The sequence below is a fragment of the Arachis stenosperma genome, chromosome 7 (assembly GCF_014773155.1).
Source record: "Arachis stenosperma cultivar V10309 chromosome 7, arast.V10309.gnm1.PFL2, whole genome shotgun sequence".
Classification (NCBI taxonomy): domain Eukaryota; kingdom Viridiplantae; phylum Streptophyta; class Magnoliopsida; order Fabales; family Fabaceae; genus Arachis; species Arachis stenosperma.
The window spans coordinates 3,939,825-4,011,717 of NC_080383.1; the positions used below are offsets into that span (position 1 = coordinate 3,939,825).

Below are 71,893 nucleotides of genomic sequence, written 5' to 3' on the forward strand. Positions count from 1 at the left end.
TTGTAGCCATTGGTGTGTCCCTGGTGTTCCTGACACTTGGAATCACCTCTTTTATGCCGAGCTTCTCAGAGCTTATGTATAAAACAATCATCATCATTATCTATATATTTCTCAAGGGGATGCTCCCATGCATAAAACGTCTCTTTTTGTAAAGACATTTACCTATCGCATTATTATTAGACGTATTAATAAGTTGGTTATTTTTTAATTTTTTAACAAATTAGAATAAAATCGATTTTTTTATAACAATAACAATAAATTCAATTTTTTTGAAATTTAATTATATTTTTAAATTTTTAAGGATTTAAATGTTCAAAAAACAAAAAATCAGGGATATAATTGTCTTTTTATCAAAAAATTTAAAGATATTCGATTTAGATGGTATAATTCAATCGGATCAAATCGGGTCTAATAATTATAATGCAGACAATTGAGTTTATTATTGTTGTTATAATAAACCAATTTTGTTCTGGTTTATAATAAAAAATAAATTATTAACCGATTTAATAAAGATGTCCAATAATAACATGACATGTGTGAACATCTTTAAAAAAAATACATTTTTAGTGTCTTTATTAAAGTGATTTCCATTTCTTAATCAATTTAGATTAATCAAGTGATCATTTTATTCGTCAGCTTAAATAAATGTTGGATATTAAAATCAGTCTTATACATACAATAACTCATTAATCAGATCCTTAAATGAAGTTTAGATATTTTATATAATAAAAATATTCTGAATAACAAAAAGAAATCATCTATATTTATGTGTCTATGCATGAAAGTGTGTTACAATAGGTTCGATTTAATTTTGCTTATTAATATTTTTCGAGAAATGATGTTACATATGTATGTAAAAGATAATAAAGATGTATAAGAAAAATGTACATACAAATATTTTTCCTAAAAATGTTGTTATATGTATATGGAATAATAAAGTCATTTTTAATTTTTAGGCTTTTTTTCTTCTTTGAATTAAGTTTTTGGTTCGAGACGCGTAACTGTTTAAGCCCAGAAAATTCAGAATGACTAAAGCGTTTTTCTTTGTTTCATCTAACAAGATTGGACTGAATAACCAAACAGGCTCTCTCAACAATAACAAGGTCTTAATCAGTTGGGCTCCTCACAGCCCAAGATAAAAAAACCAGAAAACAATGAAAAAAATATAATAAAAAAAAGAATTATAACCATCTTGGGTTGGTTGAATAGTCATCACTTGTCCGTTTAAATAAATGTCAGAGGCAGCCGAGGCTTGGAGCTAGTGGCAGAATCTATTGCCTCATAAGAAGCTGCACCCGGATTCAAGTCCTATGAGAGAGAAAATGAACCCTTAAATGAACTCATGTAGTGTGTATGAGTGTGTTGTGTGGGCGTGTAATATATGAGTAATGCCTAGGATTAAGGACTGTCTAATCTATCTGACAAAAAATAAATAAATAAATGTCAGAGGTTCAAATTGTGCATTATGTATATACTAATTTATTAGCTAGTGGTAGACCCTTAAATTGAGTTCAAATCCACGACATATTAGTCATTAACCTGACAAGTTGAGAAATATAGTGGAAAATTGAAAAACAAAAGCTAAGTTTGGTTAATCTAATAATTAACCCACTAATTCGCTTAATCAAGTGTTTAGTGTTCAAATTTCACCTTATAGATGCTACAAACTATTGACCGACAACAAACTTTTAAATAGAACTCTAATTCGTAATGAATTGGTGTTTGTCCTGCTAGATTGGGGATACCGTAAAAAAAAAAAAAGGGACAAAAACAAAAGCAATTATTAGAAAAAACAAGTGAGATAAAGTTTTCTTCTATCTTCTTTCTTATTCTTATAGTATTTATTTGTATCTATAGTTGGCTAGTCAATCTCTCAATTTTCTATTTGATCTCTAGATCTTACAGTTTATTTTGAATAATTAGCTAGCCTCTCATCAATCAAGCATCGTAAAACAGAATCTAACATGCTGCATATTGGTTGAAATCATAGGTCATTGATTCATATGCACTACTCTCACACACACAGAGACAATAGATCGCATATAGATTTGCATGCAAATATATAAAATAATACTACAAATATCGCTATGACGTATGCATCACATGATAAATAATAATGAATGATCTCTAATAGTGTGCCTTTAATTTGATTAATTCCAACTTGTACATAATTTTTTCATGTTATACTACTATATATCAAAGGACCTTAGAATATAATAATATAATATAAAGTGATGATGATGATATGTATAAAAATTATGGCCTATTGTATGGTTTTTTTCAATAGATTTTAATTTTTATGCAATAATTTTATATATTATTATATCATAAAAATTAACTAATTTTCAAATGTTACTATTTAAAAAGTTATTTAAATACATCAATCCAATATGATCATTGCATACAAATTATTCAAAAATATTATATACACATAAAAAAATCATTAAATCTAGTATGTGCTTTAAATATTCGTGATATGAAGAGATCAAATATTATTTAAAAATTATTAGTTTATTTTAATATATTTTGATTTTTGTTTATTTAGTTACTAGATTAGATTTTAGAAGTTTTTTTTGTTTTAACCTAATAAGAGATCATAAATACCTCTTTATTACCTATTATAGTCGTAGTAGAGGTGCTAAAGTACTTTTTTGTTTCGTGATAAAACTATAGTGTATGTGGACAAGTGAGGTTGAGTGAGTTCCTTTCTTATTGTACAGAAAATTGGGTAAAAAATTGAGGAATCTGGACAAATTAAGTTGAAGAGTCTCTTTCTTATTGTATCAAGAAATTGAATAGAAAATAGAATAATTCTCTTTGTATTCAATTTTAACCTTTTTTTGTTTTAATTTTAATATATATTTTTTTAATTTCAATTCATGTCATTTTATTTATCTTCTTTTTTATCGAAATCAATCATATTTATTTATGTATATACATATATGTATTATTTAATTTATTTTTAATATATATTTTATATTTTAACATATTATTTTATATCGATAACGGATTTAGTTACTGAATTTTGTATACACATAGTATAATTAAAAATTATTTATATCAAAACAAAATTTCTAAAACTAACTAACCTGTATTAATGTATTATTAGGGTTTATGAAAACATTTTATAAAAGCGCGTAGCAAACACAATATATATAAATCCAAACTCAAGTACTTGAATGATGAATGAATAATAGTACAAGGAAATGAGAGTCAAAAGAAGAAGCAGAAAGATGATAGAGTCCAAATTGAGATGCTCCAAATTATTTAATTTGCAGAGCCAATAAGTTAAGGTAGCAAGCTGGCATATATAATTATATAGTAACAGTAGTAGTCAACGCTATGGGGTAGTGGCAGTCAACTTTGTTATATTATGCATGCAAATATTGCAAACAATAATAATTACAATATTCAATTTCTTTTCTATATATGTATGTGCATGCATTCTCTCTCCTGTCTCTTCCTCACTATGCAATATGCATAAATTGCATACTACGTACAGTATCTAATGTATATAAAATATTATAAGAAAATAATTTTCTAACACCCAATATAATTCTTCATCATATATTAAAATTTATCTCCCAACTCTATTATTTTTATATTTTGATTTGACTCTCATTTTAACATTTGAGCTCATATTCTTTTTCACTTTTTAATTAAGCTAAATGTTAATAAATATTTTACGTTTAAGTATAAAGTAACTTTTGAGAAATTTTAAGTGTATTGAGAACACTGATATTCAAATTATTTTAACCGTTAATTTCAATTAATATATATTGTATATATTTCTTATAATTCAGATTAACGGTTAAAATAATTGAAACACTAATATTTTCGATACACTTAAAATTCTTCATTCCTATTATATATATCTATCAATGCAGCCAGCATCTCCAAAACTTTAGGTTAAAAGAAAGTTAAATGTAGATAGGGCTAGATATGGAATAAGGTTAGACAGCTTGTTAAAAATTTTAAACCTAGCTTACAATTAACTTGACTTGGTCTGGTCTAATTTGGTACAAAAAAATATATTTAGATTTATAATAAAAATCTTTTTATTTTAAGAGGTCAGGTATTTAAATAATTTTTTAATAAATTATAGACTAAACTCAGGCTAAATAGACTTAATTATTTTTTAATAATAAAGACTGATTTGACATAACTTGTTTCTATCCCTAAGTAGGGCACAAACAAAGGACCACTCATTGCGTGGTGGCCTAATCATCACTAAGAAGCACGTGAGTTTAACATTGAATAAATATAGTTTTAAAAATATATATATATATATATATATATATATATATATATATATATATATATATATGCTGGAATTCTTTTTTTTAGATGAACAAAAATCAAATTTTGAACTTTTAAGTTATAAAATTTTTGTTATTATATCATAAAATTGCTTTTTTTAAAAAAAAAACTTTAATATAATAAAAAAAGACATATAAATAATTATGATAAATATTAAAAAATAAATATTTCCAGAATTTTTAAATTTTATTAGAAATATAAAATGATGTAGTCTACTCAAATCATATAATGCATTAAGAGAGTTGATTGTTAACTAATTGGGCTTCTTAAACATTTGATCAAGAGAGCATTATTTCTTAAAAATGTGCATATAGAAAATTATGTTGCAAAAATTTTAATCTCTTTAAAGAAGAGTTCAATTATTGTCGTGGATACTCTAAAAAATAAAGAAGAAAGATGTATATTATCTTCTACTCTCTAATAATATTTCCATTGAATATTCTATTATTTAATTATTTGTATATAATTGTAGTATTCGTTTTATAAGCGCGTTTTTTGTGCCCCACAGAAGCAGCCTCTAGCCACCATGTAATTAATCTCCATATATATGTTGGCAAATTATGTGGTGCCTATAATTTTGGTGTCGAAATTATCGAACTTATCTTTTATGGTAAGATTTAAATATTAAAAATTTATTTATTTTTATATTTTTTAATTTAAATATTAACTTTTATCTCTTTTTAGTAAGTTAGGCAAATATATATAGGCACCATAATATGCACCATATATGTATATATAGACAGGGTCCCCACACGTTAGATATCATTTTCATTTTTATTTACCTTTCTTTAATTTCTGTAGAAGCCCTACATTCTCCTTTCGTTATCAAGAATTAATCAATGGTAAGGAATGAAAGTGGATAACAAATTAAAAATTCTAGCTATTCAATTCAAAGAGTTGGAATTACAAGAAAATATATATGATAAAAAATTATATGACCAAACTTTTATGGTAATTTTCAAAACATATATAAATACTCAAAGTGTTTTTATATAAAGATAATAATTAAAATATAGATACGTATTATATTACTAATAATAATTTAGTTAAATATATTATGAAATTATTTTTATGTGAATAATCGTTTGTCAAAAACGTAAAATATGGATCAGAACGTATTCTAGTAGCTCATAATATTCTAGAGTTTTCTTAAATTTAGAAGAAAAAAAAAGAAGAAGAAAATATTAAAAGTCCTATCTATCTATAACTCATCATTTTCTTGAGTGATGTTATTTCAGACGAACATGTTCTTGAATGATAATATGATTTGCATGGTCATGATTATTTTCATAGAGATGGGGTTGACCAATGTTCGTACAAAAATTATGGCATACGAGACCGGCTATTAAAAGTAGCCAATCAGCTAAATAATATAGAAAAATTTTTAAATGTATCGAGAACACCGATGTTTTAGTTGTTTTAACCGTTAATTTCAATTAATATATATTATATATATTCTTTATAATTTAGAGTTAAAATAACTGAAACATCGGTGTTTCTGGTATACTTGAAACTCTTCCAATAATATAAAGTCCATTAGTTTATGGATCAACTATATCAATGGCAAGTATAAACTAAAAATATATGTTTAAATATAAAATATAAAATATAAATTAAAAATGTACTAAATATAAACTCTATTAGTTTGTGTATTATCTGTTTTTTTTATTGTTTTAATTTTGGTTGATGTTTCTGCTTCTATCATTTTTTTTTTGAAATAAACAAATATTTATTGTTAAGAAATTTATTAGTTATGATTTTTTTGTTAATTATAAATGATGATGATGGTAGTGTAAGTAGTGGTCGTAGTACAGTAGTGTTTTCGACGAGGATAAATTTAAGAGCAAATATACTTTTCGTTTTTTAACCATTTATTCGGTGAATATTACGTTTTCTAACAATTATAAAAATACAAATTGGTTTTTATCTAATTTTATTATTGTTCAATCCAACCTTTTAGATCTTTTAATAGCAGATCAACGCTGACTTGTTAATAGATTTATCTCTATTACGAAAGAGACGTTACCTAACATGTCAGCGTTAACTTGTTGTTAATCGGTTCTAGGGGTTAGATTGAACAAATATAAAAATAGATATGAATCAATTTGTGTTTTTATAATTGTTAAGGGACGCAATATTCATTGGATAAATGATTAAGGACCAAAAAAAACTTTTAATCTAAATTTAATATTTTGATATAAATATAAATTTAGTGTATATTATTACTTATTACTAAACAAAAATTAAAATTTGTGTATGATTATGTTTATATGCTATTTTGTCTTTGTATCTCTTTCCACTGTTTTTTGAGAAAAGAAACAAACGGAGTCTATGTAAATATAATTGATTTGAGAATTTATCTGGACAAATTTCACCTACTAATTTTCTGGGTACTTGAATTGTATTTTTTAAAAAATTAAAAATAAAAACTAAAAAAAACAATTTACCTTGAAAATTTCATTTTTTCAAGAATCTAAAATACAATTACAATTGGTCCCTTTCTATTTTTCCCATATTTTTTGTAATTTTTCATAGTCTTTATTTTTGGGGATTTTACCCCTCAGCTAATCATATTAAATTTTTCATGCTAATTAAGAAAAGCATTCATAGATTAGAAGATGATTGAACGATTTTTCATTCAATCCGCTCCTTCAGTTATTCAAAAAACCAAGGGAATATGAATTATATAGAAATAAATAAGACCTAAAATATAAATTAAAAAAAAAGGCATATTGTATCTATTAGCTATTTTGCTATTATGAATAACATCACAAACGCTGTCATCACCTTCAAATCCTTTTCCATGTTACATAATAAAGGCAACAATAATTTAAGCAAACAATGTTTTTTTTTATTAATAAATTCATTTTCAATTTTTTCATTATACATATATAATAAAGTTATAAATCACTTAAGAAGAATATCCTTAAAGAGAGAAAATACTAGTGATAGATTATATCTAACTCTTTTGGGTAAGGTATTTAATATTTAATTCGAATAAAAAGTAGGTTCCAAAAGACATGGAAAATCTCCCCAATGGTTTTTATGAATAGAATAAAAATTCTGAGTCATAATAACACACAAATAATTTGAAAGCTAAGTCTACTCTCTCTATCTCTCCCAAATATATTAATTATTGGTTTTTTTTTTATATGAAAGTAAAAATATAGATATATTTTAACATTGTAATTTTTTATATTTTTCAGAAGTGTGGAAGATACACAAATCCGAGGATCCAATTTTTATATTTTTAAATATTTTAATTTTTTCAACCGAAATCTTTCGGTCCGATTTTTGTACTCTCACAAATCCTTCGATTTGATTTCATAAATTCCTAGGTCTGATTTCTGTATCCTCACAAATCGGACGGTCCGATTTCTATACTTCTCATAAATTGGACGATTCGATTTTTATTTATCTAATTAAACAATTTCACATTTAAAAATAACACTCCATCAACTCATATTTTAAAAAAATACCGATGCTACTCCAATATCAAAAACAGAATCCGTTAATTATTACATTCCTTTATTACCAAAAAAGATTTCCACATAAATATTGATGAGTATTTGCCTAATTTCCACGAAGTCTTCTAAAAAAGTTGGAATCACACCTTACTATACTCATCATGACTCTATTATCTTTGCCACTTCCCTTAAATTAAAATAAATCTTTTATATGGATTATTATTATTATTATTATTATTATTATTATTATTATTATCAAGTTACATAACTCACTATTTGATTTCGTTATAGTGCATTGGACACTTTGCTTGAAAGCTTCAACAAATTAAAGAGACTTAATAATAATGTTGTTGGAGGTTGGTCAATGGTAATAAATATATAGATCAAATAACGCGTTTTCTTCTAAACAAGAAAAATATTGAAAATAAAATGTTGGTGGAATATTATTATTATGCAGTTAGAAGAGCTTTAATTTGCAGAAGAAAATTAAAAACAAACAAACAATTAAACATGGTCGGTTGGTCCAATAATAATAACAATACTCTTATCCTATTTTGAAGTCCTGCATAGCTCATCAAAATTTGTCATCTACAGACCTATGTTTCACAAAATATAATTATTTTTTTAAACACATATAATTGAAACAATAAAGTCATAAAAGAAGATTTCATAAGATTTAGAAAACCATGTCTATAAATTTTGTGGTGAAAGTAAAAACTCACTTAATTATTATGATGAATGCCGACAGAGAGTCAAAGAGATATATCATATATATATTTAAACAAAAATATTTTATTTATTACAATTTGTTTTTTATTCTCACAGTGTCATTCCACTCCCTCTTGCATCTTACAATCATAAACAAATATTATACATTATATTAATATCTATGATATACGGACACTGACACAGACACGAGACACGACACGACACGGGACACGCCGATACGCGAATTTTAAAATCTTACATGACACGGGGACACGTATACATATAAAATATAAAGCATTTTTTAGATAAATCCTTAATGATATTTTAATATTTTATTGATATTAAAATATGAATTAATTTTTTAAATTATTTTTAATGTCTTATTTTAATTATATCAAGTATTTTAAATATTTTTTGTTTTAATAAATAATACTATATACTATATCTAAATTTATTTTAAGAATATATATTAAGAATAAGATCGAACATGCTGACACATGATGATATTTAGGTGTGTCCAGAGAAGAATTTTTTATTTTTATTGAGACACCGTTAATTTGGACACAGCAGACACGCGTGTCAGTGAGTGTCGTGTCTAAAATGTATCCGATACACAGACACGACAACTTAGCAAAGTGTCCGTGCTTCATAGATTAATATTAATACATTAATACATTTAATACATTAAGATTAACATTGGGTTTGGCATTATGCCATAATAATGTTATTTTAATTTGGTCCCTACTCACAATAAGACTACACAGTACCTTATGCTGCATAACCATTTATTTATTTATTTATTTTTTCTTGCATCCTAATATCTATCACTATCCTCATCTGATGAATCATGACTCAAATCTCATAAATAAGTTCCCTATAGTTGTTACCTCACTACCCTTTATTTATTTCTGCTACTTATTGGAACAACAACCAATTAGTAACACTCCAAAGTTCAAACTCAATCATGGAGAATAATTTAGACCATTGCTGTTGTTCCAAGCTCCTTCTTTTTCTTCTCCTTGGTTCAACTTCATTGGTTTTCTTGTCACATTTGGCTTCTGCTGCCACACCAAAACTCAACAATGAAGAGGGTAAGAGAGTCATTACTTCACTACTACTACTTCTTCTTGTCTTAGTAGCTTAATATAACTATTGCTTTTGTATTCTATAGTTATAGGAAGGAAGTGATTTTGGTCAAATCTTATATGGTCACATAATTTTAATAATTAATGATTGATATAACATTATTGTTGATTTGATTTATGTATGTGCAGTGAAGGCATTGAAAGAGATAGGGAAGAAGTTAGGGAAGAAGGATTGGGACTTTGGTGTTGATCCTTGCAGTGGAAAAGGGAATTGGAACATGTCTGATAAGAAGAGCTTTCAGAGCTTTGTGGCTTGTGATTGCTTTTCCTTCAATCAATCTTCTTGCCATCTTGTAAGCATGTACTGTTCTCTCTCTTAATCATTCATTTTTAATGTGAATTATGGCAGAAAATCACATGGAAACATGTGCCTTTAGGGAGATGAAGGAAGAGCCTCACTTTTTCTTCTTCAAGCTTTCCATTTAATTGTTCTTCATGTGAATTTTCCTTCAAATTGTTAGTTATAACTACCTGAACTTATCATAAAATTCATAAATCATCTTCCTCTTTCAAATTATGCTTAGCTATATATATAACTTATGAGTTTAATTATGTATGTCTTTGTAGTATTCTGTTAACATAATGTAGCTGTAGTTATTTTATTGAATGTAACAAATTTTATTGATTGAGAATCACTGAAGGATTAAATATTAATATCACTGATTCTCTAAACAGTAAGAGTTTTCTCTGTAGTATCTTTAATAATATTTGTTGTAATGTGTGCATATCCTTTGGCCATACAATAAGTTATGTTGTCTTATATATTAGTCTTAATCAAACAAATTAGTGAGGTGTCAAAGTGCCCCATTGGTCTAAATTGGAGTGAAGTTTGAAAATTTGTTGCAAAGTCCAATCATCATTTCACACCTCAGAAGTGACAGATCTTTGTGCAAATTGCATGTCATAGTTGACTTTGAAGTGGATCCTCTGATCTAATCATTTTTTTTAAGACAGCAAAAGTAAGTTCTTATCTGTAATAACTTTTTGGTCAGTGCTTACTGCAAACTTTTAAATTATATATTCTTTTATATCCAATTAATAAGTCCTAGATTGACTAGGCTTGAAAATATGTCACTGTAGTTTGCTTAATTTACTTTTGGAGTATAACTAAACTCAAAATTAGATCTTAATTTTTGCATATTTTAACTGGTCTTTTGAATAGGAAATGTTGATTTAGGTTCAAAGATGACTAGTGGCTTACTTAACAGAATGTTTTCTGTTCTTTTATGAAGAAAATACATAAATTCTACATTGGTTGGAAATTTTTATATACAATGGTATTTGCTAGATTTTCTAATTATGTTGTTCTGTTTTAAGGCTTATTTGTTGGAACTTTTTGCATTAATCATAATCATGTTAACCACTACCTAAATTCTAATCAGTAACACTTATTACACCAAGTGTTCTTCATATTAATTGTGTATTTAGATTATTTTTAATTAGCAAAACAAAGGAAACACCTGCTAGTAGTTAAGAAAATACTAGTGTCAAAATAATGTTTATTATAAATAGTATTAAATTCTAATTTCCTGCTTTTAATTTCACATTCTAAAATCTAACAGATACTTGAAGGCAGAGAATCTGAGTGGTACTCTTTCACCAGAGTTTTCCAAGCTCCATTATCTCAAGATTTTGTAAGATAAACCAACCAAACCTCAGCTTTTGCGCTATGATTCATTGCTCCATTATCTCTAACTTGGTGTTGCACTTTCAAATAGGGACCTTAGTCGCAACCTCATCACTGGTTCTATACCTCAACAATGGGCTTCCATGAACTTAGTTGAGCTGTAAGAAGTTTCTTTCTCATATAATGCACCCTTTGGTTTCTCAGCACGCAGTGCGCATGCGCGAACACTATGTTTCTTCCTCAGCAAGTAAACAATTTGCCAATAACAATATAGATTTGTTAACTGAATTTGCAGCTCTTTAATGGGAAACAAATTATCAGGTCCATTCCCCAAGGTTCTCACAAATATTACAACTCTCAAAAACATGTAAGTTGATGCATTTTCCTTTATTTTCACATTTATTGTGAGTAGAAATGTTATGTACTCTAAACAATGTATGTGGTAATATGATTTCCAATATTTGCATGAACATTGCAGAAGTATTGAGGGAAATTACTTTACAGGCCCCATCCCAAATGAGATTGGAAAGTTGATCAATCTAGAAAAGATGTAATAATTATACTCTTGACCTCTTTTTTCTCTACTTAACATATCTAGTATTGCTTGACATGAATGAATCATGTTTATTTGTTCAGCATTCTGTCATCAAATGGATTCACTGGAACATTGCCAGCATCACTCTCCAAGTTAACCAAGTTGAATGATCTGTAAGTATTTTCTTATCAATCTGATTTGTCTACATTTCACCATAGATAAACTTTGATAATCTTTGTGAAGTCACATATTAGGAGGCTAAGCGATAATAGTTTCTCCGGGAGGATACCGGATTTCATTAGTAATTGGACATCAATCGAAAAGCTGTAAGCCTAATTCTTTGTTCTCTTTTTATTGAATTTGTTTTTATATTTACACAGACATCCAATCAGATACTATCATATAGACAAAAATAGTTAATTTCCACACCTCTTTGTTACAGGCACATGCAGGGTTGTTCTCTTGAGGGGCCTATACCTTCTAGCGTATCTGCATTGACAAGATTGAGTGATTTGTATGCTTGTAATACTTTACTATTATTGTTATTATTAACTTTGATTAAAGATGATGAATATATCAAGTGATTTTTTTTCTTTCCTTTATGATACTTAGGAGGATAAGTGACCTAAAAGGTACTAAAGGCTCTTCTTTCCCACCACTGAGTAATATGAAATCCATGAAGACACTGTGAGTTTTCAGTGACTCAAATTCAATATATCATTTTTTTCCCTCTCAAATTCAATATAACAATGGCCTATATCTTTTTTTCTTGGACATCTTATAATGTAGGGTACTGAGAAAATGCTTGATCAAAGGAAATATCCCTGATTATATAGGAAGAATGGAAAAACTGAAAATGCTGTAAGTAAAATCACCAAATCAGACATATATATAGGGCTATATACACATGGTTTTTGAATTTACTCATTCTTTATGCAAAACAAGTTCATGTATTTATCTTCATTGTTTTAGAGATTTGAGTTTCAATGGCTTGAGTGGGAAGATACCTGAATCTTTTTCCAACCTTGACAAACTTGACTACATGTAAGTAAATGGATTTAATGAAAATATGTGATTCAATAATCTCATTCACCTTTCTAATGAAACAACTTCCTTTTCTTTTATCATATATATGTTGCAGGTTTTTAACTGGGAACATGCTATCAGGGACCATAGCAAGCTGGATCCTTAGAACTAGTAAAAATGTGTATGTCAAATCCCCTGATCTTTTAGTTATATGGCATTAGTTTACAAACAATCTAGATTTCAGATATGTTAATGCTAAATCTGATGTTTAAAGACAAATATCGTTGAGCTTGCATAACACTCTTATTTAAGCCGCGATCATGACATAGTAGTTTTGGTGCAGGGATATCTCTTCCAATAACTTCAACTGGGATAGCTCTAGTCCAACTGAATGTCAAAGAGGAGGGACCTTGTAAGTTTAATTTGAGGTCTGATATTCATTTTGACTTAAATGAATATTAGTTATCAGTTATAACTACTTAACTTTTGCTATTTTTCCAGAAACCTTGTTGAGGGATACTCCTCATCCGCGGATACACAGTAAGCTATTTTTGCTTTGAATATGAAGTTTAACACTTTCAGATTTTAAGAATTTTCTGAAAAACTAGGCCTTACCTTAAATTCCACATTTTGTTGCAGAAGTAGGATTTCTACATGCCTTAAAAGGAACTTTCCATGCCCTGCCTCAGTTACCAAATGTAAGTGTGTGTAATGCATTAAATTTAAGATTAACTTATGAATCTCTTCTAAAGTTAAAGAAATAAACAAAATAGAAGTTACAAAAACTTCTAGTAAACATGATTGCATGCTCCAAGAAATCCTAATTGCCATTGTTTATGCAACAGATTCTCACTCCATGAACATAAACTGTGGTGGACCGGAAGCAAATGTCAGCGGCCGTGTTTATGAAGCCGACAGAGAAGGAAGAGGTGCATCAATATTGTATTACCTTACTCAGGGATGGGCTCTAAGCAGCACTGGAAGCTTCATGGACAATGACATTGACTCTGATCCCTTTATTGTGACTAATGCTTCAAGACTTGTAAATGTCTCTGCACTCAATTCAGAACTTTATACTACAGCTCGTGTTTCGCCCCTTGCTCTGACATACTATGGCCTATGCCTTATCAATGGAAACTACACTGTTGAGCTTCACTTTGCAGAGATTATGTTTATCAATGACAGGTCATTTTACAGTCTCGGAAGGCGAATCTTTGATGTGTACATCCAGGTAGCTACTGCCACATGATTTAGACATGATTCTAGTTGTTTGGTTCCTACTGAACTGTGCATTGATGTAGATGGAATGTGTTGTTATGTGGTTGAAATTCAGGGGAAATTGGTGTTGAAAGAATTTGATATCCAAAAAGCAGCTGGTGGTACTGGCAAGCCAATTGTGAAGACATTTAATGCAACTGTCACAGAACATACATTGAAAATTCACTTCTACTGGGCTGGAAAGGGCACAACCGGCATACCGACTCGAGGAGTTTATGGACCTCTAGTATCTGCTATCTCAGTAGAGCCTAGTAAGTGTTTCCAAGCTAAACTCTTATTTGTAAACTTCTGCATAGTGTTTACTACTTTGTATTAAAGGAATTAAAATTTTCATAGTGTTTAAATTTTATGTCTATGTATATCTAGATTTTGTTGTTGATTCTACAAAAGCTAATAAATACTGTTTCCCTTGCCCAGATTTCCCAGTACCATCAGAAAATGGCCACAAAACCTACATCATTCTGCTAGCTGCTTGTATAGTTGCTGCTGTTGGAGTGCTTGTTCTTATTTTGTTGGGTGTAATGAGGAGAAAGGGATATATAGGAGGAAGCAATGCAGTGTATAAAGGTATGGAACATTGCAAATTTGCAATATACCACCAAGTTCTTTGAATTATTATTATTTTTTTATTTGAGTATTTCAATTTCTTTCAAATAAGTATACCTCCAAAAGCAGTGTTCATGTTTAAAACTTGAATTCGAATTTCACTCTTGTTTTTCTTATTTTCTTCCCAGAACTTAGGGGTATAGATCTGCAGACAGGATTGTTTACTTTAAAACAAATCAAAGCAGCAACTAAAAACTTTGATGTAGCTAATAAAATTGGTGAAGGTGGCTTTGGTTCTGTTTACAAGGTATGTTTCATCCTTCTTTTTCATTCTGTTGTTATTTAGCCGAAATGTACGGATTGACGTCGAATCTATCTAAACTATATATAAACCTTTGTCCATGATGCAGGGGCTACTATTAGATGGAACTGTAATTGCAGTAAAGCAACTCTCATCAAAATCAAAGCAAGGAAACCGTGAGTTTGTGAATGAGATAGGAATGATATCAGGGCTTCAACATCCAAATCTGGTTAAGCTTTATGGATGTTGTGCTGAGGGTAATCAGTTAATACTGATATATGAGTATATGGAAAACAATTGTTTATCTCGGATACTATTTGGTAAGTTTCAGAATGATGATTAACATTATAAATTCACACCTGCAATTTGAATAAAGTATATTGAATGAATCAACTGATTATCTTTATCACAATCATATGTAGGTAAGGATCTAGACAGAAAAGTGAAACTGGACTGGCCAACCAGGAAGAAGATTTGTCTTGGTATAGCTAGAGCTTTAGCTTATCTCCATGAAGAGTCCAGAATCAAGATCATTCATAGGGATATAAAGACTAGTAATGTCTTACTAGACAAGGATTTCAATCCCAAAGTTTCGGATTTTGGTTTGGCTAAACTCAATGAAGATGACAAAAGTCATGTTAGCACTCGAATTGCAGGAACAATGTAAGTTCATCGTATTCTGCAACCATTTCAAAAGTTATTATTTGTAATTCATCTACATGTTTGTTGTCATTTTGCAGTGGTTATATGGCTCCTGAGTATGCAATGCGTGGCTATTTAACTGACAAAGCAGATGTGTATAGCTTCGGGGTGGTTGCATTGGAAATCGTTAGCGGAAAGAGCAACACAAATTACAGACCTAATGAGGAATTTGTTTATCTTCTTGATTGGGTAACTACTAAAAACAAGGATTGATTTGTATTGCATGATATAAATTGATATTGGTTATTCTAGTCTGAAATCTGAGTGTTTTTTTCAGGCATATGTCTTGCAAGAAAGAGGAAATCTTCTAGAGCTTGTTGATCCAGATTTGGGGTCAGAATATTCAACAAAAGAGGCAATGGTAATGCTAAATGTGGCTCTACTATGTACTAATGCATCTCCAACACTAAGACCAACAATGTCACAAGCAGTGAGCATGCTTGAAGGTTGGACAGACATTCAAGATATACTTTCTGATCCTGGATATTCAGCATATAGTTCAAATTCAAGATATAAGAGTATGAGGAATCACTTCTGGCAGAATCCAAGTAGATCACAAAGCATGTCAACATATAGTAGTACTATGTATGCTGATGCTAATTCCTCTCACTCACTTATTGAAACAGAAGGGAGTTACCATCTTGTAAAAGTTAACTCAGACATGTCAGACAACTGATGACAGTTTCCTTAACACCATGTCTATATAGAAATCTGTCTCTAATGTACATTTGAAGAAACTCTTTATGCCTTCCAAATGGTGATTGTAGATTCAACCAGTTTCCTTTCACTCTTACCTAAGTATTTGCTTGCAGTGACCAGTGTGCTCTCTAAGACAAGTGACTACACCTTTATATATGATATGAAACGTAACAATCTTCATTTTATTTTCAAGAATAAAATCAAAATTAATATTTAACAAAGTACTTAAAAGGCATAAGTAGAAGGAGTAGCACCTATATATAGTGCTTGAATACATGGCTTGAACAACTAATCCCACCCAACATCATTTTTCATGGATGAGACTGAAGTTGCATTATTTATCCAGTGACATGCTCCCTATGAATCACCCTGGTTATAGCAAAGTAATACAAGTCCAAAAACAAGGAATTACGTCCTCCCTACATTTTCTATGTATAACCTTTTGGTCATGACACTCATCCAAACTAGGGTTCTAAACTACATCCCTGATCCAGCGAGCCGCCGCTTTGAGGCATTCGACATGGCTACCTGGCCAAGCTTGTCACCATCACTTGATACAATCCTTTCGTTGATCGGCTTATAATGTCGCAACCATTCTCCAACATAAACCTAAAGCATAGAATAGATTCTGTGAAATTAGGGAAGTGAAATGTAACCGGAAATGCATCAGATGTTCTATATCTTCTGGTAAATACTACACAACCATATGCATGAAATAACCAACTATAATCCTGATTAATGGGCAAGAAATCATAAACAAAGTGATTTGGAGAAAGAAAGTAACCTGATGAGGTCTCATAATCTTTGTATCAGGATCATTCAATGACTCTCTCCAATGTGCCAAGTATCCGGCCATTCGAGGGATTGCGAATAAAACAGTGAAAAACTCAGGTGGGAACCCCATGGCCCTGATTGCATAAAACCATCAACTCAAGCATGCATAAGCATAATTTATCATATCTAAATCTAATTGCCATACAAGATGTAATGATTGATTACCTATAAATTATTCCAGAGTAGAAGTCAACATTTGGATATAGCTTCCTCTTGATGAAATATTCATCAGATAGTGCAACCTTCTCCAAGGCAACTGCAACCTGAACAATCAAGCGTTCGCACACAAGTTAGAACTTTCAAATCTTAAACTAAACATACTGAATCAAATTGAAACAATAATGCTTTAAATTAAAAATTTGCTACAGATTTTTTTGTCTTAAGATATTATCTAATTCAATCTGAAATTTAATTTTAACACAATAAAAAATGTAAAATATAAGGAAAATTATAAATGTGGGGAGAACAGACCTTCCATGTGAATTTTCTTTTAGCACATGTCATGTTTAGAGATATCATATATGATAAAATCATGTGAAATTTTCACATGTGAGGATCTATACCCGCACGTAGGTATGTCATTGTATTAACAAATAGGAAAGACAGAATTAAAAATGGATAAATACCTCAATAAGAGGATCCCGGCCAGTAATTGCAAAAACTTCCTCTGTCAGTTTTCTTAGGACCTTTGCTCTGGGATCATAGTTTTTGTATACTCTGTGACCAAAACCAGACATCTTCCTTTTCCTGTGGACACAAGAAAAAGATTTTTATCTTAAGTTATCTTCTTTCCCCCACTTTCATTTAAGAAATCCCCAAAAAGTGAAGCAACAATAGCAATCCATGATGCTATCTTTCCAGGGTACAAGCATTAAGCCAAAAATTTGGGAAGAAATAACACCCACAAAACAAAAGAAAGTAGTAGCCACCTGGATTTGACACCTTCAATGAACTCCGGAATGTTCTCAACACTTCCAATTTCACTCAGCATTTTGAGGACAGCCTGCATAATCAAAGGTTACATTAGGATGCTCATACATTGAAATATTAGTGTTGTGCTTATGTGTATTCACTTCATCATATAATAAGGAATGAACAAAAGATTGTAACAGCTTCATTAACTCTTTATAGTAATTCCTTACATTTAAAAAAAAAAAAAGTCATCTAGAAATAATAATAATAATAATAATAATAATAATAAAGTCTTCATATTATTTTTAAGTTTACGATACCAATAATAATAATAATAATCATCTTTAAATTATATTCTCATTCCTAGTGTCATAGGCCTAAACGAAAAAATATTCTGAAATAGGGGGAGAACCTCATTAGCTCCACCATGAAGAGGTCCATATAGAGCTCCAACACCCCCAGCAACAGCAGTGAATACATCAACACCACTGAAATAAATTAATAATTAAGCAAGATTAGATTAGCTGCTTTCTGTTGCTTAAGTAGTGTTGTAGTATGATGTCTACCTTGATGCAAGGTGTCGAACAGCGGATGTAGAACAATTCATTTCATGCTCTGCATGCAGGATGAAGATGATGTCCAGTGCACGAGTTAGCTTAGGGTTGGGTCTATATGACCGATTGCCCCTGAATGCATCAAGAGTGAAGGTTCCATTACACACTTATTCCACACACAAATAGAAAAAGAGCATACACACAACTTACAGGGAATCTAGCATGTATAAGAAATTCTCAGTGAAAGAAAGATTGTTGGATGGAAGCACAGGTGGTCTTCCTGTAATTCTGAGATAAATTGCAGCAGCTATCGTTGTTATCTGCAGCAAAAAAAATTGGGCAGGTCAATGATTGCAAAAAAGATAGAATTGTATGGATAATTTAGATATATCAGACCCAGATAGGGGAGATGAGAAAAAAGAGAATGAATAGGCATACCTTTCCAATAACCCGTGCTATTTGTTTATCTCTCACTTGATTTGAATTATAAACACCCTGACCCTGCATTAAACAATAATAGATAATGAAAAACAAAATTCAATTTGTAGACATCTAAAATCAGCAGGAATCCACATAATGATTTGAATACCATGGACAAATAAAATTAGATGTAACCAATCTGTTTTCATAATATAGAACTTACAAAAGGGAAGACAAAGAACAAAACAGAAAAAGAAAGATCATGTAACCAAAATTGGTTAAGATTTACAAGATGTCATGTTATGCTATTACTAGACACGTAATCAATGCAGAACAGTTCAAAAGAGTAGCCAATTGACAGAAGATTTCATTACTTACTCTGAGAGCAGGATTCGCATCGGGATGATAAATGGATAGAGCACTTATGGCATTAACAAGCGCACCCATAGGATGTGCATCATGGGGCAATGCTTGTATAAGATCCTACAAAATCAAATATAAGATAACACCACAACTGGGATTAGTAACCTCTTACTTCATTAAAAAGAATCGAACAGCATATTTTCTCTCCTTTGCATATAAACTAAAAGGAACTACATTGAAAAAGAAATTCCTATGCAGGTTGATCTAAACCATCCCAGAAAATTAACAGGAAATCTTCCTGAAATAAAGAGGTCAGAAAACCTACTTAAAAAAAATAAAAAATGACTCCACCCGAATATTAAATTTCAAGCAGTAATACAATCCCTGGAAGTTGCTTATATATTAAATGCGTCAATGACCAAAACAAAAAGAATAGCAAACACCAGATAGGACTATGGGAAATAGATATAGCATAGAAGCTCACCAAAACACCTTGTGGAACAGCTGAATGTTGAGATATAGCGAACTTCCATTCAGCTAGCTGACTTTCAGAAGGCAAATTTCCATACACTAATAAGAGAATGAGAGTCAACAAACTTTAGAAACTTTCATGCCATCTAAATGTTAACATGTAACTAACAGGTTCCAGGACTATGGCGAAATGCATGTTTCCTCACTGGCATTAAAGATATAATATTTTCTTCTACTGATAAACAAGCACCATGGAATACAATATACATACACACTGCAGCTAAAGAAATACTCACAAATGAGATAGGCTACTTCTGTAAAATTGCTTTTCTCTGCAAGCTCCTCAATTGGATACCCTCTATATCTAAGAATCCCCTCATCACCATCGATATAACTAATAGTTGATCTAACAGGGGCGGTGTTCAAATAGCCTGGATCATAAAGCTTGAGACCCTTGTCATTCTTCCCCGTTGTTATCTGCAAATAAAGAAACCAGAATTACCCCACAATTTAATTTGTGTGTTGGTAATTTTTTATTTTAGATTCCAATCATGTTATCATATCCATGGTTATAATATTAAATTATTAATTTATATAAATCACTAATCCATATAGGTAAAATTGATATCTAAAATTACGGCTACAATTTTTGTTTATTTATTTATTTTGTAACTTCAGCTTGTAACCATGAATAAATAATTAATTTTTGTTCCCGGTAAAGACATTAACGTCATCGTTAGAAGCATAGCCATGATCATAAACAACGATATACACCGAACACACTCACAGAAAGATGCGAAATTTGATGAGACACATCTCCCAAAATTAGAAATCCCTTAGAGCACAGAGATCAAAGCTAAAACTTTGATTCGATCACAATCACAAATCAGAAATCACATACCTTCTTGAGATCAGTGGCTTTGATCGTGCCTTCAGCTGAGACCTCAATGGTGTACTTTTTTCCGGTCCTTTCGTCCACGACGGTCAACGTTCCCTTCACGTTCGGAGGCGGAGACGACTGTACGGAGAGACGGAGAGGCTGAAGAGCTGATGCCACGTCATCAGCGGAGAAGGGACGGAGGTGAGCTGTGAGCATGGCCAAACGGCCACGCGCAACAACCGTCGCGGTTTCGGAATTGGTTGACATTTTTGTGTTCCTTTTGCAGAGAGAAAAGAAAGGGATGGAATTGAATATGCAGTTGCAAAGAGATTATTTTGGAATTGGATGGATTAAGAAGCAAACTAAGAGAAAGGAGAGAGAAAGTGAAAGTAATGAATTCAGACAAAGAAAATAAAATTAATCATGACACTAACACTAACACTAACACTAACACTAATCAACCAATTGCTACTTGCCACGTGTGAAAAATTAAGGATTATTTATTTGAGTTTAGCTAAATTTTTTTATTTAATAGATCCAAAATAAATGTATTAAAAATTTAAATTTTTATATTTTTAATAAAAAAATTTAATTTACCCTTTATTTATTTACATGACTAAGATCAAAGTTGAAACTAAAATGTGGTTGATATTATTATTCAAAAATCTTATAATTAGAAGAATCCTAATGGCTTACAAGTAAATTAGATTAAATTTTGGTGTTAAATGAAAATGTTGAAAGTTGAGAGAGATAAGAATGAAGGAGAATGGAAATGTGTATAAGTTATTACATTTGTAGATGAGATGAGACGATGACATCAAGACTATCCAATCCATTCATATCGCTTGCAATGAAGCTTGAAGCTAATTTAAGTTGCCTTTCCCCACACACAAACACACACTTATTCCGGGTCTAAAGGGTTAACGATGTAGTTTCCCAGCTTCCCTAATGTCTCGTTCTCGTAGTTAACTTGGTGCTTTCATGCACCTCATTATCAAATTGTTCGTTTCATAATATCTCCCAATTTGATCGTGATCCGGCTTGGATCAAATTTTTATTTAAAAAATTTGTTATTGACTAATAAATTATTTTATGTATAAAAAAATATAGAACTTTAAACATTTTACTTAAATAGACTAATAAATTAATTATTATATTAATTCAATTGTTATCTCGTTATCTAATTTAATGATGAAAAATTAAGATTTTGCATAGGTTAAAAACTTAAAAGAATGTGATAATATATATTTTTTAATTTTGATATTGGAGAGGTGGTAGTATTTTACAGCATTATTGGAATATGGTATGTTTAATTAGAATGTGAAAAACACAAATTAGACCAATAAATTTGTCATTTAAAATACAAAAGTACCTGAAATTTTAAAACTTTTATAATGCACAAATTTAATCCTCAAATTTACATATCTCATCAAAATCGAATCCTCGTTTGATCATCTAATTTGTTCAATAACAATTAAAAACTTCATATTAAAAAAAGGTGAATTTTATGATATTTTTTATTGGTAACTAAATTGTCTAACTTACTTTTAAAAATAAAAAATAAATATTTAAAATAAAAAATAAAATATTTAAAATTTATTAAATATTATTTATTTACCTTTTTTTGACAAGTTAGGCACAATTTCAAAGGCACCATAACATTCACCTTCAAAAAAAATACCAACTCTCTTAGTAACTATGCATTACGGATTTTCTGAAATTAGCCAACAATATTTTTTTTTTTGGCGTCTAATTAGCCAACAATATGATTCAAGGAAAGGATTCAAAGGAAGACTAGTATTTTTTAATTAATTTTGAAAATGATGAAATCAATCCACCTCTAGGAACAAAATCATGCAAGACTAGTATTTTGGAGGGCGAAAATAAAAATGAAAAGCATGTAGGCCTTAGAAAGCCCGTTTCTGTAATGTGTTAAAAACCTAATCGCGAAGAAGAAGAAGCTCAGGACACAAAACACACCACTGAGAATGGAAGAAGAAGAAGAAGAAGAAGAAGAAGAAGACGAGAAAGCCGTGTTAGAACAAGTCTTCGGACCCTCATCATCATCAGAAGAAGAAGAAGAAGAGAAGTTGAAGTGGGTGGCAATAGAGCAAGTTAAGGGTCTATGGATATGCACCAACTTCCTCTCTCACCGCCACCAAGCCCATCTTCTCTCCGCCATCAACTCCCACAACTGGTTCACTCCCACCACCAACAACAACCAAGCCATGCTCTTCGGCCACCTCCCTCCCTGGGCCCACCACCTCTCCCACCTCATCCGCACCTCATCAGCCTCCATTCTCCCTCAACCTCTTCTCTCCAGAGAACCCTTCTTCGACCAGATGATCGTCAACATGTACCTTCCCGGACAAGGTATCTGCCCCCACGTTGACCTCTTGCGCTTCCAAGACGCCATCGCCATTCTCTCTCTCGAATCTTCCTGCGTCATGCACTTCACTCCCCTTCACTCCGATTCGCTTCAAGTTCCCGTTTTGCTCACGCCGGGCTCCTTGGTTCTCATGTCAGGGGAAGCCAGGTACCAATGGAAGCACCAGATTAATCGCAACCCTGGATTTCAGCTCTGGCAAGGAAATGAATTGGAACAATCTAGAAGAATCTCCATTACTCTCAGGAAACTCTGCCCTGATCCATGAACTGATTCGAATCCAACCAATCCAAATCGAACTGATCTGTTATTTTAGTTTTGTATTGAGCTTTTGAAAGGGGGGGAAAAAAAGATTGGATTTTTATTCAGTGTTGAATGAAAAGTTTGTGTTTTTGTTTTTGTAATGCCATTAGATAGCGTTTTGGCTTTTGGTTGCAAAGGCGATGAAATTGACACTGATATCATCTGATAATAACCATCTTCCTGTTAGAGGGTTGTACACAAATCCTGCCATCTCCTCCACCTGTGTTAATCATGTTGTAAAAGCTGGTTTAAACTCAAAACAAGCTGATTCGAATTCAGATTAAGCTGTAAGTGAATTTGTTGATGCATTTAGCTTACATTGATGCCGGCACGATGTAGGATCATGGCTAGTTCTTCCGGGGTAAGAAAGGTGGACCATTGATGTGTGCCTTTTGGAAGCTGCAACAATATATCCAAATCCAATTAAAATTATAACATTGATATGCTAGTTACCAATTCAAGTGGAGTTCAATTATGCATCATATGTATGTTGTAACCAAGATTGTTTAGGAAGAAATGATGTAAAACTGTGGAGTCAACAAGAAGAGTGAGTTACCCAGTGGAGAATGTATTCCGCGGCAACAATGGCAGTTGCATATGCTCGCATCGATCGATTGATTGTTGATACAACAGTGGCTCCATCTGGATTTGTTAATGCTGCCAGAGATTTGCAGAACTCTTCAGGATTTGCAACATGCTCGATCACCTGTGAACATTCAAAATGATCTTGATATGCATAAACCCAATGAGAGCTCACACAACCGAGGGAGGAAGCATAGAGAGATAGAGTACCTCTAAGGCCATTACCGCATCAAATGTTCTTCCTTCTTCAACTAACTTCTCTGATCAGTTACTTTTATCAACTTAGTCAAAAAAGGAACCCACACAAAGCAATACTCAATAAGAATGAATTAAGATGTGTGTATGTACCAGCTGTTGTGCAACAATACTCAATAGTTGATGTTGTCGGATCCAAATCCTGTGAACAAACAATAATAAAGTTGCCAAGCTAATAGTGAAGATGTAATGGACCAATTTTTCTAAAGGTAGCAACAACTTCATTCACTAATGTAACTCAATCTAGCCTTTGTTTGTAACATATTTATAGCAAGAAAACTGTGGATCATCCTATCTAAGAACAAAATGATAAGTGTGAAATATAACAAGTATTAATTTTTCAAACATCATAGTCTTCCAGAAGAAAAAATTAGCAAATTGCATAATCTCAGTGGAAATATGTTAAACATAAACATAGAAATAAAATGAAGCAAATCATGACACAATAAGAAACTTGATAAAATTTTTGAAATACACCGACAAATAAGAGCAACATTATATGAGTTGATGCATAAATTGATTGTAAATTTTCAATGGACAAATTATAGGATAAGCATACAGCATGAAGTCGAGCAATCTTGATATTCTTCTCAACAGCATCGACGCCTGTCACGGTAGCTCCCAAGCGAGCCAACGGCTGAAGACCAAAGGAGAGTATAACTATAAATGAGGATAAAAAAACACTGATTTCCAGTTGGAAACATAATAATCTTAATGAGTAAGAGTATGCATCAGAGAAAGACATTAGGTTTCCACATTTCTATCTAACAATTAACAAATCTAGTCAATTTGTTACCAAATTTTTACAATTCCAGGTTCCTAGCTAACAAATGTAACCTCCAAATCCCCACATTTCCGTATTGGCCAGCAGATACAAAGAACAAGCGTTTTTTCACTATGTCACAACAAGGAGAAAAAGATACCTCAGAAAGAATTCCTCCTCCACACCCTACATCAACAATTTTAAGTCCTTCAAAGGGTCGTGTACTATAAGGGTCCCTCCTGAGACAAGAAAATTACAATTAATAATTTATTAACCACATAGCATCAAAAGGACAAAATATATATCATTACTTCCATTGTTCTCTATATTTATCTCTTTCTATCTTCATTTGGCATCAAAAGCAACTCTATCAATGGTTTTTACTAACAAATACTTTTCCACAGTCATCTCTTTTCATATCCTCATTTGAATCAATACTTTTACATTATAGCAATAATAAATATCTAATCTCACATCTGCTACAAAAAATGACTATGCTATCCCAATAAGTAAACTAGTAGTATCTGGGAATCTGAGCAAGTGGTAGTACATACATGATACATGCATAAAACAATGGAACTAACTGGATTGCAAAATGAATCATTAGTACTATATAAGAATTATAAGCACAAAAGAGGTGGCTTACTTAAAATGTCGACAGAGTGTAGACCTGATGAAAGCAAGTCTTGTAGGATTCATGAGATGCAAAGGTTTGAAAGGGCCTTCAGAATCCCACCTAGTTATGCAGGCAAAAATACAAACAGATAGAGGACATCCATTATATTAGCCAGACATTCCTACCATTATTTACAGGAACACATATCCTTGATTCTATAGAGATCTAACAAAAAGAAAATTGCACAATTGCAGCAAATTCACTATAAACTGAATTCAAATGGTTCCAGAGCAAATTATAATCAGCTTTCAATTCTAATTGTTCCATTACCACTACTAAGAAAAAGGTTGCAAATTTCACATTCTCCAATTGGAAAAACCAAAACCCAGATTCCAAAACGTGATTTTTATGTATGTGTGCAACAAGAACCAAATAGAAAGCTAACCAGGTATCAGAAATGGCGGCAAACTTGGCGAGCTCGTTGTCCTTCAAGGAAGATGGACCTGAATGAGGATCTTTATCATTAGCTTTGGAACTCGGAGAGGGAGAAGCTGATGGAGCATGGGAGAAGCACCTAGTGTTGGTGAGATGCAGAGTGGAATTAGCAGAATTGAGGAAGCGACGATGACGAAGAATGCGGTGGATGGTGACGTTCAAAGCCATTCACGAAAAGTACTGTGTTGGATTTAGGGATTAGGGTTTAAGGGTGCAAGCGGAAAAGTGATGCGAAAAATGAGTCTTTCTTCTGCTTCAAGCTTCACCGGTTCAGGGAAAGGAAGAAGAATGGAAGATCAGTCACTGTTTCGAGCGGTGCCACCGGTTACACCTCCAGCAAATAGCAATGAAGGGCGGTGGCATAATGGTAAAAGTTCAAATTTTATTTTTAAATAATTTAATTATGACTTTAATGTTTTTTTTTTTTACCAAAGATAAGAGACTCGAACCCGCAATCTCTTAACTGAGTATGGGAAAACTATGTCATTTGAGCTATTATTCATTGGCTATGACTTTAATGTTTATATATGAGAATTTGACATGAGTACATAGGATTTTTTATTTATATAAATAAATTAAATGTATTAATTACTGATATTGGTAATTTATAGCATTTTTTATAAAAATGCATAACATGTCACATTTCGTTTAGAGTGTAAACGAATTGAACTTACAAGTATTTCGTTTACACATTAAACGAAAGAGGCTTGCTACACATACAAGTCTTTTTGACTTACAAGTTTTACAAGTTGCTACTTGCTACACATTAGAGTCTTTTAATGCGTTATTTAGTTTCTAAAGCGCTACACTCACCGTGAATTATGAACGACTCCTCTTCCTCTTCCTCTTCCTCTTCCTCTTCCTCTTCTTCTTTCTTCTTCTTCTTTTTCACTCACCGTGAATTATGAAAAACTCATCTTCCTCTTCCTCTTCCTCTTCCTCTTCCTCTTCTTCTTCACTCACCGTGGATTATGAACAACTCATCTTCCTCTTCCTGTTCCTCTTCCTCTTCTTCTTCTTCTTCTTCTTCACTCACCGTGGATTATGAACAACTCATCTTCCTCTTCCTCTTCCTCTTCCTCTTCCTCTTCTTCTCCTTCTTCTTCTTCTTCCTCCTCCTCCATGTATTTCTTCGTTATTCTCTTTGCCTTTTAATTAGTTGTTTTATTTGCGTTTATTACTGGTATTCTTGCTTCGTTTTTTTTTCGATTTTCATGGTTTCTGAAATCAAGCTTTGAAATCGTTTTGAAGATAATGGAACTTCAGAAATACACCCAAACGATTATAGAAAATACACCCAAACGATTATAGAAAATACACCCAAACGATATTTCTTCATTATTCTCTTTGCCTTTTCATTAGTTGTTTTACTCGTTTATTACTGGTATTCTTACTTCTTTTTTTTTTCGATTTTCATGGTTTCTGAAATCAAACTTTGAAATCGTTTTGAAAATAATAGAACTTCAGAAATACACCCAAACGATTATAGAAAATACACCCAAACGATATTTCTTCGTTATTCTCTTTGCCTTTTCATTAGTTGTTTTACTCGTTTATTACTGGTATTCTTACTTCTTTTTTTTTCGATTTTCATGGTTTCTGAAATCAAGCTTTGAAATCGTTTTGAAATAATGAAACTTCAGAATACACCCAAACGATTATCGAAATATACCCAAACGATTATAAAATACACCCAAAGGACACTTTATGCATAATTCAGAACTCTTTCTCTTTCTCCTCCTCATATTCTGCTGCTTCTTCTTCTTCAAAAATGATTTCAGAGCTGATATCAAAAAATAATGGAAATCAAGAATAACGAAAAAAGAAAACAAAGAGAAAAGCACGTAAATGAAGAAGGAAAAGAGAAGGCAAAAAACGAAAGAAAAGAAGAAGAAGAGGAGGAGGAAGAGGAAGAAGAATGTGCAGCAAGAAGAAGAAGACGGTGCAGTGAAATTGTGCAGTAACGGTTGAAGAAGGAGAAAGAAAAAGTAAGAAACGAAAGAAAAGAAGAAGAAGAGGAAGAGGAAGAAGAACGTGCAGTAACGTTCAAGCGCGCTAATATAATACTTGTAAAGACTTGTATAAAAAAATGCTTGTATATGGAGAATTTCTCTAAACGAAATAAAGTTGAAAATGGGTGGTCCTATAACGTGTGCACACGTGCTCTGCAATATCCCTATTTCGTTTACAATATAAACTAAATACGCGTAAGTTCAATTCGTTTATTTAAAGGGACGAAATAGGCTCGGTAACGCCTATTTAAGGGGTTTCGTTCACAGTTCTAAAAGAAATCAAAATTTACTCTTTACCTTACTTTTTTTTATCCATTTTATCTTTGTTTGACCAAACCGACGGTTCAGTTGAATATTATGGCAGACAATGCAAACATTAACAGCCTGAACGCCACATGGCATGTTGCCGGGGCAAAGGACTTTGAGGTTGGTGTTGCTATTTATTTTATTATTTATTTTTATAGTACTTGAGACAAGTTGCCATGTTAGCCCTATATGTAGTTGATTGTAGAAATAGTGTTTAAATAGATTCTAGTTATAGTAATATGTAGTTGTAAGTAGGTCGAACGTGTTTGTAAGATGTTAGAGGAACTTTGAGTTAGGGATTCGGTTGGTGTACGCTACTTTATTGCATGGTATTATATATGTTAAAATAAAAAATCTTTTACCAATGTAATTTATGTCACCGAAATTCAAACTAAATACACGAACACATTTAATTATGTTATTTCCCATTTAATAAATGTAACTTTTTTTTATTAAATAATATATTATATATGCAAGAATATATTAAATTTTTATATATTAAGTTTAAAGTACCCGTCCTGTGCTACTCCTAGAAGCAAAACTCTACCATATTTTTCGTACAGGTGCGTACCATCGACAAATATGAACGGTTTGCAGTGTTTGAAGGCTTCCACACATGCTGGGAAGGCCCAGAAAATCTTGTCAAACATACTGCATTTACGCACCAGGCGGGGCCCGTCATAGTACGAAACGACACTGAGATCACACACTGTTCCGGGACAACAGCTCTGTAGTGCTTGCAATAACATGGGCACCTTGTTATATGACTCTTCCCAATCACCGTAGATCTGCGCAATCGCCCTCTGCTTCACCATCCACACCTTTCTATAAGACGGTTTTAAGTGATAGCTTTGTTTGACTGTTCCCTGTAGGGTGGCTATCCTCACCGACGGGTTGGATTGTATCAGCGGGAGGATGACATGGCAGATGAGAGTACTGTCCAACTGTCGGTGATCCTGAAACATCGTGGGAGCAAGGCACGTGTGTGCGCCTCCCACCTTACGAACCTCCCTAAAGGAATAAACCAAAATTGTATCACGACTTCATCTACCATAAAAGTAACGCTGAGAATACAGATCACATGTACACTAACCAATATCTGAGATTTTGGTGGAGAGCTACATGAAGACTCCATGGGCAGCCTGTTTGATGTTGTCAGCAACGCACATGGTACTTTAATCGATCAGACTCCAGTACTCGGTACTCTGCACTCCGACAGATGTTGTAATTCTTTACCCCCTCCAGCACTGCTTCTCTGCTCTTGAATCTGTGGCCCACCTTAAACTCCAGACCCCATCTAACTTGTAATCGTCCTCACCTGTATTGAAAAATTGATTTCTCTCTTGCATCGCATCCATGTCCAACGTATGATAATGACTTGGCACCGACGATAAAGACGGAATTGGTTGCCGGGTAGGGCACAAGCTCCTCCTCATCATCATCTACAGAGGAATCGCTGTCGTTGCTATCCGCAACATAATCGTCGTCAGATTCCTCGCCGTCAACGTCCATCTCATAAACTAGGCGGGCAACATGGATAGGCAGTGGTGCAAGGGACCGATCATCCTGCACAAAGTCCGACTGCCCAGATCCACCGCCACCAACATCACCAACCTCTGCGGAGAGCTCCATCACTTGTTCACACGTGATTCTGCCATGAACGTCAAACATCAGCCGCACATGATCGTCGCCGTGCAGCCAAAACAGACGAAATCGGAATACTCCATTCCCCATCGGAACTAGCATCCTATACCCTATCCTCCCAATCTCTTTACTCCCATTTTGATCGGGGGCCTCAATATCAGACTCTTCAACTCCGACAACGAGACAACTCGCTGTGTGCGCAGCAGCACTGGATTCTCACACTCAAACACGATCCCGTTATCCCCGTTCCTTATTAGGCAATTGGGATACACACAACCAAATATACACTACTAGTAGACATTATGAATGGTTTGAAAAAGGTTTAGGCGGAGGAGATAAACTTGTTGTGAAAAATACAATGAGTTGCACACCCTTTTATAATTGCTGCAAGTTTATCCTATTGTATTTCGTTTACAGTGCAAACAAAATACACAGGTATCGTATTGACTACCGTATTTCATTTACTTTGTAAACAAAATATGCATAAGTTCAATTCGTTAACACTGTAAACAAAATGTGACATGTTACGTATTTTTGTAAAAATACTACAAATTATAGAAATCGATAATTAATATATTTAATTTATTTATATAAATAAAAAATCCGAGTACATGACCATCCAATCATGTATTATATTATTATTACATCAATAAAAAATAATTAATTTTTAAATTTAATAATTAAAAAATCATTTAAATATATAAATCTAATTAAATAATTATATAAAAAATTATACTATCAATATACTAAAATTAAATTATTTAATTATATTTAAATATAAAGACTATAGGTATGGGATATTAAGACGTAATTAAAGACATTATATCTAAAAATACTAAATTAGTATATTTTTTATTTTTTTTAAAAAATAAAATTATTAATAAAAAACATAACTTATTTTTAAATTTTTAAATTTTTTTATTAAATTTTTATAATTATATTTTTTTCTAAATTTTTTATATAAAAAAAATTATATATTAAATTTTTATAATTTATTCTACTTTATTATTAAACAAAATACAAAAACATGTTTCTGTTTTTTAGTGTTAATGTGTTATCTTATCATGTTTTTTAGTGTTAATGTATTATCTTATCATGTTATCAAAACTAAATGTTTCACATGAAGCTCAAACTAATTTTTAAGAATATAAAGTAAAATATGAAACTCATAAGAAAAGTAGATATCCCAAAGTAACTTAGAGTGATATTATTGGGGATTAAAAAAAACCTTAAAATATAAAATTTGAATAAATTTAAGCATGCCCTTATAAACATAAGATATATATGTCTTAAGATAATACTTTCATATTACGCATATACAAAATATAATTACCAATTAACCACCACACATAAAAATTCATAATTGTTATTTAATAAAAAATATCATTATACTACTGTAACACAAATTTAATTACTAATCATTCGATTATTCTAGTGGTTAATTATTTAGTTAAAAAATGTACAAAACAACATGTTTAAATATACACATTCATAATAACTAATTTAGTAATTAATTTTTAACGTACATTAAGCATAACGTTTTTTGTTTAGATATACACATTCTTCCCTACTCTTTTATAATTAACATATCAAGTATTTAAATAGATAAAAGTCCACAAATGCATAATAATCTAATAACTTCCTTCAAATTCAAGCCAAGTAGAAAAATATCACCAAGTTTCAAGTGACCATAATTTAACCTTCCTAAACAAGATATAACTAAATATTTCGTTACACAACTACACTTAACAACCAAGTGGATTACAAGCACAAAAAAGAATTCTAACAATGTACTAAAAAAATAAAAAAAAATAAAAAAAAAAACAAGAGAAAGAGAGAGAGAAATCTATGTATATTCTATCTTTGGAGGCATAGTAGAGAGACCACAAAGCATAAAGCATCAGTAGTTCCAGTTAGCTACCTAAAACTATGAAAATAACCTGAGAAAGTTGTTTGCATAAGCCATTGGCTTCACATCAGGGTGTGGCTGAAAATTCAACAAAATCCAAAAACACAAGAATCTCAGCATCAGGTTACTTGCATTTAAAGCTTGAAGCTTTAAAAATAAATTCCATAGACCGGGAAATTTTATTTGATGAAATATACAAAATTGGAACATTGTAGAGAAGACTAAGATTACAAAAGATACTAACCACTGCTGAGAATGTAACAATGTTAGGCTTCAAAGCAGGTGCTTCAAACTTAATAAAGGCACCTTTGTTACCCATCTGCAGCATACAATGAGCAATCGATGCGATTAGATTTTAACCTCGGAAACGTGACAATTCATTTGAGTAAAGTTCCATGAAATTTAGTACGAAAAAAGCGGTGTTTAAACAGAAGTACGAGGGTTTCATTACCTGGTCACAGTAATTTGGAGCAGAGAAAACAGTTATGAGTTTACCATCATGATCAATCTCGTAGCCCTCATCCTTTACTTCATGAGATCGTACAACTAAATCTGTGAAGTGGTGGTGTTAGAAGTCAAGAATTAAAGAACAAGTAGAACAACAAATCAATGAACACATACCTAAGTTATTATCTTGCAAAAACCTTTTTGTGACATCCGCACCGAAAGAGAGACCTACGCCCCTCTTGCTTGGACCTCTTCCAGGGATTGGTTGCGGATCACTCCAAAGCAATTCACACATCAGTCCTACCCACGCCAAAGATAGGAAAATAAGACTACCATGCTATCGCGGAAGAATACATTCTTTTATGCCTTTAGTATGTAATGTTATTATGTTAGGAGGAAATGGAAAGGGGAAAAAGGATGCATCAAAACCTTCTTCTGGAGGCTCACAGAATCGGTCAATTGCTCGGATATCAGACAGTTTGACCCCATCCACACTAAATAGACCTCCATGAACTATGAAAATTTTCTCATTTATCAAATGAGCCAAGGGTAAACAGCAAAATACTTCTGAAAACAGTTCCACGAATGTTTCATTCAACTTTGAGCGCACCTCGCCTTCAAAACCATATATCTTGTTCATGTTCTTACTCTCATGATTTCCTCTAGCTAGATACATGCCTGAAATTTACATGAAAATACTATAAGTAGCGATTCACAGGAAAAATATAAATATAGATGAAGCTGATTGGGGAGTACACTAGGATTCGTTCCAATCCAATCACATAGACAAAAGTATATAACTTAATTGAAACTACACTACTGAACACTATAATTTGTGAGGTTCAATATCAAAATGAAGCATAATGGGATTGAAGTGAACATCGAATATCATCAGAAACTTTCTTCAATTCTAACAATTCCTGACGAGCATAAAAATTTATAACGTGCCAAGAAAATATAGCAAAGCTTTCAGACTAATTAAGATCTGAGGATCACCTGAAGGACACATGCACAGCCATTGAGCTCAAAAATATTCAAGAGATCATAGTACTGCAGGATTCGCGAAAGATAAATGAAAATAATTAAGAAAGAAAACAAAGTTAAAAACAAATACGATAGGCAAGCAACTAGGGTCATTTGGATCAAAATATTATTACATTTAACTGTGCTTGAGAGAATGTACAGAAGTTATTACATTAGCAACATTTGAGAAATATCAAATTAGAAAAAATAACACAAACTAATATTTCATCATTAATCATGAATGGCATTACTGTAACAGCAAAAATACACAATCCACATCATTGACGAAACTTAACTTTCTTTTCAAGTTAATCATTCTCTAAGTACATAAATTCTTTTCTGGAGTCCTACTCTTTGTCTGCACAAAGATGTGGTACACAAGTATCCATATCTGCTCAACACACTTTCTATTTTTGAATTATTGCTAACAAAACTTTAAACATCCATACCTGGCCATGCACATCACCACAAACAGTAAAATGTTTGCCATCGGGAACATTTATATCAACAAGAGAAGGCAAAGCTTTCAACATTTCTCTGGTTTGCAATACAATCTGGAATGCATAACTAATACATGAACCATGACAAAACCAGCAAAGTTAGTAAGTGATAACACTTAAAGAAATTCAAAGTTATTAATGAACTCCTATGCTCAAGTACCGTTTGTGTAAGCACTTTTGATCCTTGAAATCATCCATCATTTTCTTCACAAAATCCAAAGTAACAACATCCCCGTCTATTCTTGCTCCTGAATATTGTGGCTCCACATCTAGCATCAAAACAAACTCCAATTTTTTCATACCCACGAATGAATAACTGCTACAGCTATAGAATAGATGAGGATGCCATAGTTAACATAGTACCTATAGAATGGAAATCTATGGAGTCAGCTATTGGACGTCTTTGATGCTCTGGCACAGCAATTGCTTCTTCAAATTTAAGTTTCATAACAGCTTTTTCACACTCCTTCAATTTCTTTGATGCATCAGTGTCATTTGGGCACATTTTCTTGACCTATTTCAATATAAGAAAATCAGATTAAACACATTTGGACATTATATGCTAAATAATATCATAAGTGAGGTAATCAAAGTTGTTATGAAAGGGCAGATCAAATAAATAAGAGAGAATTGCATGACTTTAAAGATCTCACAAACAACACCAAACAAAAAGAAATATTATTATTTTAGAAACATGAAAAATGAAAGCAATGAGTACCAACCTATATGTATTCAGCAATGTAGCAAAACCACAGTTTTATATTTAAATGAGCCATGACCTGCAACCTTTTTAAGAAAACAGACATTTATAATTGCATATAATTACCTGCTGAAAATCTTTTAGAGCCTCCTTGAATTTTCCCATAGCAAGATGAGCTGCACCTCGCCTATAATACCCCTATAATAAGTAACCATAATCAGCACACAGAAGTTTTGGTAGATAACTAATGCAAGCAAACGTAAAGTTCTAGGAAGTGAAGCACCTTTGAGTATTTAGGATCAACTTCAATAGCCTTTGTAGCATCTTGTATGGCACTACCGTATTCCTCAAGCCGAAGATGTGCAAAGGCACGATTAGCGTAGTAAACCGCATTTTTATCGTTTAGTTCAATAGCTTGCGTATATAGTTCAATAGCTTGAGTAAATTTGTGAGCTGAAAAGCAAAAACATTGGATGATCAGTCTTTGAAATAAATAAAACAAAATATAAAGAAAAGGTGGAAAGCACCATGTACCAGCTCCTTTGCAGTATAACATCATATGCAACAATTAATGAAAAAGGAAAAGATGACAACATTAATTCTGTTCCATACACTTCCGATATTTGCTATTCAATAAACTACCGAATACTAATATACTACGGATAAAATTGAGCAAACTCAATTATTCAGCTGAAGAAAGTAAATGGATCATATTGTCGAAAAGTAGAATAAGCATTAATCACCATTGAATGCTTCATTCGCAGAGCGCTTGAATTCTTCAGCTTTCGAAATGTTAGAATTGTCAGCTTCCATATTGAGAGAACCTTTGTTGCATACACTGAATAACTTCAAAATATAACTACATCCATCTTTCCAATTCTCACTTTATAATGCTTGACCTGTTAGAATAAAACAGAGAACTCAGAAAGGGTAAAACTTCAACTACTAATCCGGAAAAAAAAAAAAAGGTCTTTACAAGTGAAGGAGCTATATCAGAAATTCGTGATTCGGAAACCTCTAGTTTAGACTAACAGGTAGAAATCACCACAATGGAAGGTCGTAGTAGAAGCAGCCATGCAATAACAACAATATATGATAGCAGAAATTGCAATTTAGCCCCCCCCCCCCCCCCCTTTCTCTGTTCTTTTTCCTTTTTCCCCTTTCTAAAAAAATATATAAAAAAAAACTTTCTTTTTCCAATCAAATAATTAGATAGAATAATAGAGCCAATTCAAAAGACAAAGAAGCTCTAACGTCAGCGTCCTCCCAAATCATCTTTGTCTCCTACTTCCACTGAAAGCATTCAAAAAACTTAATATAATATCACTATCAGAAGCAGGATGATCACAATGATTCTGTTTTCCTATTTCAAACACTAACAAGTCTTCCTTTTTTCCCAGAATGAATGATCAGAACAAACAACACTCAGAAAAAGACAAAACAGGGACCAACCAAAACAGACAACTAAAAAACATTATAATGTTAAAAAATCAATTTTTTGAATATGGGGTATATGCATATGCAGAATGAACATAAGTAATGAACACGAACGCTGAAAAAACAAATTTTATTTTTCCAGCAATAATATGTAGCATTACTATAAAGTAAGGAACCAACGGGTGAAGAACACATGCAAAGAATACTGAAATAGAACACGTGAAAAACATGGTTATTGAAATCAGTGATAGAAACCGGTACCTTTGAAATGGAAGCTCGGTGAAGAAGTGAAGCAGCGAAAGAGAGAAAGAGAATGAGAAAGAAAAGGTGTTACCGGCGTCTGCTCTTGAGGGCTCCTGAAGCTGAAAATACAAGGCGATTTATGGGCTTATTGGGCCTGATATTGAGCCTAGCCCAATTTCTCAAATGAGGCCACTATTTTATTTCTCTCATCCAACCATGAATAACTAGGCCCAAAAATATTTAGAAAAAAAAAACCGAAGAATGAGCTCTAAGTATGCCATCTTGATATTCACTTGGTCACTTTATTTATTATTTCTAAACTTTTAACTTGTTTCTTAATGGTTTAATTTTTTTATCGGTCCGATAGTTTTACTAAATTTATAATTAGGTATTTATATTTTTTATTTTTTAATTAAGTTTTTACACTATTTTTAATTTTGTAATTAGATTCTTTCTAGTTAAAAATTGTTAGAGTTAATTAAATATTTTTTCGTAAATTAAAAGTATCCATAATTAAGAACCTAATTAGATCTTTTGACTATATATTTTTTAGGATAAATATTCTGTTAATTTTAATATTTTTTACATAACAAAGTCCCAATTACAAAATTAAAAAGTAGAAATCAATTATATATATATATATATATATATATATATATATATATATATATATATATATATAGGTTTAATTACTCTGTTGGTCCCTATAGTTTCGTGAAATTTTTAATTAGGTCCCTATATTTTTTTTCTTTTTAATTGAGTCCATATACTAAATTTTTTTTTCAATTAAGTCCTTTTTAGTAGTAATTGACTTAATTTTATAGGGACCTAACTAAAAAAAAATTGGTATAGGGACTTAAATAAAAGGAAAAAAAGTTTAGGAACCCAATTAAAAAAAAACTTTGGTGCAAGGACTCAATTAAAAGGAAAAAAAGTATAGGGACCTAATTGAAAATTTCGCGAAACTATAAGAACTAACAGAGTAATTAAACCATATATATATATATATATATATATATATATATATATATATATATATATATATAAACTTAATTAAAAATTTAATAAAACTATAGAAACTAACAGAAAAATTAAATTATTTTTATCTAACATCTAAAGTCTTGTTTTATACCATCACATTTAAATTTAGTATGCTTAACATACATTTTTTTAAATAACATAAACAAATAACACACTTTTTATATACATACATAATACCACTAAAGATGTTAACAAAGAAGAATGTTTTTGTAGGGTATTGTTATGATATAAATATAAAAAAGTTATTCTCATGTAAAATTGCAAAAGACCTATTTTAAAAAGTTAATTTGTGCGTCTGTGTGCAATATTGCAATTAATTTATTAGTTTATGAAGTAATTGTCCAATAATATATATTGATAAATGATAAGTAGCTTAATTTCTCATAAGAATGAAGATACAATTTTAAAACTCAAAAAGAAAAAAAAGATACAAATTTAAATCTCTATTAAAAGAAGATAGTATACTTATGTCTATCTTAATTTAACTTTTCAAAATGCATAGAAGATATATAGGAGATTGAATAAACAATTATCTTATTGACCCTAGACATGGGAAATAGATTGGATAAAAATAAATAGTGACAAAATAAATTTAAATTAGTTAGATTATGATACCAAAACAAAGATGATAGTTCCCTATTCCTTTTTGTAGCTAGATTATGACTTTGGAATGTGTAAAAGGAAGTGACATCAACATGAATAGGACTTTATGTTGATAAGAGCATAAATTTAAATCACACAAAAACAAAAGCAATGTCAATGGAGAAGGAACAAGAAGTCAATTTTGTGGCCCAATTCAAAGAATCATCTTTAATTTTGAGATTGAAATAAAGAATGAACAATAATTCCCTCACCCTCCTTTTTCTTTCAATTCTTATCTTTTCGAATGGTGATGAGTACACACCTCACCCATTCCAGAGTAATATACAGGGAATTGATAAATTGTCAATTTTTTAAGAAAGGAAACTTCTTCACAATTTAACCATTTTTTTAAATAGAGTTTATTTTTAATGTATTAAAATATTTTACATAATTATATAATTACATTCGTTTTTTTAGATGATTATTTACATTATTAATATAAAAGATAATTAAATATTACGTAATTAGATATGCGTATAAAATTATTTTACACTGACGATATATTAAAATTAATTTTGTTTTAATAATATCCTTCTTATAGTTTACATCAAAAAATAAATATTCATCATTTAGTTTCTAGAATAACTTGACATTTAGTCTCATTAAATAAGGTGTTGGATTTAACTAATTTAAGATTCAGAGATAGTAAAAATATACATCAGCCCTTAAAACAGAATTCATACACACAATTCTTAGGATAGATTAATTAATATAATTATGATGCTAAAACAGATAACTATGTCAAAGATTAAGGTGTATGTTTAAAAAAATAAATATAGATACAAATATATAGTTTCGTGACTATAATGATAAATGATTTAGCTTGAATTTCATATTATTAATGGTATAAAACCTTTATATATAAATACCTTCCTATACTTCACTATATCACTAAATTTGTTTGATCACATCATCAAACTTAAATACATGTATTCACTTTTATGAAAAGAATTTAGACAAAAAGTATTAATGTATTATATCAGCGATATTAATCAATTTTTTACATTTATAATTTAAAAGGTCACTTAAATACCTGATTTAATACAGTTCATTAAAACTAAATTCATAATTTAATTTATATATATACTATCATTATAACAACGGATAATTATTATAAATTTAATTTTAATATATTATTAGTATAAAATTATTTTGCACATATATTTAATTATATAATGTCATATTAGCAAAAATAACTACATTTTACATTGTCCGTATAAATAATCATAACAAAAAATGATTATGATTGCACGACTGTATTAATACATCAAAATTAAACTATAATTATTTAATCGTAGATTATTATTATGTTATTGTCATATATATTAAGTTTAACTTTATTAAAAATAACCACTTTTCATTGCTATTATTTAAAAGATTTAATTACTTTGGTTATATATGTTTATAATTTGACTAAATTTACAATTATATTTTTATATATTCTTTTAATTGAGTTCTTCTATTATTTTTAATTTTATAATTAGATCTTATTTAATGTAAAAAATACTAAAATTAACAAAATATTTTTTTACAAATTAAAGATATCTATAATTAAAATCTAACTAAATTTTTTACCACATATTTTTTAGAATACTAAAAAAAATATTTTATTAATTTAAATATTTTTAATACAAAAACAACTTAATTATAAAATAAAAAATAATATAAATATTCAACTAAAATATATATATATTTAATAAAACTACAAAACTCAATAAAATTATTAAATTTATTAAAAAATCATCCAAAATGATATATTTAAGTGTATTCAATGTAAAAAAAATGTCAAAAGGAAAATTTTGTTGAAGAAGATAAGCTTCAATTGATTAAAAAAAAAACATAAAAAATGATAATTTTTTTAAATATACAAACTATAAAATAACTCAACTTGCATTAAAGTTAGGGTTATACATGGATAGGATATAACCTATAATTTTATTCAATCTGTACCGCACTTATTAAGATTGGATCAAAATATGATATTTGCATTTTTTTTATATTAGATCGGATATCGAGATTCGGGTATATTCGCATAATTTAAAAAAAAACTGTTTTAAAATTTTGTTTGACTGTTTTTACAAAAAAATATTTAAAAAATTTATTTTTCACCTATTTAAACCTATTTAATCCTAAAATATAATCAATATAAAATTTCTTGAACAACAAATAATAATAATAATAATAATAATAATAATAATACAAGATCTAAATTTAATTATTCTAAGTTGAAGTATAACATAAAAAATTAAAAACAATATATCATAAAATTCAGGATAATTTTCTTAAATAAATTAATAAGTAGGAAAGAATTTACTCAATTACACATTTTTAAATACCAAGACGCAAATGCATTTTTCATAATTCTGTAAAAATCGCTGTTGATAGTAGCCAATTAGGGGAGAATGCAAATCGCTGTTGGTAGCCGCAGTTTACGTATATAGCAGAACCATGAGGCCGACTTACTTGTTATTAATACATATGCAAATTAAAATACAAATAGATATCTTTCAGCAAATAATTTATTTTAATTTTAATTACAAACTCACTTATTTTTTTATAATTATATAATATCTATTAATATTATTTTTCAATAAATACTTGTAGTATATAATAGTATAATAGATATAAATTAATTAATAAATTATTAAAATTAAAAAATAATAGTTATTTTAATATAAAAACAAAATAAAAATATTTATGATAGAGTAAAATTAATAAAATACTTATTATTTTTGTTTTATATTGTTTTAGAATAGTTAGATATTTTTTAAAATATTAGTAAAAACATGTATTCTAAATTTTAATTTTAAATTTTTGACTATGTTTTGTTTTTTATTTACATAGGACCGGGTTAATTGGTTCAACTAGTGATTCACTGGTTGAACCAATAATCCAGTGACCCAATAACTTGATTGGTGGTTCGATCACTGATTCAGTTAACCTGATTGGTGGTTCGATCACTGATTCAGTTCTGACAATTATGCTCCACGTAAACTGTTACTGTCTCCCGCAATTTACATTCAACACCCAATACACATAAACTGCCGCTACTGCCTTGATGACTAAATCTCGTTCCATAGAAATAGCTGCTGTCTACAATGATTAATATACTTAAACCGCAGCTGTCAATAGTGATTTACATTTTTTCCTAATCTGCTTTTATAATATTAATTTATATAGAATTATGAAAAAATGCATATGTATCTTAGTATTTAAAATATGTAATTAAATAATTTTTTTTTCTACTTAATTTATTTAAAAAATTATCTTAAAATTTATAAAATAACATACTAAAATTTATATTATATTAAAATTTATATTTTTTAAACTATATTATTTATATAAAATATACAGATCAAATAATATCCGTAAAATTCGAATTCAATGAAGATACACAGATATTAATTATCCCTTCTATTCCATGTGCAGCCCTAATTAAAGTTATTCTATCTCTAATTATTTAAAGAAAGAAAAAAATAGAGTCTGAAACTGAAAAACTACGCATTACGCAACACACAAACAACAAAAAAAACTAAAAGAGATTCTTTCTCTATTCTCTCTCCTTTCTTCTCCAACAAACAACCACCACCGCCGAGAATAAAGCTCGAATCTTTCTCGCTCCAAAATCCTCATTTCAATTCCCAACTCTCACTTCAATCACCTCCAGCTCCCGCGCTCTCTATCTACATTCTCAATTCCATGGAAACCAAGAAGCTTCAGCGCCGTTTCTCACTCGGCAGACAATCCTCCATGGCGCCGGACCGCTCCTCCGGAGGCGGCGGCGATGACTTCTGCTCCGAGGCAGTTGACGAATCCGTGCGGCTGATGTACCTTGCCAACGAAGGTGACTTGGAAGGGATTAAGGAGCTGTTAGATTTCGGCAGTGACGTGAACTTCAGGGACATTGACGGCCGCACCGCCCTCCACGTCGCCGCCTGCCAGCGCCGCACCGACGTCGTTGACTTGTTGCTACAAAATGGCGCTGAGGTTGACCCCAGGGACCGCTGGGGCAGCACGGTAATTTCACCCTATCATGCATGTTGTTCCTGTACTCATTAAGAGTATTTGTCTTGTAGTAGTATTTAGTTCATTTTCTGGAATGTGCATGAAAAAATAGTTTCTTTTTTTTTTATAAAAAAAATAAATACATTTTGTCCATCAAGGAAATGTTTCTATTTTCAGTAAATATTGTGAATTGTTGATTAAAAAAAGGTTGTACTTCAGCAGTTCAGCTGAGTTTATAAAATCTGAAACTTTCTAGTTTACATTGTAATCATTTTTCTTTTTAGCTATGCTAAGTGTACACCATAAACTAGTCACTCTTGTATAGAATACTTGTTGGAATACAAAATATACATTAACAACATTTGTATTATTTATACACAAATTCAAAGTAGCATTTGGCGGCTGATTTTTGGGGTACAGATAGTAGTTTTTATTTATTTTTTATATATAAAGTGATCTTTAGATCATGACGTTAATGTTAATGTTAAGTGTTAACTGGCAAACAAAATAGTTTTATATATGCTCTGTTGGATTTAATATTTAGTGTTGCAAACTGGGCTATTTTCTGCTGAATTTTTATGTGCAAAGTGGTGTGTGATCTAATGCTAACTTTCTGGTTTGTTTCTCAGCCTTTAGCTGATGCAATGTACTATAAAAATCATGATGTTGTAAAGCTTTTGGAGAAACATGGTGCAAAACCCCCGGTATGTTTTTTGATTCAGTTCCTATATAAGTATATATAGTTCCCATTGGAGCTATTACAGAAACTCATATATCTTTCTACTACTCACTTTTGATAGGTTGCTCCTATGCATGTCCAAAATGCTCGTGAAGTCCCCGAATATGAGATTGATCCTAAAGAACTCGATTTTACAAATAGTGTTGGGATAACCAAGGTAATGGAACTATTTATAGCTTCAATATCACTCTTATTGTTTTTTCCATTTTACATTTTATCTTGACTATGTTATCATTTTAGGGAACTTTCCGTATTGCATTGTGGCGTGGAATTAAGGTTGCTGTCAAAACTCTTGAGGAGGAAGTGTTCACTGATGATGATAAAGTGTGGGTTGGTCTAATCAATCTTTTATTTATTCATGTCAATTGAATTATCAAGTTATGTATTTTCATAGTTGTTAATGCTCTTGACTGTCTCCCAGGAAGGCATTTCACGATGAGCTTGCGTTACTTCAGAAAGTTCGGCATCCAAATGTAGTTCAGTTTTTAGGTGCTGTAACACAAAGCACCCCGATGATAATTGTCACGGAATATTTGCCACAGGTTAGCCTTTATCCTTCACTGGCTATCACAAAAGCTTTGAATAAATCCTATGGGTTGGTTCCCCATACTAAATCATAGTTAGGAGAATATTGTTCAAATAATTAAATATGAGCTCATATGTTTGTTGAGGATATTTCCAATATTGCTTCTGGAAATCCATCATTAGATAGGAGCTCATGTATTTCCAGCAATCATTTCCTTGAGCACATCAATATATGGTTCATCTAGAAGCCATAAATAGTTTGCGTAAAGGAAGTTATGTATCAATGGCAAATGCCACTTTATATGTACTCATTTCTTGATATCTGCCCCTCCCTGCATTAGGCTTTTTACAGAAGTTTTGTTTCTTTATATTTGTGATTCCACTTCATCTTTGCAAAGTTTTGGAAATAAGGGAATGCATATAGATGTGAAATAGTAGCTGTGAATACGTAAGTGATTAACTAAGCTTTCCATCTCTCAATTGCATTCCCTAACAATTTGGAATGGATTATTATCTTCCCAGGGAGATCTTCGCACTTACTTGAAGCGGAAAGGTGCATTAAAACCAGGAACAGCTGTAAAATTTGCACTTGATATAGCTAGGTCAGTCAACAGCATCTTCTCTTGTGTAGTTAACTATTTATTCTTTGTATTGGTTTGCTATTTTTGTGTTTTGAACAATTGAATGTCAGATAAAAGGGGAAAAAGAAAATCTCTCGAGTAAAAAAATTGCAATTTGATGCTTGTAATAAATGAAATATTTGCAGGGGAATGAATTATTTGCATGAACATAAACCAGAAGCCATTATACACCGAGATCTTGAACCTCCGTAAGTTTCCTGCCATCCATCAGCTGATCTTATTATTCTTTCAACATGGGCATGAACTACCACGAATTATCTTATTAATTCTTGAATGATTGCAACTGTTTAAAGTTCCTCCATTGTACATGAGTAAGGTAACAGAAATATTCTTCGGGATGATTCTGGGCATCTGAAAGTTGCTGACTTTGGAGTCAGCAAGTTGCTGAAATTTGCAAAAACAGTCAAAGAAGACAAACCAGTGACAAGCCAGGATACGTCATGTATGCTTTCTTCATTTGTGGGGTCTCTTGTAATATTCATAGTTTATCATGAGGGTTGTCATATGCACTCTGCAATGTTATTGTTGCATACCCTTCAAAACTGGAAATTGCTGTTACACTTCATTTTGGTTCTGTTAGTGTTTGGTCTGATTTTTGTAGTTCATATTATTGAAGTGATTCAACTGTGTAACAGGGCGCTATGTTGCTCCAGAGGTTTACAAGAATGAGGAATATGACACTAAAGTAGATGTGTTTTCATTTGCTCTAATACTACAGGAGGTAAATTTCCTCTATTTTTCTTTTTTGGTTTCTTCTTCCCCATGCTCAGGTGGACCATTCATGTCAAGCACTAAAGAAGTGCAATTCCGAAATAGAATATATGAAGTGCTCACACCATTGAGTCGTCATTTGTGGAGATGCTTAACAAATTGTTGACTGAATACGCATTGGTTTTTTGTTACTTTAGATGATTGAAGGTTATCCACCATTTTATGCAAAGTCAGAAAATGAAGTTCCTAAAGCATATGTTGAAAATGAACGTCCGCCATTTAAAGCTTCACCCCAGCTTTATGCTTATGGACTTAGGCAGTGAGTAACGCTAAATACATGTTATTGGCTGCAGATTTCAATGCTGAGTTTCATAATACCTCATAAGTAAGATTCTAAAAGAAGTTTCATGTTTCCTGAAAATTTTATTGTTCCATAGGTTAATAGAGGAATGTTGGGATGAAAAACCTTACAGAAGACCAACATTTAGCCAAATAATTGGGAGATTAGAAGACATCAACTACCATCATGATCAAAAGAAGCGTTGGAAGGTATATCTCATTCATCTGAAAGAATTTTCAATTTTCAAGACCAGTTTCCACCTCCATTTTTTTCCTCCTCATGCTGTAAGTTATCTTAATTATTATATGCATCAGAATGTGATTCATTTTTCCTCGGGCATGATACACAGGTTCAGACTCCTACATGCATTCAGCGTCTGGAGGCCCTGTTTAGAGGATATCGCACAAGCCCGAATAGCCGATCATCTCGCTCTACGCCAAGATAATTAACTGCAAGAATTTTGATTTTACACTTTGAATCTGGTTTACAATACGTATACACTACATGCATCCATATATAGCTTTTTGTATATACTTCATACTTGTACTCCTAGTTTTAAATTTGACATTTTGGCTTCATGCTTGGGCCAGTTGGCAGCTTTTATACCGACCCTTTTGTCAATTCTGGTTACATTTATAGTTAAGCATGAGTTTTGACATGTTACATGGATCTGCATAAATTAAAGTGTTTGTGGATATGGTGATTGTTTCTTGCACAATTGAAGCAAAAACAAGTTTCTTTGTAGTTTGTAGTAATATAGTCAAGTTTCTTCTTCTGCAATGATGATGTTGCTCCAAATGAATGTGGTTATAGACACAAACCTTGTGAATAAATATCCTTAATGATGTTGATGGATACATCTATATGGTTGCTGAGCCATTTGTGGTAGCTGGTGTGAGTGCCTCTTTTTTCATTTGACCTTTTATGAATACAAACAAACTTGATGAGTGACACCTGCAATTTTTTTTTTATTATTTATTTTAATCGTTACATACCTTGCCGACCAAATTTTTATCTTCTTGTTTACTGGTAAATGTTTTTTTCCCCTTCTTTTTCTTCACAAATTCAGTTGTATATTCTTTCTAGTATGGATTCAAGATTTCTTTTAAAGACTTCCTGTCATCTTATATATCTTTGAATATGGTTAATGAATTTTACATTCTTTTTTGTCATATGACAATAATTTTCCTTTTCAAATAAAATTACCTTTATACTTATACATATTCATTTTTCCCAAAATAAGATGAATTTCAGACATAAGTTGTGTTATGTATACATATTCATTGTGAATATATACCAAATTGATGAAGCATGTAATGACATTGAATATATGTCCTTCATTCTCATCAGTGTTGCTGAGCATCTTCAATGAGATGAGAGGCTACTACAGTTTTATACTTGTGATTCTGCAGTACTGAATTTTCAACACATAACGATTTTGCAAATCACAATAGTAGAATGATATGACACTAGCTTCCTCCAATTAATGAGAAAAAAAATGTTAAGGTGGTTGGGGGGGACCATATATATTATTACCTTTCATTACTTTTCAGTTGTCAAGATCATAGGAATTCAACTAACGTATAACATAGTGAGTGAAAATAACAGTGTTTCAACTTGTTTCCTTTTCACCATTGCTCATGTTCTCTCAGACATTACTACCTGAAAAATCACTGACTAGACCAATAGTAATAATATGTGCAAGTTTATTACTATCATTTTCATTTTTCACTATTCATTATTAACATACCAAACTTATTGCATGCAAATATTCATACTTCTTTTCATAGAATGTTGCATTTATAAAGATAAACAGAAGTTTCTGACGTGTCATATTGCCATGTGAAATGTTGACACACACACACATATATATGAAGACAATTAAGTGATATATGGTGTTGAGAATGTGGGAAAGATAGGAAAGAAAAGAAAAAAAGAAAAGGGAAGCTTGTGTGTAGGACCATTATAGCTAAATAGCATTTTCCTATTTGGGTGCCATTCCCATTTGGATTATGCTGAATAATTGAACATGCACTGCTACTCTTTTCCACCCTTTCAATTTACACCTTTTCTTGGATTGGATTGGATAAGCACCCTTCTAGTCTTTTACTATTATATATTACTTGAGATTTCCAACATGTAACATGCTTCCCTTTGTTCTTTTTTTTTTTTTAAAGAAAAAATATTGATCAATTTATTATTTATTGCTGTCAATCTTCTTAGTCGGTGGAAAGTAAACTATAATTCACCTAGAGGTTTGAGGTTCAACATCAACTATATTAAAACTACAGAAAAAAATTTATGTATAGGAAATTCTTAAAAAGAAAAAATAAAAGAGAAAACAAACTTAAAGAGATCGTGTTGAATATCTACACAAAACTACTCCATGTACTAGTTAATATATATTTATATATAAATTTACTTTTTAATTAAATAATCAATCATCAAAATAAGTAAAATCTATCTTAGTAAAATAATTAAATTTATAATAAATGAATAACCTAATTTATTTGTAATAGCATATAGCATAATATTTTTTTTATAAAATATCAAATAATTTTTTTTATATACAATGATTGATTAATAACCAATAATTTTTAGTGTATGCCTAATATTGACATCTAAATCACATTAATTTCATGAGTATGCTTCGTCATATCCTATAGACTACAGTTAGTATAGGTCTCTATATAAATTTATGTTATACGAAAATTTTAAAATGTACCGGTATACTGGTGTTTTAGTAATTTTTAATCGTTGATTTTAATTATAAAAAATATATAATATATATAATTAAAATTAACTGTCAAAATTTATGAAATACCAGTGTACCGATATATTTAAAAGCTTTCCTATCTTATATGACATATAATCTAATACGTTCAATCGTGCATATATTGTAATTGCATCCTCTTGAGACTGTTACTCCAAACATGTAAAATTGACAAAAGTTACAAGAGACAAAAGCATGATCTTACCATGATATGAAAAAAAAAAATGTGCTGCAAACCCAAAAATAATGAAATATCTCATTTATTAAATTTCCAAGATAACATATTAAAAAAAAAAAACAAAAGGACATGCGGCCAAGCTAAAGATATGAAGTCTAATTAACAATAAGAATTAGACAAAGACTAATTATAAGCTTATTACTGTTTTCTAATAGTAAGTATAAGCTAATCTAACGGACAGAAAGAAATTAAAATATCATAGTCAAAAAGTGGGAACTATTACTCATATCCATCAATCATATCATGTCTTCCAAATAAAATCAACAATATAACAGCCTGTTATTAATATGCAAACATATTCATAGTCATAGTCATCAAGTACAAACACTTATTCTAACCATTCAGAGAGTTGTTAAAAACAAAGTAACAAACCAAACCCAGTATTCTAGCATAGCATCTTTGACCTCTCTACCAATCTTCAGCCTATAGAAGCCATAAAAAAAAAATAAAAAATTCATGATTATAATTTATAATCAGTGTATCAGTTAAGCTGCATATAATTGTCTAGCTGGGGATTTAAAATAAATAAATACTAATCTAAGTATTAGCTCATGTGATTATTATCAATTTCATGTAACTCCACCTCTTGAGCACAAAAAATTATAACTTCCATCACTATTCCTAATTTCTTATATTCAAATAGTTTCCGTATAATGTTGTGTTAATCCCATGCAATGGCTCTACAAGACAAATATGAGTACATAAAATATTTCTTTTATGCTAAAATCAACCTTGATCAGTAGCCATTGAGAGCATTATTGGGACAAGTACAAAATAAATCCTCCTTGCATCATGGCAATTACAGAATGATATTTTCACATTCCAAATCAATGCTTTTTCAGTTTCAAAATCGTACAATTCAGCAAAAACAACTCAATAACCAAGATAACTGTATCACTAATCATTAGATAACTGTTTTTTCCATTCATGAAACTGCAAACTTAATCAAACAGTTATCCTAGTATTAATTATATTCAAATCCACCTTTCTTCGGGTATATCTTTTGAATTTTGAATCCTTTCTACATATTCTGCACCAAATCTTGAAAATTTGTCAATCCCAAAATTTAAGATAGATTAGGTGCTCACATTTTATGTGTAGGTGAGCTACTAATCCTTGATGAGCTGATGATATTCTGGGTATTAACTCTAGCAATCTCACATATGTAACACTAAAGATTGAATGAATTATTGTCTACTGCATTACTGAAAAGATTTTTGTCAATCCAAAGACTCAGATTATGAATTGATCCTCCAATAATAATAAGTACTATGTCTCTGATGAATTAGTGATGCCCATTTTCCTAAAACAATCAAAGACAATAATTGGATTTACCTTATAATAAGAGATACTATCTAGAAGTCTCTTAGATATGAAAGCCACAAATGTAGAAAAAATCTAAATAATTAAAATACATAGTAACTAGCCGCCATATGTGAAGTGAGTTAGTAGAAGTTAGAATTCTAGGAGTAACTATAGCCAACCAGCTTTCATAATTATACATATCTACCTTATCCATTATTGTATCATAGTATCATGTTGGAGCATCTCCACCTCATATTTTCATCACTCTTTGCATAAATTCCAACACACACAGAGTTTGAAAAGTTCTAAAGGTATGGGATAATTTAATTTGCTTTTGTCCTTAGCTTTTTTCTTTCCATAAATTCCATTCATGTGAATCTTAGATGCCAAGTTGCTACTGTATGTACATCCTAGATATATAGAACTTCAGAGATAAACTCCAAATCCATCTGCTTCCAAACAAGCATAAAAATGGTACCTCATCAGATATATTAATTGTTCATTATCAAATATCAACAAAAAAAAATATAAAAAAAAAACAGTTATAATTATAAGTTGCTAATCCACTAACAACCCTCTCTTCTGCATATTGCCCCAAACATATTTGAAATTCTTTTCTATCACAAGAATAATTTCAGTAAATTGATCCAATAATATTTGATGAGTCATGATGGGGGGGTCTAGTTTCTGTTTACCTTGTGCTTCAGTTGTTTTTGAGCTTCAATTAATGGTTGTGGGGGACCTTGATGAGAGAGGGTTCTTGAACTGTAGGTCCTGTTTCACCAACTATCAAAGCTTGTAAATGCTCACCTCCTCCTACTTTCCCCTCTTCAAACCATCTCCAATCTAACTCCAATAACCATTGATTTTAATCTCAAATCTTATCCCAGGTTGTTGAAGTTTCAATGAGTAAGTGAAACCATTAATCAGTACTATTACAGTTCACCAAGTTCTTCCAGAAAAAATCATTGCTTTGTTTAGTGTTTGACAAAAAGTAAAGCTGCAAATCCATTTCTTTACTACCAACTATATCCATCATACACTTACTGAAATAAGTTCATTGAATTTAGACTGGAACAGTACATATTATATAAAATGAAGAATGATTATCATATCAGAAAGTAAGCTAAGCAAATCAACAAACAGTTGATAAGCATAATTTAGAATAGAAAATGAAAACAGTTCCAAAGCTGAAAAAAAAAGTATGAGGAATATAGAATATTGTTAGCATAGGCACATACCTGATGAGAGGTTGGTTTTGGAATGTTTTCAATGGTTAGCTAGAAAGACAGATACTACTTTGGATTATGGAAGTGCATAAGATAAGAGATAAGAAGAGCTGAAAAAAAATTAAAGATGAAGAAAAGAATACACAACACAAACACCACAATGATCAAAAGACAAAGTACCCTCCAAGTGTGAGATTAGAGCATAAAGCATTACACCACAATAAAAATTTATATGCTTTTTATAATAAATATATATATATATATATAATATATTAAATAATTTAAAAGTCTTTTACTAATAACTTTAACAAGTACTTTTAAAATTATTGTAAGTAAAAATCTGCGGTTAATTTTTTTGTATATTAAAAAAATCTTGGTATAATATTTAATCATTAGATTTTATGGTGTTTTTTAAAATGGTAGAAAAAGTACAATACGCTCTCCTAGTATTGACAATATGTTCCCTTTGTATTGTATATTTTTAAATTATACCAATATATAAAAAAAATTCAAAATCTGTTAGATGTTTTAGTAGTAAATTTAAGACGCAATATAAAAATTTTGGTAGAAACCCATGTACAGTCGACTTAAAGTTGATAGTCGTTCTTGATAACTGATAGCCGTTATCAACTTCACATAAAGTCGACTACACCTGAATTTTTACTAAAAATTTTAGTTATTTTATATAAAATCAATAAAAAATTAATTTTTTTATAGAATAATCTATGTAGCTTGACAGATTGTAAATATGAATTAAAGTATTAAACTAATAATTTTAATTTACATCAAAATATTTTTTAACTTGTATTAAAATTAACTCAAAATTTTCCCAATACGACACGGACACCATTATCATTAGTGGGTAGGTCCCACATTCTTGTCGTTTTCTTTGACCGCATGCTTTTCTTCTTTTTTTTTTTTTTCAGTCACTGTTTTGTATCATGGTCCATGATGGCATGATGCCATAAGATATAGTGCTACTACATCTTAATTTAATTACTTATATTAATATTAATTAAATATACTAGACTAGACAACACTAGATAGCAGAGATTTGAAGTTGGATGTTACAATTTTTTTAATTATAATAATATATGATGAGAGAAAGTATCAAGATTTTTTTTTTGTGCTATTAAGTGATATATGCATTAAAAATTTATCGTGGCTCTTATAAATGAATGTTCACGAACGATGATCGTGTGGTGGGGGTTACGTTACCCTTTTTCATTTTATTATTAATAATAAAAAGGTTTAATTTAGTTTGATTGATGATACAGCCTTGCACATATTCTAATAATACTGTGTTGGTATTTGGAGTTATTTAATTTCTTCAGTTAAGATTAAGTTAGTTTAATCTTCAATATTTAGTAAGTTAGTATTTAGAGTTATTTAATTTTTTGAATTAAGACTAAGTTAGTTTAATCTTTAATATTTAACAAGAAAATAAATAAAAAACCATAAAAAAAAGAAAATTTTGATAAAAAAAATATTTTATTATTTTAATATTCGTTATAAATAATTTATACACTTAAATTTTAACTCTTATTTTTATTTATAGTCATTTATATCTTTAATAAATAATTAGAACTAAATTTAATTAACAGTCTAAATTGATCATTTAAAATTTTCACTATAAATATCTATTCTATTATATTTTTTAAATACTTATAGATTATTTCATACTACTCTTTATATTTATACATTTTCATTCTTCTAAAATATTTTATGACCTTTTAAAGTTTTCTAAAACTTTTTAGAATATTTCGAGATCTTTTAAGACATTTTAAAACGTTCTAGAACTATATAGAGTATTATCAAACATTTTAAAAAATTATATAAATACTGTTAAATTTAACTTTTTAAAATTTACTATGATATTAAATTCAAAGCTGATTATTCTATCATCATAATTCGAAAACAGGCCAATTTTACGATATTTTTTATTTGGTGTCTAATTTTTATTTTTATAATATTTTTAAATATTAAATTTTTTTTATATTTTTAAATTTAAAATTATTTATTTATTTTTTTAATAATTGAACAATAACTTTTAGACATCATAATAGACATCTAAAAAATAACTGACACTTTAAATGTTTATAAAAATAGTAATTTATTAATTACTTAACAAAATTATTTAAATTTTGAAATATAAGATCAACGACTATCAATTATTATTTTTTATAAAATTAAATAATTACCACGTTATAAACATATAAAATAATATAATTTAAACATTAAAAATTTAGGTATAGATATAAATTTATTAATAAAATGAAATAGAAGAACATAAATTTCAGATTTTTTATTATTTGTCAAAACATGCAGTCAATCGACCAACTTAATATATAATAGTGGATTTTTTTAATTTAGTAAAATAGTAAAGTGAAAGAATAATTACATTAATTTTGTAATTTTTATAAAATGTATATATTATTTTATTAATTTTTTATTATAGAATATTTTAGTCTGACTTTTTGGTATGTACGAGAAGTAAAAGATCCATACCAACGTAAATCATTCCCAAGGTAGCGTTTGGTGGAGAGACAGAGACAGAAAGACTGAGACTGAGAGACAGAGACTAAGAAACAGGGATTGAAACAAATCTCAGTATTCTGTTTGGTGCAAAATGAGAGACAGGAATTGAAATAAGAATGAAACTCTAATTTAATTTGCACAAAGGGTAAAATTGGAATTAATTAATTGAAATGAAAGTATTTTAGGTATAAAATGTTATTAAAGTTTCAGTCTCCACCTCTAAAAATTTCAGTCCCCTGTGTCCCTATTTTTTGGAGGTACTGAAATACTGAAATTTTGGAGACAGAGACAGAAATTTTAGTACCAGTCTCTGAACTAACAAACACAATACTGAGTTTCAGTCTCTCAGTCTCTGTCTCAGTACCTGAAAACAAACGCTACCCAAGTAACGTTTTAAGGTATTATACCCAAATCAATTCCATTTCAATTTTTTAATTTAAATACATTATGTAATTTCTTTTTTTAGTGCAATTTTCATAGGGAGCAATAGCGCAACAAGTTAAGTTACTTTAATGAGAAGCTCAAAAAGTCAGAAGGATGAGGTGCAAGTAACTGTGTAGTATTCCCATTTTCTCACTGACTTGGGTGCCTTAAATATTCTCATACTCTCATCACATTCACGCGTTTTACACGCGCTTTACTTCATGAATCATGACTTTCATTTTTCCAATCTTAGTCATAAAAATAAAATAATTAACATTAAGGCACCACCACACTTGAAATTGAGAATTTTAAATTACAAAATAGTTTACAACCAAAAGTAATACTTTAACATTTATAATATTTTAATACATTTTAAACATAAAAAAAATTATTTTACAATTAAAATATATCTAAACCTAAATTAATTTTAAATAACTAATTATTTTAAAATATATGTATAAATGATCGTTATTAAAATAACACTAGTTTTCAAGTGCTGTCAAACACATCAAATAGTAAATCTATTATTTATGTGTTGATATAAAAGTTAAAGTTTTAACTAATTTAGATAAATTGAACGATTACTCAACTCATTTGTTTAAGTAAATGTCAGATTTTAAATTTCATCTTATATATATAATAATTTATTGATTAATAATAAATTTTAAATAAAAATTAGATTTATGATAAATTAATTTTTGACTTATTCTAAAAAAAAAGGTACAGTATCAAAGAAAAAAGGTGTTCACATAGCCTCTTCTTTTTCTGAACTTGGAACATTCTTTGGTCCCTTTCAAGTTCAACATATTTTACGGATCGGAAAAAGAAATTGCTATATTATAAAGTGTCATGTTAAAAGAAGTTGCATATTAACATGTACTATTTCGTGCTAACGAATTATAGCTCAAATGTCATAAATTTTTTATATTCATTTAAAAAATTACGGATTTAAATCTTCCTATGCTATTCCGTTATAAACAGATTAATTATTGAACAAATAAATTTAGTTAGACATGTGAAGAAGCAGAAACAGAAATTAAAGAGGAGAAAACTGAAGGAACCTAACGAAATTAAAGATGGTTGAAACATTGCTTTCGTGACCAAATTTCAGAGACCACATTGGCTGTTGGGGCCTTGGGGGCAAGAGTACTAAACAAATTGATCCATGTTTGGAAGCTAGATATGGTAATTAATAATTAATAATCATTTCAATTACACATAATAAAGTTCAAGTGGATTTATGACGTCATTTCCATTAAATTAATTGGATCTTATGTTTAATTTCTCTTGCATAATAATGCTCTTCAATTAAATCTATATGAACTCATAAATAACTCAACTTAGATAGGGAGTGGATCCTCTCTAATGAGAAAAAAATTGGATGGTATCCAGTGTTTAATCTAATTATTTATTGCGCTCTCTCTCTTATTTATTTCTGATCCCACTCATAGAATCAAAGGTGATAAATCACACTGAATTCTATCAATTATTAAAAAAACGGGAGAGGATCTTTCTTCACTTAGATACCCACGAATCCTAGAATGTAAAAATCAAGTTATGAAATATATTGTACATAATCTTATATTAAATAAACTTGTATTCTTATCTGAAAGCAATTATTATCTTTTTAATTATGATCCAATAAAATTTAAAATTTATTTATTGAAGTTGTGGCCGTAAGTCGATCCTTCATTCTACATCTATGATTGGGAAGTGGGACCCACATAGGGGGTTGTTTGGTACTTGGAATTTGATTGTTCTAAATTAAGATTTCCAAACTTTTAAGCCTTCAAGAGTACCTATGCACTTTATTATATTAAAGGGGGGAAAGGTGATGGTTTCTGGTTCTGATCTAGTTAATCCACGAATAAACTGTCAATATAAAACTCCAAAAATTTTGATACCGATAAAAATAAAAATATTTATTTTATTTTAGTTTTTAAAATATTTTGAGTTAGATATTTTTGTCTTCAATTAAAATTAATTAGTTCATTAGTTCTAACGGTAAATTCTATACAAAAGTTAAATTAATTTCTAGACAAATTATAATCAATTTGATTAACAAAATATTTATTGTTAAATAAATTAGTTTCCAAAATTATATATTATGAGACAAATTAGTTTTTAAAAATATTTATTATCAAAAAAATTAGGTCATCATAAACATAAAAACAATTTCCAGCTAAAATATTTAATTTTTATTGATCAAAGATAAAATTTTACTCTTTAGTAGAATAATTATCTAAGTCATCTTGTAATAGTTCTCTTAAAAAGTCACTCAATTTCAAGTACAATAAAAGATAAATATTTTATGGCTTATTTATTTGTCTTTTGGAATGGGTAAATAATACTTAATATCTGACGCAATAACTTAATATAATACTTAAGGTGTTTGCTGTAATGTCTATAGAAAGTTGCCTAATTTACTAAAAAAAATAAATATTAATATTTAATTTAACTAATATAAAAATAAATTATTTTTAAATATTTAAAACTTACCATAAAAGGTAATTTCGGCAAATTCGACACTAAATTTATAGGCATCAAAGAATTTGCCAATACTTAAACACATAGGACAATTCTATTAGAAGTTGATAAAACGAAGTGAACTCGAACTAATACGACTGATAAAATTAAATGTGGAGACTAACAAACTAATTAATTTTAGTCTTTAACGTAGAGGGTGAAAATTTATTTTATCCATAACTTTTTTTTTTCGTTACAAAATAGTTTCAAATGTTTCAGTTTGTTTTCAAATCGTCATTTTTATCAAATTTTTTATTTTTATTCCAAAAATACCCCTAACTTAAAAAAAAAAACAAAAACAACGTTGAATAAGGAAAAACGGGGAAGGGATTCGCGGGGGAAAGATCTCGCTGCTCCAATCCACCGCCGCCGTTTTTTGTCGTCGTTCGGTGGCTGGATCTCGCCGCTGTTCCTCTGGTCTCGGCGGAGGTGTTTGATGGTAGTGGGTTATGGTTCAAGGCAATAACAGGACCGCTGCTGCTCGTTGTCGTTCGGTGGCTGGATCTCGCCGCTACTCCTTTTGGGCTCAGCAGAGATGCTCGATGGCGGTGGGTTCTGGTTCGAGGCAAGAACAGGGAAAGGCTTCGATGATGAGCCGAGGAAGGATAAGAGGTCGCGTTGTGACGGTGGCATTAGGGTAGCGCGAAGAGAGAAGAAGAAAAGGGTTGCAGGGCTTTGATGGCGGATTGGCGTTGTGATGGCTGTGATGGCAGTTTCAGGTAGCTCGTCAGCTTTTGCTTCTGCTTTCATTCTTCTTCTGCTTTTGCTTCCATTCTGCTTTTGCTTCTATTATGTTGTTGATTTTTTATTATTGTTGTTTCTGGTTGCTTCTGCTTCTGATTGATTATATTGTTTCATTGTTGTTGTTGTTCTACTCCTACTTCTGTTTCTGCTTGATTCCATTATTGATTCATTGGTGATTCATTGTTGTTGTTGTTGTTGTTGTCCTGCTCCTATTTCTACTTGATTACATTGTTGATTCATTGTTATTGTTACTTCTGGTTCTGTGCGTGCTTGTGCTTGTGCTTTATTTTGGGAAAGAAGGAGAATTAATATTTTGGTCCGAAAAACGATTTTAAAACAAACTGAAATCTTCAAGACCATTTTGTAGCGAAAAAAAAGACGTGGAGAAATAAATTTTCGATTTCTACGTTAAAGACCAAAATCATACTTAACCCTTAATTTTAGTTAAAAATTAAAATGATTGATCTAAAACTTTTTAGAGACTAAAATAAATAAATATTCTAAAAATAATTTTAGAATATACAAACGATAAATTAACCTCTAAAAATTTATTAAAAATTTTAATAATAAATTGATTTCATTTTCGTTAATAGAAAATACTAAACTAACTAACAAGAAATAAATGAGATAACAAACTCTAATTAAGAATCACTACATAATTATGTGATATTATTATTTATTATAATAATTATTTAAGTTTTAAAAAAAGCACCATATCAATTAGTTGAAAGCCATATTTGTCCCTTTATTTTTAACCCTAACATTCATCCTTCATTGTTTTGAATTACATTATTCTACTACCTTTCTTTAAATTTAACAAACTTTAATTAACACTAATTTTTAGAACCCGCAATAACGTTACCTTTTCTTAACATTAATTGTTATTAATCATAAGAGGTAATGATCAAATCAGTACCTGAAAGATTCAAACATTAACATTTTGGTATCTTACTATTGTTATTGACAAAATTATTTTTAAAAGATTTTAAAATTTGACAAGCGTGTCCCCGAGTTCGCCGGAACAAATTTCTGACAAGCACAATGCTAATGTAGCCACCGTATTTTGGTGACTTGGTAAACCACCCCCAAAGTTTCCTCCCCAACGCACACTCCTCTCCCTTCTCCTCTCCCCTGTCGCAGCCCCCATTCCCAACGCACACTTCTCTCCCATCGTAGTCTTCATTGTATCACAATCCCCTCCCCAATGTACACTTTTCCTTTCTCCCTTAACACCACCATTCACAGCAACAACTTTAACATCAACAGCAACAACAACCTCCACCATTCTTTCTCTCCAACGCACACTATCTCTCCCTCCCTCAACCCCACCACTCATAGTAACAATAGCCTTAATATCAACAGCAACAATAATCTCCACCACTCCCCCTTCTCCAACGCACACTTCCCTTTCCCTCCCTCAACACCACCATTCACAACAACAACAACTTCAACATCAACAAAGTTGTCCCAAATTTTTAGGTTAAATTATCATTCAAAAAAATTAATAAAAATAAAACTCAGAGAAAACAAACAAATTCATATACAATAATAAAATAAAATAAAATAAAACAAAATAAAATAAAATAAAACTTAATACAACATCACCAAAGTAAGAATAGAAGAAGAACACCAGACACAGAGGGGCACAACACGATGGAGTCAAAATGAAACCCAGACAGAGGAGGCATGGCAACAACTGGAGACTAGCAGCAAGCAGATACAAGCAGTGAAGGTGACAACAGTGAAGACGCACAGACAACACAATGCCACAAAGGAGATAGACGACACTGGCGGACGCAGAAGATTTGATGACGAGATAGCGACAGTACGGTGTCGATGACACTGGTTCTGTAAGACTGAGAAGATTGAACTCCACTGCTATTTTGGGGGAGAGTGAATTGAGAGTGTGAGACACTGTGTTGAAAAGGGGATTAAAATTCAAAAGGGAAGGAAAGAGGAATTAGGGTTCAGAAAGGAAGATTTTGGATTGAGGAGGGGAGAAGTGCGTTGGGGAGGGGGGATTAGGGTTAGGGAGGAAAAGGAAAGGATTAGAGTTGGGGAGAGGAGAGAGTGCATTCAAGAAGGGAAGGGGGAAGGAGAAGGAGAAGTGCGTTGGAAAGAAAGAAAGGAAGAAGTAAGGTTGAGGTGGGGGGGGGGGGTTTGCCATGTCATCAAAATGTATTGGCCATTCAGTACTGTACTTGTTGGAGATGTGCTCTGGCGAACTCGCGGGTACACTTATCAAATTTTAAAATCTTTTAAAGAACATTTTGTCAATAACAATAGTAAGATACTAAAGTGTCAACATTTAAATCTTTTGAATACTGATTTAATTATTACCTCTTAAATCTTAATCATAATTATCATTAAGTAATTAGGATTTTCACTTTTATTTCTGGTTTATTAATAAACTGCTTATAGATAGATCGACTTTGCTGATATTATCTCATACTGCATATATAATCGAAATATGTACAGAATTTTGTTGGTTTGCACTTTTTTTAATACTGTAGTTCACTGATAATAGTGTATATATACCTATAATATCTATATATCTATAGATATATAATAGAGACTTTTTTATATATAAATAAAATAAATTTTTTATTTATTAATATGTATAATTTTTAAATTATTTACAAATAGGTACTTATGTAAAATTCTTTTCACTGATTGTACTTGAAAATTAAACTATTACTTTTATACAAATTTTTATTTATTATCAAACAATGGTACTTAAAAAGAAAAACATACACACAAATATATTGAGGTTAAAGACATTTTGATGAGCTATTTTGAGGGAAAAAAAAGGTTAAATGAAAAATATTTAAAGAAACTTAAATAATATGAATTTGAATTCTCTAAAGTTTGAATTTTATTTTAAAGAGTAAAGTGTGATTTCTTATCATTTATTTTATAAGTGGGATAAAAAATAAATATAAAAAAATTATTAAAAGATAAAAGATCACACTTTACCCTCTAAAATACAAATTTAAAATTTAACAAATCCAAATTCAAATAATATATATCTATCTGTGCGTGTATGTATGTGTGGCTTTAGTCCATTGAAATTTTAAAAATTGTCTATTTTATTTTTATCATCAATTTATTATGTTAAATACTAACGTAATAAGATCAATATTTTCGATACACACCAACATTTTGAGTTATCAATATTTAATTTGCACGTTATTTATTAACTAACAAAATAAAACTACAACCGAAAAACTTTTCAATCTTATTATATTAAACCAAAACATAAAAAGAAATACTTAGATAAAAAGTACAAGTTAAAGTGATGAGCTTAAATGCAAGTATTAATTGAATTTCTTCTCTTGATATATGAATTTACTATTATAACCTTAAACCAGACATAAGACTTGCATATTTGTCCAATAATCTTATGTACCTTATTATATATAAAAATTTAAATTATGGGATAAATATTCTTAAAGTAATATTTTTATTATATATAAATGGGTCTCAATAAAGTAATAATTTAAGGTTTACAATCTTATCACTCTATTATTTACTTATTTTACAAAGAGAAATATTTTAATAGGAATTTTTCTACCATATTGGCGTTGAGGAACTAACTCTATTTTATTTATTAATTAATAAGATATTTGAGATTAACAAAAACCGAGGCATGTAGATAAATTATACTTCTCGAACTTACTTGGGTGTGAATTTAGTAAAAAATATTTAAGTTGTAAATTTTTATTAGATTTATACCATTAGATTATTGTCTTAGCATATAAGTGTATCACACTAAATTCAAGTTAGTGCATTAAAAATACACAAATACTATTATTTGACCAATTCAAAATAACCAAGTATACTATACCAAGCAATTACTAAATACTAGTATGTTAATTAGCAAACACTAATTAAATATATGTAATAATAATAATAAATATGAGATTTATTAAGATAATAAATATACTTTAATATTATAATTAAGAAATTTGGGAGATAATTTAAAACAAAAATATAAATAAAACTCTTTTATTCTTATTATATATAGTAAACAAAGGACAACGATGACTATTATATTGAAAATTAACAAAATATATCAGCTTTATATATGGTTTACAAAGTAATAAAAAAGTAAGCTCATATAGTTTTCACAATTTTATTTTTATTTTACCAAATTAAGTTAATACCGAATTTACTTTAATTAGAGTGTGTTTTAAAAGCATTTTAAGAAAAAAAATTGAGATGCATGCGGATTTTGTCATTGATTTTGAGTTGTCCACAATTTGTTTAGACAAAAAATAATTAAAATTAATTCAAAAAATATTTATTGGTACATAAATATATTTTTTATATCTTATTTTAATTTATTTATATTTTACTATGAAAAATAAAGTTGGCTATTTCTAAAAAAAATTATAAATTATTAAATAATTTGTTTAAACATATTTAATTTAATATATTAAATTATTTAACGATTTATAATATTATTTTTATTGGAATAATCACTTTAATTAAATAAAGTAAAATTATAATAATAAATTATAATTATATTAAATATATATTAAAATTAATTATTAATATAAATTATATATTAAAAATAAATTAAATAATATATATATATATATATATATATATATATAAATATATAATAGTTGATTTTAGATTTTAATGGATAAATAATATTTTTGATAAATTGAGATAATAAAGGTTTCAAAGCGCGTGTCAATAGTGGCGGAAGGTGATCGCGTAGAATTGTTACAGCAGAATCTTTGTTTCGTATGACTGTATCTGTATGAGTATGTACACGACCCTGTCCCTACTACCCTCTCTACAGTATCTCTATACCACCTATTGTATATCTACAAATCTAACATTTCCAGTTTTGCACATCTAATAATTACGGAGTCGATGAATTTGATAGTTGAAAATTATTAGACGAAAATTTAGTTAAATTATTTAATTTATTTAATGATTTTTAATTATTAACTTTATATAAAATTAATTATATTTAAATTTTTATCAATAATTAATTTTAAAAATAATTAAATAATTTAATTAATTTAATTAAATTTTTAATTTTTAATTATCAATTTTATGTAAAATTATCTATACTTAAATTTTTATCGTTAAAAAAACTGAAAAAGAAAAAAAAAAGAAATTACAAATACAATGCATCCATTCCATCCTTCATGCCTTATTAGCCGCAGCAGTAGTCAAATTCAATTAATTAATGAAAGGAAGCATAAATCCACGAAAAGAAACAAATAGAGTTGAAATAAAGCCGAATGCTAATTAAGAAATGAGCAATAATTAATAATATTCTTTTATTTTCTCATATTTTATTTGAGTGTGCTGATGCTTGGTTCCTGCTTGTTCTTATGCGAAAAATCATAACGTGCACTTGCTCGTTCCAAAGATTTCATTACAATCATATATCTTTTTATTTATTATTTATTCCATACTTAAATATAAAATAAAAAATATATTGTCACACAAGATTTTATACAGCACATAATATTTTTTTCTCCGATTATTTGATGTCCAATGTTAATTGACGTTAATTTTTTCTATTTTATAAACATCTCAAGAATGAGATAACTTAATCATAGTTTTTAGTGTTTTCATATCTTGAAAGAGGATTGAAGGCTAGATATTTACATAAGAAAATATAATTTATACTATAAAGTATAAAATATGTTTAAACTCTGTTTTTGAAGTAGTAATATATAAAAAATAAGAGGAGTATGATATTTTGATTTCTATTTCTAATGTTAAAATTCAGATGAAATTGACTCTACGTGTGAAGTTGGTATAATTATCTAATAATTCTGAAATACTAATTTTATGTAAAGTTGACTGTCTGAATTTTCACCAAATATACGACATAAAATAATTTAGAATATTTTTTAATTAATAGAGATGTTGTTATGCAAGCTAAAAAGATGGAGTAAAATGATAATTTAAGCTTTATCCTGCAAGTAGTTTCAATTTGCAATGCACAGTTGCACACTCTCTCTCATAAGTCACTTTCAGTCATAAATTAGGGAAAAGCAAGCAAGCAGACAGACAGCTACGCTCTCTCAACACTAACACCACACTCAAACACACCCACACACCCTCTCTCTCTCTTTCCCATCCATCCCTCCCTCCCCCCCTCTCTCCAAGCAGTTACCTACTGATCATGGGAGCAGCCTTCAATGGATTCTCCATAAGGCAGGCATCTCTCTCTCTCTCTCTCTCTCTCTTTCTCTCTCAGCAACAACTCTCTCTTCTCTTGTCTTATATTTTATGATTATGATTCTGTGTGGTTGGTTGCAGGGAATACACAAACAAGATGAGGTCCGTTGATGTCTTCAAGTGCTGGCCATTCTCCACTTCCCCTAATGTCACTGCCAAAGACCTTCACTCCTGGCTTCCTCCTATGACTCCTTCTTCTTCTTCTACTTCTACTTCTACTTCTTGTTCTACTTCTTCTTCTTCTTCTTCTTCTTTCCAATCCCTAAGATCTACTTCTACCAACAACCACCAACAACAATCGCTCCAATCCGATCAACAATCTCCTCCACCTGCTTCTGCTACTCTTGCTGATGAAGAGAGACTGGAGATGGTCTGTCCAGTTTGCCGAGAATTCAACGCTGCTACGCTAACGGCGGTTAACGCTCATATAGACTCTTGTCTTGCTCAGACTGTCAGAGACGACCGCCGTCACATCAGGATCACCACCGCAACCTCTACTGCCACCACCACCTCCTTCAAGTCCTCCTCCTCGTCTCACGCCAAGCCTAAGGCTCCGAAGAAGCGCTCCATCGCTGAGATTTTCAAGGTAAACGAACAAGGAAAGGAGCAGCAGCTGGAACAAGAGAACGACAAAGAAAAGGAGCTTGAGAAGGAACAGGATAAGGAGAAGGAGAGGGACGAGGGGGATGAAGAAGAGGAGCCGCGAATTGAGAGTGTATTGAAGCTCTGGAAGAAGGACGGAGTAGAACACGAGGACTCAGTCGTTGACGATGTTTCGATTACGGTTACCAAGTTCCAGTGGCTATCGCAACGGCTCGAGGCGCTGAGATCTGGTCGCCGAGGAGGCCAATCGGCGAAATCGGACGCAGGAGGAGCCTCTGGTACGCCGGCGGAGGCGATTGACGACGACGACGAAGAAAAGTCGGAGATGATTTGTCCTGTTTGCCGCGATTTCAACGCTGCTACCGTTACGGCTGTGAACGCGCACATCGATAACTGCCTCGCGCAGGCTGTGAGGGACGAGAGGCGGCAGATGAGGAGGAGCGCCGGTGTTAGTGGTGGCGGCTTCAAGCACAAACCTAAGGCGCCGAAGAAGCGTTCGATTGCTGAGATTCTCACCGTGGCTCCTCCGATCGGAGCTACCAAAAGCAAAGCAATCGAAGTAGCAAAGGATTATGACGAAGAAGATAATGGAAATGAAGATAATGATAAATCATCTGATTATAGTGGTCTGAATTCAGCTGGAGCAGCTGCAGCTGATGCTGATTGTGATGGTATTGTGGTTTCGACAACGAAAAACAAGAAGAGTACCACCACCAAGAGTAGGAAGAAAAAGAAGAAGAAGAAGACGAAGGAGGCGAAGAAGAAAAGCAAGGTGGTGGAGAATCTCAACAGCGAGAAGACGATAACTGTGAACAAGCAGCAGCAGAAGAAGAAGAAGAAAAAGAAGAGCTTCTTCAACAGCGAAGTGACGACTTCTTCAAAGAAGGTATGTGGTTTATTATGTCTCATAAAATATGAGCTAATGTTTTGCTATATGCAGTTTGTTTCCATGATTTGGAGGCTAATTCATGCCGAACAAGGTTACAATTCGTGGATTTTGTGCATAAAATATTACCCAACAACACTGTTGATGTAGTTGCTTAAGTGATGGTGTTAAAGCTTTCCCATCTTTGTGTTGCTTTTTCTGGATAGAATTACTGCTGAAAAAGCTGATTAGGGAGACAGCTAAACATTTTGTGGACGAAAGCGAGTGGTTGTTTTTGTTTCAGTACATAAACGAAATACGCGGTAAGTATAATAAAAGTTTGGGGGAAAAAAAGAGAGTGAAAGAAAAAACCATACAAATTAAGACAAGTGCCTTCGTGCGCGGAAGGAAACTCATCAGAAGGGGTGGGTGTTGGTGTCTGCAAGAATGTTTATGCTCCAGCTGTAAGCTGTATAATCAGTACAGGTACCCTAGAAATGTAGAAGGGGCCACTCATGGAGTTTCGAGGTGGAAGAAATGATGGGGTTTTGTGGGGAATTATCATATGGGCCATGGGTAGATCAACAGATTCTTGTTTCTATTTAGTGGCGAGTTTTTTTGAACGCAGATGTAGAGGTTTATGCCCAGGTAGTCAAGGCTAGATGGATCGGATGATCGTTCAATTGTAGGGTCTGTCAGAAGTTTATATAATGAGTGGTCTGGGATTGATGATCGTATTAGATATTAATAGTATGCAGTTTCAGATGAACATGAATATCATTGAAATTCGGAAGAAATCACTCTGACTTGGGTTGATTTCAATCGTTATCGCATGGGTGTATCTCTGTTATTCTGGGATTTGAACTACTACGAAATACAAAAAAGTACGTGATGAGAATTACTCCTTTTCTGAGCATATCGGCAGGTTGAGAGCGCAGGTGGTGACTGCTATTTTTTACAATTTTTATTGGCAGATATCATTGAGATACAATCAAATCGCTATGAGTTTCAGTTAGATAATAATTCCAGAAGATTGAGTATATAGTGTCGGAGGAAAAAGAAGACAGAAAAGAGTGTCAGTTTATGGTTATGGCGGACAAAATTTGAGAGTGAAAATTTTCAAATCTCTAGCTATATTTTTATAGATACAGTCGTATATATACATGAAATGTTGAGAATCACGGTGGTTATCTCCAGATATGATGATAAGATTAAGGGAATAAGATTAGTGAAGTGAAACTTTATAACTTGGCATCCCTAACATGCCTGGATTGTTTAAAAGAATATTGGCGTTTCCGGAAAAAATACTTTATTTGGATGAGTGTTTCCTACTTATAATTCTATAGGCATAAATAGAAGTTTCCCCTGCATTCGAATGTTTAAAGATTAAAAGCAGACTGAATTCTGCGGCGTTTAGATTCTGCAGAACCCAGTCACTGTTTTAATGGCGATATATGAAGCGCGTAATGCAAATTCTAGAGATGCGCTATATGTGAGTTTCGGAGGTTGGCATTACGTAGAAGTCTCTTGCTGTCGCAATTCTTCATCCCTCCTCTTCCACTCAAATTTAGTGAGAGAACCACAACTTTATGTGCCACTAGGTTTCTTCTCCCTTTATCCTTTTTTCCCCCCGAGTTTAGGAATATATTATTATTATTATTATTATTATTATTATTATTATTATTATTAGCCTCCCTTCATAATTAGATGCACTTCTGGTCTTATATATTATATATCTAAACGATATTTTGATACATGTATGACTATATGAAATGATCATATATGCGTATGTTTCTCTCTCTCTCTCTCTCTCTCTCTCTCTCTCTCTCTCACTCACACACACACACACACACACACACACACACACACACACACAAAAGATTTCTTATGATTCCTTAACGTGATTATTTTAATACAAACTATTTAGGGTTGTCATTATCATTATTGGTTATTTAATTTTATGACAAAAGTGTGACTAGGAACTCAGAGAATTTCTTACTTGAACTTATGGAGGTACTTTGCTGATCTCCCCCATCAAAGTTTTCTACTTGAAACTTTAGTCTCTATATCTATATTTATTATAATAATTTTATATTCTAGTTACGACTAGGTATTTTTAAAATAATATCTATAAAATTGTACTAGCTCCTTTTATGTTTATTAACTAAAGATGTGTAGTTTCTTTCATAATTAGAAAAATAGATTTTACCCCTTGTTATGAATAAGATTTTGAATTTAATCTGTCATGCATTGGTCTGGCTGGCGTATAAAGCTTCAGATATATAATAATTAATTAATTATCTAGTTCATGTATGATTAAGTGCAAGCCTACATCACACGCGCGTTGAAGTTTTAACAATAACATCTTTCTTTTTAGCCAAGTGTTCGATTATGTGTGAGCCTGTGATCTAAACGTTCTATGATAAATGCCTTCATAGTTTCTGAGTTTCTCTCTTCTGAAAAATAAGTTCTTAAATTTATTATCCCCCCCCCCCCCTTCCCTTTATTGGTTTTAACCTTTTTTTAAGTCCTTTTTGATGGATTTTGTGACCGAAATAAGGATGCAATGGTTTTTGGTCTCTTGACTTCCACCTTTTCAGTTCTTATTTCAGCTGTTGGAATCGTGAAATAATCTTATGCTTAAAATTTTCTGATGCACTAAGTGAAACTTTGTTATTGAACATCATAGTTTATTTCTTTTCTTTTTTTTCTTAGTAGTTTATTTCAAGTTGATAAGTTCCAAATTAATGCCCTTTTATATATGATTGTTGGAACACCTTAAACACGAATTAAATTGAGTGAAGTGTTACTGGATCCCTCGGTCTTTCCACCATCATTATATTGATTGAAATGTAAAAATATTTCTGTTAATAATCAAAGAGTTTGTTTACGTTGAAGTTTGGGCTGTTATTTGATAATTAAAGATGGAAATATAGTTCTTTATGATTTCTCGAAAACTTTCAAAGCTGGTTGTTCTTCCCGACCATAACTTATTTTATTTGACCATAAATTCCATTGTATTTGCCTTGTTTTTTAATATGTCATGGTTCTGAAAGTGATATTGCATGTTATTTCATATTGCTAGTTGGAATTGTTGAAAAGGATGTTAAAAGTTTGTTCATGGTTCTCTTTGGTGCCATTTTATGAAACATGTTCTTGGCATGCAATCAATGCTTACAGGAATACCTGTCCCATATGATGAATGACTCATTTACTTCCGTTACCTTTTATTCCTTAAATTTACTATAGTAACTTGAAAGTTGAAACTGATAACAATAAGTTGCACTTTTTAGTCATGTATATTAATAATGCTTTTAATTTATAGGGATTTTTTATGCTTTTTTCTTTCTCTCCAAAACATTTTTTTGCTGAAAACTCGTCTATAGTAGGAATCATTATAAACGTTACAAAAGTGTTATGTTTCATGGGTAATGTATTGGAGATATGGTGAATTGCTTATTTGCTTTCTCTTTGAACGTGATTATTTTGCATATTATAAATCTTAGCAACATTTTGAGTTTGTTTTATTATTAAACATCTATAACCTTTTAATCTTATCTATCTCAGGAAGATGCTTGTAAGCGTAAGGTGCAGATGCCGGTAAATAGTTTCAGACAACTGAAAGCTACAATTGGAACTAAAATGCTTGCACATCACAACGTAGATCCTTCTATCCATGAGAGAAAATTGGATTCAAAGATCTCTTTTGTTGAAAAGGAGCAGAAAGTTAAAACCTATGAACCGGATGCAAAGCAACCAAAATCAGTATATCCTTTTTGTGGCATTCTTAAGAACCGTGTAAAACAACTTTCCGGAAAGGCATCAAGTAGCAGCAGTACTCAAGATGGTACTGATGAGTACAGTTGTGATGATGAATATCCAACATCAGACAGATATGTGAGATTCACTTGTAAAGATGACATACTCGGTCCCAAAAGGAGGAATTCATTTGAAGAAACCATGTTTAATAAATCATCAGATGTGCTGACTACTTCATTAGTAAAGGAGCAGTCCTCTGGAAGTGATAGAGAAACTTCAAGTTTGGGGGCAAACAGAAGTTATGACTATGCTGCCATTAACATAGACAACAGAAAGGAGTTTTGCCCTATAGTTGAAAGTAAAGAGTTTGCTAATACTCTGGAACAAGCTACTGCGCAAAATTTCTTGAAGCCGTGTCCCAGTCAAAAGACATCAACGCACCCAGAAGAGAAGTCTCAAACATTAACCAAGGTGATGCTTTGTGACGACAACAATTTACATCCGTTTGATGGAGGCAACACAAGTACATTGCATTGTTCTCCATATGATGATATTCCCAGTCCTCTTTCTACAGATCAAGAAGTGAAGATGTCTGGTACCAATTCCCAATTGTGTGAATCTGGATCTTTGAGCTCCATTGGAAAGTTCATTGACCATTTGGAGGATTCTACTTTTCGGGCTGTTCCTGTGAACTCAGATGCTAATACAAGGACATTCCTAGAGCCTTCATCATCATATTCTTCTTCTTATGATAAAGGAAATGAAAGACCAGAATTTCCTTTGCAAACTTATGAAGATAATGATGATAGTAGCCAGGCCTTTGGTGACAGACAGTTCTCTCATATGCTTGCTTCAGATATGATTGATAATGCATTCCTCTATACAGCCTGGGGAAAGGGAAGTATAAGAAATAACTGTTTGGATCCGAGCTTCTTTGGTTTGCCACTCAATTCTCATGGTGAGCTAGTCAATTTCAGTTCAAGTGGGACAGTAGGGACAAACCAGCCGGAGACGTCAAGTACGTTACGTGGTTCTTTAGGTGGTCTACCAGTCAGTAGTACACTCCATCAAGATAACCAAGAAAATTTGAGGATTAATGAGAGGCAGGTTGTTCAGAAGATATCTCCAAAAGATGGGCTAAACTCATTTCCACATTATCCGGCTAGGTTGGCTGTTACCGAGTTGCCATGTGACAGAGATATCAACCCGACTGATTCTGACATGTGTTCCAGTTCTTTTGTCCAGCCACCTAACTCAGAGGTGAACGTTATGAGCAACTTACCCATTGAACAGAATCAGTATGGCCAGGTGCAGAGCCACAAGGGAGACGGGATGGTTTCAGTGAAAGAGAGTTCAGATCATGTCACACTAAGTTCCAGCCAACCGACAATGAGGTTGATGGGTAAAGATGTTCCAATTGGTGGAAGCAGCAAAGCAATGCAACAACTCTCTGGAGATGTTTGGGCTGGTGAGGAATCAGGAAGAAGGCACTCTTCTGAATATGGTGCTTCAGAAAATTCCTTACTGGGAAAATGTTCTAAGCAGGATTTGGCATTTGGCAGATCATCATCAACTGACAACGTTGTGCAGTCCCCAAAAATTCAAAGCAGTCAAGGATTTCGATGTACTGTATTGATGAATGGTCATGACACAGAATTTTCTCTTCAATTTGCTGATCTGCAAAGGAACCATGTATCTCAAAATGGAAGTCATCCAGTCAGCAGAAATGGCATCTCTTATTTCCACCCTATTACTCAAGAACCTGCTTCATGTGCTATGTTTAATGGCGCACCTGATGACTTTCCAGAGCGATTTATGCCAGGAGCTAAACCTCAAGGACTCAGCTCTCAGTCACAGGTACAAGCTACTCCTTGCAATTTCAGCCCGCCAACATACCTAAACAACGGCGAGCTGCATGACAGGAACAAAAATCCTCATCATGTTGCGAAATCAGCCTTTGAATTTCCTTTCTTGCAGACATCCAACAATGAACAGGCCAAATCAACATCTTGGTCTCAGAGGCCTTACAGAAGTTTACCATCGTGGTTGTCAGGCCCAACAGATGAGAGGCTACCAGTCACCTTCTCTCACCAATTTTCAGGCGTAAGTAATCCAAGCTTTTCTCAATGTATTTGGGGAAACAAATTTACTACACCATCAGCATCCTTGAATCATTCGGCTCAAGTTCTCTATCCTTCTAATCCTCTGACTTATCCGAGTCCTATGAAGACGAACCATCTTAGTCCAGCATCAATTGCTCAACCTCCACATGTTCCAATTACATCCTCTCCCTTAAACACTGGTTGTAGAAACATGAATATGGTTGCAGACAGTGTGAAGTTGGATCATAACATTGCCAAAGAATATCATCCATGCACAAACACCAGGAAGAGACCTGCACCATCTGCTCTTGATGATTCCAGAAAACCAATCAAGTTACCTAACATAGAAGTGCAGGAGAACTCGAGTCGCATGACAAACTCGGGTGCAGAATTGCAAAGACACACAAGGGTGACAAAGCTCGATCCACGATTGGATGGTGCAAGAGGTAGATGTTGCCAGAATGAAGCACAGAAGCTAAGTACCACAAGTTATCCTGCCGTAGATTCTTTTAAACTGGATGGCACGGTAACAGGTCCTGTCAGACTGGGTCCTAGAGCTAAGCACATCCTGAGATCCTCTTAAAAAGAGTTATCTCAATTCTGCATTTTTCTCACATTTGCGATTACTGACTGTGATAGAGACCTAGAAATTCAGACACAAACTGACAAAAGTATACTTATATTAGGTGTAAGTCATTATATCATTTTATATCCTTTTTTTCTTTCTTTCAATAGTATATATATGCATTTATGAACATAACAGAACTGTTCATGTATCAATATTGTCAGGTTGCTCAAACAGGTGGAAAATTGATATTTTGATCACCAAAGATGATGCTTTCCTATCTATTTTTGAGTAAGGTACTCTCCACATGGCATCTGTTCAATCACCTTTGAAGATGTACTTTAGATAGAACAAGGGAATGGATATGAACATATATATATATACACTTATGAATATTGATGGCTAAACCAAATCAATAAAAACTTGAATTTCAGGCTTTATTTATTCCTTAATTAACCATTGGATGCGGCTAAAGCCACTCCATAAAATAACAGTAGTTTAATTACAATTATATTGTTATCTTAATTGAAGTTACAAAAAATGTTCAAATAAAAGATCTCGTCTGGTGAAGAAAAATAAAATTCAAGTTTGAGTTGTGGATTTATCTCTTTAATAATAATAATAATAATAATAATAGTTGTTCTCTTTGTTTTCTTTATCAAAACCCGATAATTAAAATAAATAAAAAGTTAATAGTCAAGGTGGCTGGACCTTTCGGCTGATATTGTTGTCCGTACTACATCAATCAGTCTATTTTAGCCATATTTTTCTCCAGGTGTTCCCACACCTTAATACAGGATTATATTTGCATCAAAAGTGAGAAACAAGACGTTATGTCGAAAATATTTCTATTTCCATTTTTTCGCCTCCTTCATATATATAATAAAGGTATCTGGAATTATTTTTGTTAAATTCGTTTTATTCTTAGAAAAGAAGATTACTCCCTTAAGTATA

The 71,893-nt window shown here is 31.1% G+C and overlaps 7 protein-coding genes, 1 long non-coding RNA gene and 1 pseudogene across 10 annotated transcripts in view; 5 read left to right on the top strand and 4 right to left on the bottom strand.

Moving 5' to 3' along the window:
- LOC130939234 (protein trichome birefringence-like 43) overlaps nt 1-105 on the top strand; it is a 2,514-nt gene extending 2,409 nt beyond the window's left edge. The window contains exon 5 of the mRNA XM_057867353.1: nt 1-105. This exon is cut by the window's left edge and continues 237 nt beyond it. Within this exon, the coding sequence (XP_057723336.1) occupies nt 1-82 (82 nt within the window). The 3' untranslated portion in view covers nt 83-105.
- A 9,242-nt stretch (nt 106-9,347) lies between these two features.
- LOC130940471 (probable LRR receptor-like serine/threonine-protein kinase At1g07650) lies at nt 9,348-16,431 on the top strand. 2 transcript variants are annotated; one of them, XM_057868600.1, is made up of 24 exons: nt 9,348-9,586; nt 9,770-9,941; nt 11,203-11,274; nt 11,359-11,427; nt 11,563-11,634; nt 11,746-11,817; nt 11,904-11,975; nt 12,057-12,128; nt 12,245-12,316; nt 12,415-12,489; nt 12,592-12,663; nt 12,775-12,846; nt 12,944-13,009; nt 13,172-13,240; nt 13,330-13,368; nt 13,468-13,526; nt 13,674-14,059; nt 14,162-14,357; nt 14,524-14,673; nt 14,841-14,959; nt 15,063-15,273; nt 15,376-15,616; nt 15,694-15,844; nt 15,933-16,431. In XM_057868600.1, exons 1-24 carry the CDS (start codon nt 9,460-9,462, stop codon nt 16,329-16,331), a joined length of 3,105 nt encoding a protein of 1,034 aa, XP_057724583.1. In that variant the 5' UTR covers nt 9,348-9,459; the 3' UTR covers nt 16,332-16,431. The 2 variants fall into 2 exon arrangements, with proteins under 2 accessions (XP_057724583.1, XP_057724584.1); XM_057868601.1 differs by lacking the exon at nt 9,348-9,586 and having other exon boundaries at nt 9,774-9,933.
- An 84-nt stretch (nt 16,432-16,515) lies between these two features.
- On the bottom strand, nt 16,516-21,151 carry LOC130940472 (citrate synthase, glyoxysomal-like). The gene is made up of 13 exons (XM_057868602.1): nt 20,810-21,151; nt 20,205-20,385; nt 19,922-20,007; nt 19,453-19,557; nt 19,093-19,155; nt 18,865-18,974; nt 18,667-18,786; nt 18,513-18,588; nt 18,118-18,191; nt 17,815-17,935; nt 17,354-17,451; nt 17,139-17,262; nt 16,516-16,963 (listed from the first exon to the last, which is right to left on the bottom strand). Exons 1-13 carry the CDS (start codon nt 21,053-21,055, stop codon nt 16,832-16,834), a joined length of 1,536 nt encoding a protein of 511 aa, XP_057724585.1. The 5' UTR covers nt 21,056-21,151; the 3' UTR covers nt 16,516-16,831.
- A 1,625-nt stretch (nt 21,152-22,776) lies between these two features.
- Nucleotides 22,777-23,442, top strand: LOC130942240 (alkylated DNA repair protein ALKBH8 homolog). The gene has a single exon (XM_057870954.1). It carries the CDS (start codon nt 22,777-22,779, stop codon nt 23,440-23,442), a length of 666 nt encoding a protein of 221 aa, XP_057726937.1.
- A 36-nt stretch (nt 23,443-23,478) lies between these two features.
- Nucleotides 23,479-26,536, bottom strand: LOC130942239 (ubiquinone biosynthesis O-methyltransferase, mitochondrial). Its single transcript, XM_057870953.1, has 9 exons — nt 26,139-26,536; nt 25,724-25,813; nt 25,238-25,316; nt 24,874-24,951; nt 24,408-24,456; nt 24,270-24,319; nt 24,034-24,183; nt 23,796-23,876; nt 23,479-23,697 (listed from the first exon to the last, which is right to left on the bottom strand). Exons 1-9 carry the CDS (start codon nt 26,354-26,356, stop codon nt 23,584-23,586), a joined length of 909 nt encoding a protein of 302 aa, XP_057726936.1. The 5' UTR covers nt 26,357-26,536; the 3' UTR covers nt 23,479-23,583.
- Nucleotides 26,537-31,770: 5,234 nt separating this feature from the next.
- LOC130941418 (serine/threonine-protein phosphatase 5-like) lies at nt 31,771-36,498 on the bottom strand (annotated as a pseudogene).
- Nucleotides 36,499-41,602: 5,104 nt separating this feature from the next.
- LOC130941494 (integrin-linked protein kinase 1) lies at nt 41,603-45,887 on the top strand. Its single transcript, XM_057870024.1, has 12 exons — nt 41,603-42,109; nt 42,727-42,801; nt 42,898-42,993; nt 43,077-43,162; nt 43,258-43,378; nt 43,884-43,963; nt 44,128-44,190; nt 44,326-44,444; nt 44,638-44,723; nt 44,911-45,032; nt 45,151-45,262; nt 45,403-45,887. Exons 1-12 carry the CDS (start codon nt 41,792-41,794, stop codon nt 45,496-45,498), a joined length of 1,374 nt encoding a protein of 457 aa, XP_057726007.1. The 5' UTR covers nt 41,603-41,791; the 3' UTR covers nt 45,499-45,887.
- A 2,607-nt stretch (nt 45,888-48,494) lies between these two features.
- Nucleotides 48,495-50,812, bottom strand: LOC130941602 (uncharacterized). 2 transcript variants are annotated; one of them, XR_009070657.1, is made up of 3 exons: nt 50,611-50,812; nt 50,065-50,215; nt 48,495-49,818 (listed from the first exon to the last, which is right to left on the bottom strand). It is a non-coding gene; the product is annotated as an uncharacterized LOC130941602 (long non-coding RNA). The 2 variants fall into 2 exon arrangements; XR_009070656.1 differs by having other exon boundaries at nt 50,065-50,249; nt 50,611-50,807.
- A 12,094-nt stretch (nt 50,813-62,906) lies between these two features.
- On the top strand, nt 62,907-71,852 carry LOC130940507 (uncharacterized). Its single transcript, XM_057868647.1, has 5 exons — nt 62,907-63,021; nt 63,127-64,534; nt 68,081-70,129; nt 70,250-71,062; nt 71,164-71,852. The coding sequence occupies exons 1-4, from the start codon at nt 62,990-62,992 to the stop codon at nt 70,955-70,957; spliced, it is 4,197 nt and encodes a 1,398-aa protein (XP_057724630.1). The 5' UTR covers nt 62,907-62,989; the 3' UTR covers nt 70,958-71,062; nt 71,164-71,852.
- The last annotated feature ends 41 nt before the right edge of the window (nt 71,853-71,893 follow it).

What these genes read in the sequence shown, in the direction of transcription:
- LOC130941494 (XM_057870024.1), top strand. Translation starts at nt 41,792, where the DNA reads ATGGAAACCAAGAAGCTTCAGCGCCGTTTCTCACTCGGCAGACAATCC. An exon ending in TCACGGAATATTTGCCACAG is followed by an intron (nt 43,379 to 43,883) that starts GTTAGCCTTTAT and finishes TTATCTTCCCAG; the next exon opens with GGAGATCTTCGCACTTACTT. An exon ending in GACAAGCCAGGATACGTCAT is followed by an intron (nt 44,445 to 44,637) that starts GTATGCTTTCTT and finishes ACTGTGTAACAG; the next exon opens with GGCGCTATGTTGCTCCAGAG.
- LOC130940472 (XM_057868602.1), bottom strand. Translation starts at nt 21,055, where the DNA reads ATGTCAACCAATTCCGAAACCGCGACGGTTGTTGCGCGTGGCCGTTTG. An exon ending in TTCATGGTGGAGCTAATGAG is followed by an intron (nt 18,192 to 18,512) that starts GTTCTCCCCCTA and finishes TTGATTATGCAG; the next exon opens with GCTGTCCTCAAAATGCTGAG. An exon ending in ATTGAAGGTGTCAAATCCAG is followed by an intron (nt 17,936 to 18,117) that starts GTGGCTACTACT and finishes TTGTGTCCACAG; the next exon opens with GAAAAGGAAGATGTCTGGTT.
- LOC130940471 (XM_057868600.1), top strand. Translation starts at nt 9,460, where the DNA reads ATGGAGAATAATTTAGACCATTGCTGTTGTTCCAAGCTCCTTCTTTTT. An exon ending in TTGACAAGATTGAGTGATTT is followed by an intron (nt 12,317 to 12,414) that starts GTATGCTTGTAA and finishes TATGATACTTAG; the next exon opens with GAGGATAAGTGACCTAAAAG. An exon ending in TGCTATCTCAGTAGAGCCTA is followed by an intron (nt 14,358 to 14,523) that starts GTAAGTGTTTCC and finishes TCCCTTGCCCAG; the next exon opens with ATTTCCCAGTACCATCAGAA.
- LOC130940507 (XM_057868647.1), top strand. Translation starts at nt 62,990, where the DNA reads ATGGGAGCAGCCTTCAATGGATTCTCCATAAG. An exon ending in TGACGACTTCTTCAAAGAAG is followed by an intron (nt 64,535 to 68,080) that starts GTATGTGGTTTA and finishes TATCTATCTCAG; the next exon opens with GAAGATGCTTGTAAGCGTAA. An exon ending in GACTCAGCTCTCAGTCACAG is followed by an intron (nt 70,130 to 70,249) that starts GTACAAGCTACT and finishes CCTTTCTTGCAG; the next exon opens with ACATCCAACAATGAACAGGC.
- LOC130942239 (XM_057870953.1), bottom strand. Translation starts at nt 26,356, where the DNA reads ATGGCTTTGAACGTCACCATCCACCGCATTCTTCGTCATCGTCGCTTC. An exon ending in GCCGCCATTTCTGATACCTG is followed by an intron (nt 25,814 to 26,138) that starts GTTAGCTTTCTA and finishes CTGCATAACTAG; the next exon opens with GTGGGATTCTGAAGGCCCTT. An exon ending in ACACTCTGTCGACATTTTAA is followed by an intron (nt 25,317 to 25,723) that starts GTAAGCCACCTC and finishes TTCTTGTCTCAG; the next exon opens with GAGGGACCCTTATAGTACAC.
- LOC130942240 (XM_057870954.1), top strand. Translation starts at nt 22,777, where the DNA reads ATGGAAGAAGAAGAAGAAGAAGAAGAAGAAGAAGACGAGAAAGCCGTG.